Source organism: Pinus tabuliformis, chromosome 9, assembly GCF_031772625.1.
Source record: "Pinus tabuliformis cultivar Carrire ecotype Pingquan chromosome 9, CPIR1, whole genome shotgun sequence".
NCBI classification, from domain to species: Eukaryota; Viridiplantae; Streptophyta; class Pinopsida; order Pinales; family Pinaceae; genus Pinus; species Pinus tabuliformis.
In genome coordinates, this window is record NC_142307.1 from 428,393,030 (window position 1) to 428,465,118 (window position 72,089).

The 72,089-nt window shown below is 37.3% G+C and overlaps 1 protein-coding gene across 1 annotated transcript; it reads right to left on the reverse strand.

The window, feature by feature from the left end:
- Positions 1-11,460: 11,460 nt before the first annotated feature.
- On the reverse strand, positions 11,461-47,416 carry LOC149148981 (protein NRT1/ PTR FAMILY 8.1-like). Its single transcript, XM_089438164.1, has 5 exons — positions 47,256-47,416; positions 15,169-15,310; positions 14,737-14,954; positions 14,036-14,592; positions 11,461-12,562 (listed from the first exon to the last, which is right to left on the reverse strand). Exons 1-5 carry the CDS (start codon positions 47,346-47,348, stop codon positions 11,719-11,721), a joined length of 1,854 nt encoding a protein of 617 aa, XP_089294290.1. The 5' UTR covers positions 47,349-47,416; the 3' UTR covers positions 11,461-11,718.
- Between the last annotated feature and the right edge of the window lie 24,673 nt (positions 47,417-72,089).

The window sequence follows — 72,089 nt, forward strand, 5'->3', positions numbered from 1 at the left end:
ATCAATTTGTGGAAGCTTAAATATTGAGCTAAACAATATAACCAGAAGAAGAAGAATCAATGGCACAATCCACATGAAAATACTCTAGGGAAAGACTCGGCTCAAAACCCCACACTATTATATTATCATACATGGTGGAAATAAATAGGAATTATACAAAGCCTTAGCTCTCACAGCTAGCCAGCTCTCAGTACAATCCTCACAGATGCTCACAAGCAATCTTGGCTTCTCTCCAGCCTTCCTCTCTTCCCTCCAAGCTCCTATTTCCTTGTGTTGTTCCTTGTGGATGATTCTCCTGTTACCAAGTGGAAAGCCAATTTACCAAGTGGATGATCATCCTTCAAAATTGCGCAATCCTCGAGGATAAATCCTTGAATCCATGCATGAGATTTCTCCATGAGAAAACACATGCAACTGATAGTATACTGTCCTTGACTTTAATCTCAACTAGGTCTTTCTCAGAATAGACATGCATGAGTTTCTGATGAGGGAATCTTTAGTTAACTGGAGTGGCACTAGTTGAGTGCATGCATGCATCAACTCACTATTAACTCACTATTAGTTCCTCAAATAGTTTGGAACTAATTTAACTGGACTTAACTCAGTAAACTGAGTTAACTAATTACAACTCAAATATAACTCAATCTTATCTCCTTAATTTAAGGGATAACTCTTGCATGACTTCAGAAAGACTTCTAACTTGAATTTCTCCAACTAATTAATTTAAAATAAATTAATTAATTATTTCCAAGTTGTTGTTAAGGTTAAATTCGAATTTTATTCACAATTTAATTCAAGGACAAATTAAATTGGAATATTCTTGTTGCCATATTTCAACACACCGGATGTCAGTCCATCATTCGACAATAGAGAGGATAAGTTATTCATTGAAAATCCACTTGATCTTTCATCTGAATATTTCGAAAACACAGAGGATGAATTTGCTCGCTTCTCATCTACCTCTCTATTTGATTCATCAAATTGTGAGGATGCCAATGAAATCATTGATTTTTATGATCATGGCTGTCATGATCCATTTACTCCCATATTCGATCATGATCATGTTTCTATCGCAGTTGATTTTTCGAAGCCACCAATTTATGATGATCTATCCGATGATGAAGTTGAAACATCCAAGACTATCGAGGCACTTCAGCTTGAGCTGATGGTTATGTCAAGCCCTCGCTCTCTTCGGGTTATTTCGCTTCTGATCAAGAAACTGTTCAATCACCCGAGACTCCTCATCACTCATCTGTATGCATTGAAGATCAATCTCACACACAGATCATGCTTCCTCCACTCGAACTGCACGATCCTATCGCTCATGCAATGGAGGAATCTTATATTGCAAGCATGCGTGCATGATGCAAGTTGTCTTTGTTTCTTTTTATTTGCTTGCATGTCATAGTCAAGAATGTGCGTATGATTTACAGTTGCACATAGTGTCACACAGTACCATGATAAGTCCACGAACTACTTGTCATGTACTTGCTCTCACTTATGTCCTGTGGGCACTTTTAAAAATTAGCTGTGTTTGTCTTCATTATTATATCTTTCTTGCTTGCTGGTCTGCAAAACTGGGTTTCTCATGGACCAAGCCTTCACCAACATGGGTCAACCTATGTGCCAGTGGCTGCTTTGGAAATATCACTTCACATGATCAGGCCCATGCACCATTAGTTTAGGGGTAGAAGTAGTGTTTTCTTTCAGTTGGTTTGCTTGCATGCTTGTTTGCTTACTTATTTTGTTTGTTTGTTTGTCTGCTTGCTTGCTTGCTTACTCACTTTGCTTTTGCATTTACTTCTACTTTTGCTTTGCTTTGTTGTTTGTTTGCTTGTTTTGTTCGTAGGTTAGTTTCGCATGAAACCATGTATGACTCTTGAAACAAGCTGGGTAAATTGTAAGAGGCCTTGTACTGCTATCACTACTTCGTTATCTATCATCCTTCCTCTATATGATGAACTTGTTACCTTTAGTCCATGATACGTTGAATGAAAATACATATTTTTCAAAGTGAACCTTGGTGAAAACACAAGGCTTGTGCGCGAACTAGTGTCACCTACTCTAGTCGATTGTTTTTGGGTTAACCCTTGTCAGCTCAGTCAAGTAGAGTAAGGTGAGGGGAGAACCTTCAAAAGCACGTCAGAGGGATATAATAAACTACTTCTTTGAAGGAACAACCTCTTCTGCTCTCAATAAGTCGGGATCCTTCTTCCGCCTTTGAAATGAATAAGTGCTATGCACAGTTACAAAAAAAAAAATGAAAAGTGAAAAATGAATAAGACAAAAGAAGAGAAAGGCTTCCTGTGCAGAGAGGTGATGCAAGTAACTCCGCCAGGGTACTGACTAGGCTCGTTGGCAGTGGAGCGATGCTTGTGTTCTTGCATGACTCCGCCAGGGTACTGTCCAGGCCTACTAGTGGCAGAGCAACACCAGAGATAAAACTAAGACTTTGACGACTATACTGCTTGTGCACCAATATACCCTTTAACCCAAATCGAAACAACTGTGTTTCCTTGGCTTGGAATGTGTGTCAATCAAACAAGAGTTTGGTAGATGCTACATCTTACAATTAGGCTAGCGTGAAACCAAGATGAACTAAGAACTGAACAATACTTCCGAAGGTGTTAGACTTTTTTTTCACGAACAAGGTCCATTCAGAGAGCTAGAGTTCTACCAATGTGTCACCAAGTGTTGTAGCGGCTACAACCACCCTCCAAAATTTTTCCTTAGCTTCATTTTGAAGCCTCCCTACCAACCTTTCATAGCAGCAGGTCTTTCTTCATCAAGTATACAGGCTTCAGTGATGTTCTTGCAGAAAGGAAACCTATATATCAGAGCTTGGTGCATTCCCCTCACAGGTTGTTTCTCTGGACTTGGTCCAATTGCATGCTGAGTAGCTCCTTCAAGAAATTGTGCAATTCTGGAGGGCAACCAACCTTCCCACCAGAAATTGCGCAATTCAGTCTGGCAACCTGTTGGGCTCTAGAATTGCACAATTCTGCCAGTCAGACTTCATCCATAAAATTGCGCAATTCTTCCCAACAGGGCTGCTCAGCCCAGGAATTGCGCAATCCTAGGTAGCAGTCAACTGCTCTGCCCAGAAATTGCATAAATCTCCTGGGCAGCCAACCCATCTCCCTTCCAGAAATGCACATTTTCTCCCAACAGTTGAGCAGCCTCTTGCATGTGCAGTTGAGTTGACCAATTCCCTCTGGGACCGAGCAAAACCGATTTGCATGCATGGGCTACTTCTCCCAAGGCAACATGCAAAGGAATCCCTTGATTCAGGGATCTACTTTTAGCAGCTAGAGGTTGCATGCAAGGATCATTTCGAAAACCTCCCACCAAGTGTCGCTCTTCCTAGATTTGTGGCATGCACATCACATCTTTGATTTTATCAAAACTCATGAACTGGACACTGCAAAGCTCATTCCTCACATCGACCTTGCAGCTTTGGCATCCCACATTGCATCTAGGAGTCGTCGGCACATTCAACGAAGTTGTCTTGGGGTAAGCCCGCCTTCCATGTCTTGTGTTGTATTTTTGGCGCTTTTTGTGTTTTGCTTCATATGAATGTTGTCTACTTGATTTCAGTGAGCGCTTGTTGTCGTTTTAATACATACTAGCTTGTACCAGCACCGTTTCAGTTTTCATTAACATCTCATTGTTGTCACATGCATGAAACTGTTTTTCACGAATGGTCGGTGATTCAGCTACTTGCCTCACCCACATGCATGTTGTTCCATTTTATGAATCTGTCATTCACCATTTGCATGCACGACTATTCACTTATGCTTACACTCAGTATCACCATGCATTCACATTCACATTCGCTTTTAGTTGCCCGTCGACTGGTCTGGGTAGCCTTGGCCCAAACTCTGCCTCACTAAGACAACATTGTGCAATCCTGAAATGGAAAGCTCTGCGTTCCTCTCAGGAAATGCGCATTTATGCCCAGTGACTATCCTCTAGTCTTACATTGCTTAATTCTGAAGGATAGTGATTGCTAGCCCAGAAAATTGCGCAATGCAATCACTGAGCCTGCAACCATTGCTAGCTGAGATTGCGCATTGCACAATTCCAGTAGTCAGCAACCCGACTGGACTATGCATTGTGCAGCTCCAGCAATCAGTCAGCCTCCTAATAGCTCGGACTGTGCCTTGTGCAGTCTTGGCAGTCAGTCTCCCGACCTCCCGACAGAAATTGCGCAACCTTCATGATCAGTCACACAGGTATGTTGCAAGTTAGTTCTCAAGTTCATTTTGGTTTTCGACTGACAGATTGCTTGCCATGAGTGTTGCCATGTCTCCAGGTATCACAGGTGTTCATCTGCCTCTCAACAACACAGGTACAATGGTTTCCAAGAGAGCAAAATAGAAGACACTGTTGAGAGCACACTTGGGGATGTAGTCGATCAAGTGTCTATGAACTTTCCTACCACGAACACATCAAGTTGTTTATAGACAAGGACACCAAAATATGACGGCAACAACATCAAAGCAAACAACACCATGAACAACAGTTGAAGGCAACATACCAGAGGCAACGAATGCAAGAGCAAGGTTGTTGACAACACAAAGGCGGAACAAAGTTGCAAGCTTAAGCAAATCCATTTGTGATGAAAGCAACTTTGGAGACTCGAGCTATGAGGTGATGGCGTGACATGAAGATCACGCGAAGGCAGAGAACGGAACAAAGAAGGAGTTGCATGTGCTCAAGAAAATACTCAAGGAAGAACATGAGCTACATAGATGAGAAAATGAGTTGTAGTAGGAACAAGTACAGCAGGGGGCGTAGCATGCATTCACAAATGAAACTGTGCCAATACAAGTTATAGTTCCATCCCAACAGCTGGCACAAAAAAGACAACATGAGCAGTGTTGTTGATCGCATGCAAGGGAATTCAACAACATGCATGTCATTGTACGCACGCATACGATCCCACCTGTTTGGCACACTAACCGAGGCGAAGACAAGAAGTAAGTCTGACTAGAGATGAACATGTATTTCGACAAGTTGATGCGCACGACCACCAACACATGTTTTGAGATTAGCACATACACTATGCATGAACATGTTGCTGGTTCGGTCGCACCCAGGATGACCATGCACATGCTATCAGATGAGTTGGAGGGAGGAGCCATACCAATGCAACCGGATGCAATGGAGGCAAGATTTCGCCTCAGCAAGATGTCACTATGGAGTGCATGCACACCATCATAGACGACCAAGCTTGGCATCAACTCACCACCTTCACCATCACAAGCATGTCAAAGAGTTGCTCTTAGCACAATGGACTGAGTATCAGTGATGTCTTACATGGCTTACTCAAGCCATTTTGTCTCACATGGGCACATGTGCATTGTAATGTAACGTCTTATCAAGTGGAAGTTCAAGTTTCGATAGTTGGATGTAATAGTCATAGAGTAGATGAAGAGTCATGAGGGTAGATGAACTGTCTCAAAGGGGAATGTCAAGGTTCATCCCACCTTTTTCTATAAATAGTACCTCATAACTCATTGTATAGGCTTTTGCTAAGCCAAGCTTCCGATAAGACTATTTTAGAAAGAGCTTGGATAGTATTGTAACGAGCCTTGGCTTCTCCACTGCGCAGAGCTAGTACATCTCTTTGGAGGAGCAGACGGTTGTGAATGTAACGTTCCACTATTGGAACTAGTGGTTGGAAATGGATCTATTGTATGACTGGAACTTACACTTCTTAATACAATAGAGCCAGCACGTTTCATGCATATGTTTTATTGTATTCTATGTTATCTGGTTTACTCTAAATGATATATGTATTTGTTTGCTTACGTATGCATGTATGGACTATTCTGTATAAGTATGTATGAATCTTTCTGAAATGTGTTGTTGGTTTAACCATCACTTTGGATTGCTCACTAACTTGCTTTCTAGCTTGTGATGCATCTTCGCTCGTGTGTTCCCTTCCAAGCCGAGTACTATTACAGGTTTCCAAGGGGCACACTCATCTCACCCTCAGTGTGTTAGAACCTCTCATGCACCTTCCTTGTCTTACTGCAGCTATCACACCCTTGCTACCAACAGAGTTATCTTACTTGCCTCTGTGCGAAATCGTGGTCAAGGCATTACCGTACGACCCACTACTGGGACTCCTTGATTTGGATTTAAACAGGAATGCAACAAATTACAGAAATAACCATAAATACAGAGATGCAGCAGAAATAATACTTCATTTCATTAATGTAAAATACTGAAATATGCTTACAAACATAAATGGAAATAAGCCAACTAGGATAATGGTAGCTTATCTCTGAGAAGAGATGTAGCAGCTACATGCCTCTGAACTGTGTTACATTGAGGCTCGAAGGCATATTTATTTTTGAGAAATAATGGAAAATGATAAACATCCAAAAACCTAACCTTAGGAGATGAAGTGCCACACTATGGGCCCCGTTTTGGGTAAATTGGTACATCAACTTCCCGGGGTCGTAACTTTGGCATACGATCTTCATTTGACGCGCACCGTAGCTCGCTAGAAAGATCTATCCGAGGAATACAACTTTGGGAAGAGAAACATCGATTCACAGCCCCCTGTTGCTTTCAGTTTTCCCAAAAAACATTGTTTAGGGCCTCAAAATGGCTCCGGAAGTTCAGGACCCGAAAAATTGCTAAAAATAGTAAATTGTGCTACAATTAAGGAAACTGAAAAACTGAAAGAGACAGTTGTGGGGGTTCAAGTGGGATAGGCGGGTGGCCACCAACATCCACTTGGATCATTCCTCCCCCCTTAGGAAGCAATGGTCCCCATTGCGTTGAGCTCCTCCATGAGATGAGGAAACTTCTGCTGAACTTGGTCCTTGGAGAGCTGTTCTGCAACCTCTGCTGTGTCCAGTAATGGTGGGAAGCATGGTCGAGGGCGGTCCACATTGAACACTCGGTGAAAGTGAAGGAATGGGGGATTGTTGTGCTCCAAAGCATTGTTTCCCACAACCTTGGTAATGGTGTAAGGACCATATCGGAGGGGCCTGAGCTTCTGATGGGCTCTTGTAAGGCATTCTTTCTATAGATGCAACCAAACTTTGTCACCCACTTGAAACTTGTGTGGTACCCGATGTTGATCATCTCGCTGAATGTACTTGTCATTTTTCAGAATGGAGCGGTGATATATTTGCCCGTTGGGTAGAGGTGCTCTGGAAGTCAGATCAGATGAATGCTTGTCCTGACAGTGCAACAATACCCCTGTGGGTGAGGAGAAGATGTCCCTGTCTTCTTTCATGACCGTATCCACTTGCTTATGCTGTGTGGAGGAACCCTTCCTGTGGGCCTTGGATGTGGCTATGATCATCCCCTTACTTTGAGGGCGAACCAGACAAAAAATGAATTTCCTAGTCTGGGAGATGATCTTACTGCCTTTCTTATCAGAGATCAAAGAAGTGGCGGTAGGTGGGGCTACCTCCGATATCCTGTATAATGTATTACACAAAGAAATAATAGCAGCGCGAGGCCTTGACTCATACACAACATGTCGCCTCCACAAGTATGGTTGGCCTAATAATACATCACAAACATCAAGCGGTGCAACATGACACAATTCCTCATCTGTGAAGGGCTTGATGCTGTAGTGAAGGCGACACTGCTGGCGAACTCGGAGATCTCGTCCTTGGTGAAGCCACCCGATACTGTACGATTGCGGGTGTGGTGTAGTCGGTAGGCCCAACCGCTTCACTATCTCTGCTGAAATGAGGTTCTTTTGGCTCCCACTGTCAACAATGAATTGCAGCGGCGAACCCTTCACCCAAATTTGTGAGTGGAAAAGACGCTCCCCCTCCTCTGGATCTTCGGGCTCATTCTTCTGGATCTTGGCAGTGGCAACAGTGGTGCTGGGCTCCGCGTCAATGATCTGCTTCCCTTTGCCATTCCCCTTATCGGGTTCTGACTCAGGGTCGGAACATGCATATGATTCTGAAGCCTTTAACTCGGCCACCAACGACTGTTTGGTCCGACACTCACTTGTGTTGTGAGTGGGGCTCTTATGGAACTCACACCACTTCCCTGTGTCCTTCTTCGACTTCATGGTGTTGTTCTTTTCTTGTGGATTTGATGGGTTGTCTTGGGTTGCCTCGTTTTGGCTTTTTCCTTGGTTCTGTGATTTGGGGAAGCCTTTCCCTTGCTTCGGATTCGCAGATCCAAAGTCTCGCTTCTTCTATTTAAACTTTTGCTCGATCTTAACAGCGTACTGGTACACCGTGCCGAGCAAGGAGATGTTCAGGAACTCCATCTCATCCTGGATGTACCTGTGTAGGCAGCCGTGGTATTTGAGTACCAAATGTAGCTCATAATCCTTGATACCCAACTTTGTGCGAAGGGTATGAAAAATATTTGTGAACTCTGGTACATATTGGTCCCTTCCCTACCACAGCGTGGTCCACTTTACGTATTTGTCCTCATAGCTTTTGACAGGATAATACTGCTCCTTGATGACATTCCGAAATGAATTCCAAGTGGGTGTGGCTGAAAATAGTGAGTTCATACTTTCATCCTTCTGCTCGCGGTAGGTTTCCTGCCAGTCCTTGACGTGGGGGGCGACTTTGAGAAGAGCGAAAGTGATCTTTTGCGGGCTGGAAAAATCATGAACAAAAAAATACCCTTCTAACAGATTTAACCATTTATCTACAACATCTGTGTCTCTCTGACCCTCGAATATGGGGATTTCAAAATTAACTTGTACCTTAAAGGGTGTGGCGTTTCCAGAGTAGCTATTAGAAGTTGATGCGTCGGCCCTCAGTGGTCGCTAAAGGATCTGGGCAAAGTTTTCCATCATCGCGTTCCTTTGTCACTCAAGGGCTTCTTCGAGCAAAATTTTGGTAGGATCTCCTACCCCCTCGTTTTTCTTTTCATCTGCCATGGGAGGTCATCGGGGTTTGCGAGGCTGGTCTTGCAAGGGTTCGACCAGTTCAAGCCCTAACTCCTTATATCCCGACCTCGTTGGGGACATGCAAAGAAAACAAAGAAAGAGCAGAACCCTCTGATACTACTGATCCAGATTTAAACAGGAAAACACAACAAATTACAGAATTAACCATAAATACAAAGATGTAGCAGAAATAATACTTCATTTCATTAATGTAAAATACTGAAATATGCTTACAAACAGAAATGGAAATAAGCCAACTAGGGCGATGGTAGCTTATCTCTGAGAAGAGATGTGGTGGCTACATGCCTTTGAACTATGTTACAATGAGGCTCGAAGGCCTATTTATTGTTGATAAATAATGGAAAACCTTAAACATCCAAAAACCTAACCCTAGGAGATGAAGCGCCACACTATGGGCCCCGTTTTGGGTAAATTGGTACATCAACTTCCCGGGGTCGTAACTTTGGCATACGATCTCCATTTGACGCGCACCATAGCTCGTTAGAAAGATCTATCTGAGGACTACAACTTTGGGGCCTTAAAACGGCTCTATAAGTTTAGGACCTGAAAAACTACTAAAAATAGTAAATTGTGCTACAATTAAGGAAACTGAAAAATTGAAAGAGACAGTTGTGGGGGTCCAAGTGGGATAGGTAGGTGGCCACCAACATCCACCTGGATCACTCCTACACCCAACAGTCTGAGGTCTAATTGGGACTTCTTACCGAGGAGATCCCTTGACATGTTGGTGGGTCCAACACCGTCAATAGGTAGTGAGATAGATTGTACTAGTGTAGAGGTTGCTCACACTTGAGTAAGCATTGTAAATATTCTCTATTTTTATGATCTAATGCAATATATAGATAGGAAGGGGTTTTTAGCATCAAGATTTCCCTTTAGATAAATCTTTGAGCATATGTAATTAAATCTTGTCTAGTGGTTTGCGATTTCTCAATCGATTAATTGTTTAAGCTGATGAGTAGAGTAGATTCAAGTCTTTTGTTTTAGCATATTACATAAGTAGTTTGAATCTACAAGGAATTTCTACATATTTTTGCATCTTCTTCAACAACTAATTGAGTGCATTGATGAAGCTCGGACCATCTTATTTGTTGTATTATATCTATTGCATGAACACTATCATAGGTTACCAAATGAATTGTGGATCTTGGAAAAATGTATTGCCTACATGAACCTTGCTATGTTTTTGTTATGTCCAATGGTTTTTTAATAAGAGCAAAAGCAATGGTCAAGATGATACAAAAGAACATCCTTCTCCTCACATGGGGTGTTAATAATTAAACACAGCTCGTTGGACTTGCAAGGAGGATAAGACCATCATAGTCAAAGAATTCAATTGGTTATTTAGGTCTGGCAAGTGAAAGGCCATTAAAGACTAAGAGGAAGACTTTTATCTTCTCATATTATTTCATTATCATTTCATTCACTTCTGTTTCAAAAGTGTGCCATATTCTCGGGCATATGTTATCTCAGGTCATAGTGACCAAACGATAGATAGTCACAAGCTGTAAGAGGCAATTTTCAAAAGAGATTAAAGAGGGTGAATATTAAGAAGTTAGGCCGGAGAAGAATATAAGACTTATATGAAGGTGCATGTAAAAGCACTGATATACTGTGTAATCCAGACATATCAACCATAAGGTGGTCTCATATAGTTCTTCGTTACATCCAATATGTACATTAACCATCCCAATCTTATCGTGCCTATCATATAAATGAACAACAAAAAGAAATGTGTATTCCAAAAGATCACGTTTATTTATTATAAAAGGCTTAAGCGTTGTCATAATTTCATTGCAAAGGTTTCTTTCACACTGATGAAGTTTAAACAGAAACAAGGAAACTCCCTTCCTGGTGAAAACCCATAGTTTTTAGAGGGCTCACTCTGACAAAATCCTGTCACTACCTTAGGTTGATAGTTGATAGGAAAAATATCATGTGAGTTCAGAAGATAATAACAGTAATTTAGGAAATGTAGTTTTCTAGTCTATAAACTAAAACTTTCAAGAATTCAGGTCTTTTCAGGCTTTTGGCTTGTAGTGGAGATAGGGTGCCACCATGCAAATAACCCAGATTGAAAACCTGGCAGGTGTATAGCCTGGGACATGCATGTGTTGAACGAGCGTGAGGGCTCAAAATACAAATAAGGGCTTCATATCTCAAATGAACAGGAACAGGTAGAACAGTAGTTGACATTGGTACCAAGGTGATCACAGAAGTAAATAGTTCTCTGTAAGCTATTGAAGCACTGGATATAGATGAGCCGTTTGTTCACATGGAAGTTGACTTAACAATATTATCAGTTAAAGTTTAAGTTTGGAAAACACGTTTGCTTTTTATAGAATTCCTGCCGTGAACACTGGTACTTAACATGGATTCTTGATTTGTAATGACTGCACAACATGATGAGAATTTCCAAGAAAACAATTATTTCTACATTAAAGTGTGTACACTAAACTAAAAGAAGACAATCATCATATATTAATAAAGATGATTGTGGCAATCAATCATATTTATATACAAAAATCAAAGTTGGCAGCTCGTCATTCAAATAGAAATATGTCTCAGTTTTGTTGAGAAGCTAGTCAACAAGTCTCTCCTCAAGAAACAGTCAAACAAAAGATCTTTTGCACATCTTATACAGTATGTTGCCATTGCAGACCACTACAATGGCTGCATTTGCTTAGTTATAATAGGAAACAAAAGTCCCAATTTCCTTCTTTCAGCAGCATCACATCTGCAGAATATATTTGTACGACACTAGAGGGGCTGCTAGTGCACCTTCCGTATGAGTAGGCTTACTTGCTTACGTGGAACACTCCTGTGGGTCTCTTGTATGTGTACCAACGTGCAATTAAAAGATAGACCAGAAAATTCAGACCGCTCAGGATGGCCAGAAGCCAAAAGAAGTAATCAATATGTCCATAGTTCAAGTTATTGGGAATCCATCCTGCTTTTCCATTCCTTGTTGTAATGTCAGTTACAATGGTAACCAGCAGAGTACTCAGGTAGTTTCCCAATGCTACTGTAGTAAGTGAAACTGCACTCATTAAGCTTCGCATAGCATCAGGTGCTTGATCATAAAAGAACTCTAGTTGCCCTATGTAGGTGAAAATTTCAGCAGCACCTATTAAGAAATACTGGGGAACCTGCCAAAAAATGCTCATGGGTATGGTTGTTCTTTCATAGTAGTTATTCTCCTTGACCATGTCGAGTCTCTTGATCTCAACAATGGCTGCAATCACCATGGAAAAAATAGAAATGACCAAGCCAATCCCCATACGCTGTAGTTGGGTAAAGCCCCTTTGATGACCAGTATATTTGCGTACAAGTGGAACAATTAGACGGTCATAAACTGGAACCCAGAATATGACACTGAGAGTATCAAATATAGATAATGATGCTGCTGGAATATTAAAATGGGGACCAATACTGGCATCCATAGTGTCTCCTTGTTCCACAAACAATGTACTCATTTGACCATAGACAGTAGCAAAAATAATCCCAGTGCCCCAAATTGGAAGAATACGGATAACTGCTTTTAACTCCTCCACTTGAGTCACAGTGCAGAGTCTCCATGGGTTATTGGAGCCAACTGTACTTTTATCATTTACTGTTTCTACTGCAGCTTTGTCTAGAAAGCTGCATGAAGACAGGCTCTGTTAGTTGACATCATCTTTGAAATAAAAAATTTACACTCATGGAAAATTTACTCTGCAAATGCATTAAGCATAAACTACTCAGAATTGTAAGATATGAAGCAGATGAGTTACAAACTTACAAACATTCAGAGGAGAAATTTTCAAATAGGACGAGCAGAATTTCAGAGCCTTCGGGAAATTAATTTGATTAAAGCTAAGATTGATTTTGTATATGAGAGGAGAACAGAAGCATCAGAATTCTACTAAAATCTAAATATGGAAGCTCATTTGCCTATATTAAGTGTAAATACTAAACATCATAATCAATTTTACTTGATATAGTAAACAATTGGAAAACTAATGAAAAGGTCAATAGAATATGATTACTCCATCATGGTTCTGTGACTTCCTCTGCACTAGTTCCTTTGGTTCTTGCAGGTTCTCAAAACAAATGCACAGGGGCTGCTCTGACGGTTTTTACCTTTTTAGTGTTTGGTTGAGTCAACAAAGTTCGCATACATTGAATTTTACAGGAATCAAATATTTCATATAATAGTTTTCAATCCTTCGCCATGCTGAAACAGTTTGTTTTTTTCTTAATTGGTATAAACTTATTTTTATACAGTTTGAATGGCTTAATGGTTAATAGTATGTGTTTCTTTTTAAAAAGTCACATGTATGTCTTGGTAGATTTAACAGTTAAATTGATCTGTAGAGATAGGTCCCTTACACAAACAGGGGCCTCTAATACAGTAGACTTAGCAATCAAATTTCTCTACAGAGATAAATTAATAGACTTAGCAATTGCTTAATGCCTTGATTTGTAGAGATAGGTCCCTTACACAAACAGGGGCCTCTAATACAGTAGACTTAGCAATCAAATTTCTCTACAGAGATAAATTAATAGACTTAGCAATTGCTTAATGCCTTGATTTGGTGTCTGATTTAACTGTGACCTTGAATTTAAATTATTATTATTATTATATATATTTTCTCATCTAAACAGTTTTCCATTTTCGATCATAAGCGGACAACAATGAAGAGTAGTTTCTCTCAAGTGGTTTCAATGTCGAAGCTGTGAAATCCTTTTAAGATCGTGCTGCATTGAATACAAGAGCCGTCATCAACAGAAGGCAACCTATCAGCTTTCCATGGAAAAATCTTTAGCTTTCCATGGAAAAATCTTTTGATTAATCTGCGAGGTTTCTTTAATGGTGATTTATTCAATGCTGACATAGAGAATTATCAAATTATTTCTTACGACGGAAGTTGGAAATCACAAAGGTTTCTTTGTAGGACTAGTCAGTTGAAATTGCAGGTAAATTAGTATTAAAAGACACTAAAGGCGCTTAAGTTGGTTCACCATTTTTAAGCAGATGCTTGAAGTCAAATCATTCTCAATGATTCTAAAAATAGGAAAATTCAGAAAAAATGTATGAAAAAAGAAAATCAGGAAGCTTGGTAGTAATCTTACAGGAATTTATCTGTGTGCTCAAGCTTTCGATTTCCTTCAATGACAGACTCCTTATCTTGAACTTCATAAAGACCAGACTTATCACGTGGAACAGGGATGTTCCATTTTCGAAATGATGCAACTAACACCTGGGCTATCCGGGTCAAGGGACTGCCCCCTGGCTTTTGATGTCGGTATAAACGGGTACCTGAAAAGAAGCTGCACACCGCTATTCCCATGGCGACAGTAGGAATTCCAAAACCCCACCCCCAACCAACATTCTCTTGGACCCAAACAAGAACACTGCTAGCAACAAGAGCACCAATGTTAATTGAAAAATAAAACCAGTTGAAAAAAGAACTTTTCTTTTTCTTTTCGACATCATCTGTCTCATCAAACTGGTCTGCTCCAAACGATGATACGCATGGCTTGATACCACCAGTCCCTAGCGCAATAATGTAAATTGCCAAAAAGAAAACACCAGTTTGAGTCGTTGTAGCATGGCAATTAAGGTCTGAACCGTTGCAGGGAGGCTTAAGTTTAGGCACAGATGCAGATATAGTCAACAAGGCCATTCCCTGAAAATGGGCAAAAATATTCTTCAACCAAAATGTGTTGCAAACAATGTCAAAACATGATAAATGAACAGAAATTGCTTCTATATAGGTTACTATTCACTTCTCAATTAACAGAAAAACTTGATGGAACAGCAATGAACTTACAAAAAAATACACAATAGAAAATACAGCAATTGTTTTATAACGTCCCCAGTATGCATCAGCTATAAAAGCTCCAATCAAAGGAGTTAGGTAACAAGTTCCAGACCAATTTGTGACATTATTGGCTGCAGTTGAATTGCCTTGCTTGAACTTATCTGTCAAATAGTTCACCAGATTTGAACTGAATCCATAGTATGCCAATCTTTCGCAGCACTCATTCCCTGTAAAAGAAATCCGTTATGGAGACCATAATCCAATTGTAGGTATATAAATATAAAACAACAATGTTACCTTACCCAAATTTCAAAACCAGCTCTGCAATTACTAGTTATTTTCTGGTTAGTTTGTCAATAAATATGTGTGCTAACTACTTGTTGAGAAAGATACTAGTATGCTGAAAATAACATTTTGATGTTTAAGGGTCATCACATATACCCAAAATAAATGGACAAGCCTTCCAGTTCCCCGATTTCTTCTTGACCGAAGGTTTTCCATGAATATCTACAGACCCGTCATGAGTAAATTCATCATCAAGATTCACTGAAAAGTTCATACTTCTTATTGGTCGAGTGTCGAGCTATAACATAAAAACCAACAATTTGTTACCGAAGAATGAAAGAAAATGAATTATATTTACTTATAATTACTGGATAAACAGTTCCATAAAAAACCATGACAACTCTTAATTATACATTTCACGTAGTTACACCAGGCATACAGATTTGGTAAGCACACACAATAGTTCAGCAAAACGTTTCACTAAAAGGGGCTCAGCATTATGCTTCAGCTCAAGATGTGTTTACTTAAGACATCCCCAATTTGTAATTTAATTATTTTGAAGAGATTACATTGAATTAAAGAGCGAACTAAATGGGGTGATGATTCCAATAAGCGAGGAACTAAAAGTGTTTATTTGAATAAAAGGAGATATCAAAAAATCTATTCATTCGAAGGATCAGTATAGGGTGAGATTCTCAAATGATTTTGATGGCTTAGATACTTACTAATTTAGAAAACTAAACACACTAACAAATATTATATAATAATAAAATGATGTTGCACTAAAAGATTAGATGGACAAAGTGTCAATTCTCAACATATGGAGCTTATTGATACCATAATATGATGATAAAATTTGTTGTCAATGTTTATATTTAATATGTATCGAATACATTGTAAATAAAGAAATTATATGAATGTCATTAATAATCATATTCAATATATCAGATAAATAAGATCATATTCATTGTATTTAATGTATATGTCAATCTTAATATTGGATTGAATACTCACCTATGAGATGTTGTCACAAAAATGAAGTGTTCATTTCATTTTAATGTATCAAACATATATACATCAATTAGAAAGAGAGAATTTTAAGATTACTTCTTGAAAACCATATTCAATCTCATTAAGCTAACCTTGTACCATATAGAAAATTTCAATTTATATTGTAAATGCACTGTGATATTGAGAAAGAAAATTACATTAAGGATAAGTGGGGTCAAGTGCTTATACTTTATAGAAATATATTCTACGCTATATTGAATTTCTTTAATTCAGTATAGAATATATGTCATTGATGAGAAATGGATAGAACACAAAGTAGTGGATGTAAGACTCATTATCTAAGGTAATTTGATAGTTAAGGAAGGTTAATAATTAAAAAAAAATGAAGGTTAGTAATTATGCAAAAACACAAAGTAGTGGTTGTAAGACTCATTATATGAGGTAATTTGGCAGTTAAGGAAGGCTAATAATCATATAAAAAATGAAGGTTAGTAATTATGCTAGTTTTCCAATACCTAGCAGCTAAATTGAACAATATCCTGATATGCAAGAGCTAGAAACTGAATTGTGAAATTCACTAATCAAATATAATGAGTATTCTAATGAATTTGCAATGGAAAATAAATTCATAAAGACACAAGCATATAATTAACAAAACACTCGAAATACCCAAGAAACCAACTGGAGAAAACTTGCTAATTTGTGTTTTTATTGATCTGCTCAGAAAAATCTCAATAATGAATTACAAATCACTTAGGAAAAAATTCCCTTCCAACTCTATATTCCTTAGCACAATATCCAACACACCCTAGATTAATTCAACCTCTCTCTTTCATAGTTGTACCAATTGTACAGGTTGAACTACCTCCTTATGCAAGTTATCTCAACCTCCTTATGTGATGCGCTCTCCCTGACCTCACACGCTAATTGGGAACTATTTTCCCAAGCTCAACTTTTTTTTTCTCACTAGTGCATAATCATGTGATTCACCAAGTCTATGCTCTTCTCTTTATAGGATCAAATTATGCTTCAACTCAAGCGAACTGGCTCCTAGAACCCAAGTCGAACTGCCTCACTGAAATCAAGTCTAAATGACATCTTGAACTCAAGTGAACTTTCCTTTTGAACTCGAGCCAAACTGCCTCACCGAACTAAAGTCGAACTGAGATAAAATCTCCATCCATGCTTTGTTTGTTTTACCATTTTTGACTATAGGAAAATTAGAGAATTTTCCTAAGTCAACACTAAGATAAAGTAGATTGCACCTTGGTTTCACATGTGTGCTCTTTTGCCAAATATAATGCACTTCTAAATTTAGCAAAACCCTTCCATATCTAACTTCAATTAACGCTCCCTCTTCTAAGAGAGGAAGGTATTTTGTACAACACTCAATTTATCTTTAAAGTAGATGAAATTGCCTCTTGTCAATGCCTTGGTCAAGATATATGTTGTATGCTCCTTTGTAGGTACATGTGGAACTCTGACTTTACCCCTATGAACACAATCTTTGATATGGTGGTACTTGATCTCGATGTGATTGGAGCAGTCATGAAACATTGGATTTTCAGAGTGCTTGATGCAACTTCGATTATCACAGTTTATGGTTGTGGGCTACAACCTCTAACCAAAGAACCCGACAAGTAGCTTCCTCAACCAAATAGCCTTGCAAGCTACCAAGGTGGCAGCCATGTACTCAGCTTCAACTAAGCTCAATGCATGGGGGCTTCACTAGGGGAGAAATACCATACCACGTGGGTTCATATTGGGGGATATATATTGAGGAAAAAATGACATAATATATTGAGCATATAATAAGGGGTAAAGGGTTTTTATATTGACAAGTATGAAAAATGGAGCTCAAAGTTAATGAAAAAATATAAAGCGGTATAAAAAATGTTAATGAAAAATTGGATACCTACAATCTCTAGTGAAACTAGGGGTTTTTTTAAATTGGGAAGGTGTATTGGGTTTGTGTTGGTAGGGGGTTAAATAATGTGATTTTTAGAGGTAATTTCCAATATGTAGTCAAATTAAGGGTATTGTTTAATATGCCACGAACGCATGTGATATGTCAAAGGTTCTTTGAGTGAAAGCCACATGGCTCAGTGTCATTGATCTTTGCTTCTTGCTAAACCAAGAAACAATTGCTGACCCAACACTAAAAGCACAACCTAAAGTGCTCTTCTTGTCTAACCCCCTGCCCAATTTGCATCTGTGAATCCTTGAAGACTCACTCTATAAACCTGCATGTACAACAACCCATAATCTGTCGTGCCACTAAGATACCTCAACACATGCCTAGCAACAATCCAATACACTATGATCAACTCAATCATGAACTTTCTCAACTGGTTAACTACAAATCAATGTCTATTCATGTGTTCACAAGATACATCAATGACCCTATGAGTTGTCTGTATAGAGTGGCATCCACTCACTCACCTATGGTAACATCTACCTTCCTTGAGTTTGTGACTAGAGGCATGGTCATGGGCCTACAATCCTGCATGTGGAACCTCTTGAGAATCTCTTGTGTGTATCTACCCTATCCCAAAAATATTTTTCCATCACCCTACCATACCTCTAGCCCAAGGAAATAGTGCATCAACCATATATCCTTCATCTCAAACACTTCTACAAGATCTTTCTTGCAGTCACAAATGAGCTCTTCATCCCTTGTCAATATCAAATCATCAACATACAACACAAGAATGAGAGGATGCCCCTCAACCATAATATAGTACAGCTGAGGTTCAACTTCACTCTTGGTGAAGCCCAATCTGGTAAGGTAGTTGTCTCTCTAGGCATACCATTCCCTCGATGCCCGCTTGAGCCCATAAAGAGATCTCCCCAGCTTGTAAACATGAGTTCCTTTGTTGAAAGCCTCAAATCCCTCAAGTTTCTTAACATATATCTCTTCCTCAACAACTTCATTAAGGAAGGCGGTCTTCACATCCATTTGGTGGATCCTCCACCCCATCTATGTTCCAATCATTGGAATAGTCCTGAATGATGAATATCAGGCTACTGAAGTGAATGTCTCATTATATCCAATTCGTTTGACTTGGGAGAACCCTTTAGCCACTAATCTAGCCTTACACTTCTTCATACTCCCATCAACTACATGCTTGATCTTGTACACTCAACATGATCCAAAAACTAATTTGTCATCTAGTCTTGGCACTATCTCCCATACATCGTTCTCCATGATGAAAGAGTACTCTTCCACCATAACATCAAGCCAAACTTGTTTAGAATCTACCTACTTATAACAAGAAGGCTCTCGGTCTATTACCTTAGTCATAAGTGCCATGTACCCCGTATATCTCTTTGGATGTCTACCTTGCTTGAACTCTCCTTGTACTATGAGTCAGTGGCTAAGTGGGGTCCACTTGCTCTACTCTATCCTCCTGTACCTGCACTTTCTTTTCATCTTCATGTTGCTCTGCTTATCCAACAACTAGCTATGGTGAAGTCTAAGGATTTGATTGAGCCTCTTGCTTAGGATTCTGTTGCTCCTCCTTCTGTGTTGTACCCTTCTTATGATCCAAGAACTTCCTGAGATCCCTTCCTTCCTCAAACTTCACGTCATGTATGATCACTATCTTCCTGAGTGTTGTAATATACACCCTATATGCCTTAGATATCTTGTTGTAGCTCACAAAAATTCCCTTCTCTCCTATGGGCTCCAGCTCCTTCTGACTATTTGAAGACACATGGCACTAAACAAGATTGCCAAAAATCCAGAAGTAAGACAAGTCAGGCTTCCTGCCTATGAAGCCCTGCTCTAGTGTGACTTTTCCTAGCACCATGTGTGGAATCCTATTATGCAAAAAGATTGTAGTATTGCAAGCCTCTGCCCAAAGAAACATGGTAACCCATGGTCATGCAACATAGCCCTGACCGCTCCAACAATGCTTCGGTTCTTGTGCTCAGTCACCCCATTTTGCTGAGGGTTATGAGGTGTGGTAAGCTCTCTCCTAATGGCCTCCTTGACACACAAGTCTCTGAAAGAATTGGAGATGTACTCCCTGCCATTGTCTAATCTCAGTGCATTGATCCTCCTACTAGTCTAGTTCTCCATCAAGGCTTTGAACTCCATGAACTTCGATAAAACCTGATCTTTCCTCTTCATGAAGAAGATCCATGTCTTCCTCGAGTGGTCATCAATAAAGGTGACAAACCTGATCTTTGTATTTGATCAAGGATGGAGAGGAAAATGGTCCATATACATCCAAATGTACCAGCTCCAAGATACCCTTGGCCCTATTGTCTCTGCTGGAAAAAGATGTATTGGCATACTTGCCAAGTGTGCAACCCTTGCAGACGTCATGTTGATCTACACTGTATTGAGGTAACCCTATGGAAATCTACCTCAAAATATTCAATGCACCATGGTGTAAGTGACCCATATGCCTATGCCAAAGCTCCCTAAGGTCACATCTATGCACATTGATATCTCTACTGCTCAAGGATGCTTCTGTCTCAAATTATAGCCTATAGAGGTTCTTTACCTTATTTCCAATTTTCTTAACTACTTTGGAGTTGAGATGCTTGATGAAGACCTTCCATCTACTGAAGATAACATCAATACCCTTTGCTCTGCAACTTTGATACTAAAACAAGGTTTTCTTTAACCCTGGGACATAGATGACATCTCTAAGGTAGAGAGGTTTTTTGGACTCCCTCTTAAACTTGACTATATCCATGCCCTGTGCTAGGTACTTTCCATCATCTCCCATCTTTATGTGAAACTGAATATCCTTCTCTATTAACTGGATAAAGTAATTCCTGTTCCCGGTCATATGAATGGATGACCCACGATCAATATACCATATGTTATTGGCCACTGAGCTTGCCATACAAGTTGTGAGTGAAAAATCCTCCTCAAACTGAAAAGTGAACTCTTCCACATATGTTGATGCTACAACGTGATCCTCCTTGGACTCCTTCCTATTTGGACACTTGGTGGAGTAGTTCCCAAGCTGATGACAAGAGAATCACTTCACTTTGTTGAGATCTTTCTTCTTCTTTCCTTCTAAATTGGACTCGACCCTCCTGGATTTTTCTTGCTCTTGGCCTTGCCCCCTTTTCTAGTAAAAATTTTTGTTCTTCCTTAGTCTTTGCATGATACCATGATTTAGCTTACTTTTGGATCTCCTCTTGCACGTAATCACTCCATAGTCACTCCCAATCTCACAACTTTTCTTTGCTAGTCATTACATCAATGAAGTTTTCCCATGACTTGGGAAAACCCAATAGTGCAAAACTAACAAGGTATTTGTCTGATACTATCTCTCCAACCCCAAATAACTCATCCTTCACTTAGATGAATCTAGTTAGGTAAGAAATTCATACTCATACTTAGTCATCTTGATATTTTTGAGCTTATCTCGAAGTACCAACTTCCTAGGTTCACTCGTACCCTCGTACAACCCTAAGATAGTTTTCTACATGGTTTGAGATGTCTTTTTTCCAAAAATATGAGGTATGATGTGATCCTTGGTTCCTTAAAGGATTATTCTTCTGCCCTTTGTGTCATGATTATTAATTTATTATTTTGGGCAAGTTGTTGAGGATCTACTGGTGCGGCTGGTAGGCTCTCTAGAAATTGCCAAACTCCCTGCTCCTTCAAAACTATACCAATACTCTCCTTCCATGAATAGAAATTCAAAACCCCATCAAGGCGATCCTTAAATCTTAGACCCAAGTATCCCATGTTCTAACACGAACTACCCAAAAACACCCTTGTGCAAGCCTGCTAGAGAAAACACCCGCACACTTGACTTCACAAGAAAAGATTGTGATCTTGTGGAAACTACACACTCTACACTGTAGCTATCACTTTCTTCTGAGTAAAATATACTACTTTCTAGTCTTCAATCAGTTAGTAGTTCTAATATGATGTTAGTTTTCCAATACCCAACAACTAATTTGAACAGTATTATGAGATGCAAGAACTTGAAAATGAACAGTGAAATTCACTGATCAAATATATTAATTATTCTAACAAATTTGCAGTGGAAAATAAATTCATAAAGATATAAGCATGCAATTAAGAAAACACCAAAAATACCCAGGAAGCCCCAACTGGGAAAAACCTACTAATTCGTGTTTTTATTGATCTACTCATCAAAATTTCAATAATTAATTACAAATCACTCGGGAAAAAATTCCCTTCCAACACTTTGTTCCTCAACACAATATCCAGCACACCCTAGACCAATTCTGCCTCTCTCTTGTGCATTTGTACCAACTGTACAGGATGAGTTGCTTCCTTACACAAACTATCTCGACCTTCTTAAGTGATGCGCTCTCCCTGACCTCACGTGTTGATATGGAACTATTTTCCTGAGCTCAAAACAAAATTTCTCGCTAGTGCATAATCTTGTGATTCACCAAGATTGTGCTCTTCTCTTTACAGGATTGAGTTTCTCTTCAACTCAAGCGAACTAGCTCCTTGAACCCAAGGCAAACTGCTTCACTGAACTCAAGCGAACTGACCTTTTGAACTCGATTCAAACTGCCTCATCGAACTAAAATCAAATTGAGATAAAATCTCCATGCATGCTCAACGATTTACTATTTTTACTATAGGAAAATTCTATAAAATCTCCATGCATGCTCAACGATTTACTATTTTTACTATAGGAAAATTATAGAATTTTCCTAAGTCAACACTGAGAGAATGATCTAAAAGTGGAATAGGTGATTTCTACCTCTCTTTCCAAAATTAAATGAAACAAAAATTATTAGGATCGTGTTGACACTTTACAAGCATGAAAATGGGTCTTCATAAGCAACATCTTTGTTTAGTGTCCCATCAGTCATGAATTAGATCTCATTTGCAAGTTAATCATAATGAACATAACACATATAATTCATGTAAGCATAGAGAAGGGCAACACAAGGTTTGATGACGGAGTTCACCCCTCTGGGGCTACATCTCTGGATCTGTCAACATGACTAGACCACTCATATTTTAGTGTAAAATTGAAGTACATAAAGTATGTTGATGACCATGTGGCTATTTCCCTTTTAAGGAAATGTTCTCCTTCAGAGAACTCTCACATAAAAACAACATGACAACCTGCAATCACCATGTAAACTACAACAATACAAGGAGTCTTATACAAAGACCCTAGACCTCATCTGAAAATGAGCATACATGCAAAAAGAAGGACATAATCCAAGCTTCCCTCATCTTGACATAGAGATAAAAATTTCCAAGAGTTGAACCTTGCAAGTATCAACTACTGCAAATGAATTATGAAGGTGAAGAAACCCCTACAAGGTCTTCTTCATGCTCAACACCCTCAGAAAATGCTACCAATCCTTGTTTGATCCATACACCCCTTAGCCTCCAACCTACAAAAAGGTCATCTAGATGTGCTCAAAACATAAAACAAAGGTCACCAATGGATTCAGAGCATCCAAAAACCCCTAGGTAGCCTCTTTCTAAGCTCAAATTGGTGAAAAAATAAAAAAGTTATGAGCTACAAGCTCATCCATGAACTTGACTGTTAACCATCTTACAATTTCGCCCTTTTGGCTAACAATCCTCCAATACTGCCTTGAAAATTTCTAACTGAGTGAAAAATTTTCCCTTCGCATGTGTAATTTGTTGGACCATTAATTCGCCCTCTAACACCTTAGGTCCGAAAAATGTGGACATGTGGGCCACGCTGCCAAGGGCTAGGCTAACCGCCCGCCCTTCTTGCCGGGTCCCTTTTCCTTTGGCACTGGGTCACATCAGGCACATATGAATTGGCATTGGGCCTTATTCTCCATTCCTTCACTGGTTAACACCCCCACTAAACTTTGTGCACCTGGTTATATGTGGAGGGTCATATGACCCGGGGTTGGCCCCCTAGGGGCTAGCCCCCAACTTTCTGCTTCCAGTCATATGTTGTGGCTTTTGACCTAGGGCCGGGGCTAAGCCCAAGCCCCCAGTCCTCCACCTATGGTCGCATGGATGTGGAGTGACTGGGGAAAACGCAAAACATGTTGCATTTATATATAAATACGCCACCACTGTTTAATAAGAACCATGCTTGGAATGAAAATAAGTAGTTGTGTTGCTAGTTCAGAGGTCACGAGTTTGACTCACCCGGAGGCCCGTTTGGCCAATATACAAAATTTTGACCAATATTGGGATGCCACATGGCAGCCTCCCATTGGGCCATGTGGCACCCATTCAGAGGGCCACTTCAAAAACCACTTCAACCAATAAAAACAAAACAAATTTGAGCCAATCCGAAGAAGACAAGTGGCAACCTGCCATTGGCCCACATTTCATAGCCAGTCTGCCCAGTCACCTTGCCCAGTCAATGTACGGACTGCATAGTCAGTGTACCTATAACCAATCTGCAATTTTTTTACCTATTTGGGAAAATGATTAGAACGCAATATCGTGAGCATATGATGTTGGTTTTGAGCGATTCAAGTTGCATTGGATTCAAATCAGCGAGCTATTCGATTTGGCACTAGTTTCAAGAAGTTATGGGCACTTTACTTTTTGAGCCTAAAATTGATCACCTAATCAGAGAAAGTAGACTGCGCCTTAGCTTCACATGGAGGTTCTTTTGCAAAATATAGTGCACTTTTAAATTTAATATAACCCTTCCATCTCTAAATTCAATTAACAAACTATGAAAGAACACAAAGTAGTGGTTGTAAGACTTGTTTTTAAAGGTAATTTGGCAATTAATGAAGGTTAATACTTGTACAAAAAAAGGAAGGTTAGTAATTATGCATAAGACACTGCAAAGTAAAGTGGCATAACATAAAGGAGAAAAAAAAAGAATTAAAATAAAATAGAAAATGAAAATAGGAGATAAATGACTGAGGAATGAGAAATCAAATATTAAGTTGCTAACCTTCTTATTGACCTTCTATTATTCCAATTCTCTATATTTTTTTATTGTACTTTCATTCTCAAAATCTCTTTTTGGGATCAAAAGGAGAGAATGTAATGGAAAAGGAGTTGTGTGAATTTTGAATGGCCATAGGACCATGAATTGCATTGTACTAAAGTTTCTTAGAATAAAAACATTGAGCAACCATTAACTATTGGGTTTCCATTTTGGGTTTACATGGTATTTGCAATTTTTTCCCCTATGTGTTATTGTTTTATTGTGTCAACTTGTTTCTATGTTGATGATAAAGATTCTCTTTGATATTGATGGTGGCGAGTGAATATTGGGAGTGTAAGTGATAAGTGTATATAATAAAAATTGTGAATTTATTGCAACTATTAGTTTTCCTTGTCTACAAGAGAGTATAATAGTTCTATTACTACCACTGTAGGATGCATTTCTAAGCCAAAAGATCAATATTTGTCACCTTAGAGCCATTGCACATTTGTAGGAGGTTTCTAAATTAATTTATTTGAATTTGTTGGATACTTGGATTTTTTTCTCTTTACCCAAGTTGTAGCCCTCTCATTTGAGCATTGCTCTTACATGTTGGATAGATTTGAGGTCAACATTGGTTGTCCAAGAGGTCATACACATCCTCTAAGCTATTTACAACCCATGCAAACTTCACAAAGACCATAAACTGGCAATATGGGTTGTACATAGTTGAGGGAGGGTCTCTCTTGCCTAGGAGAGATACACATCAATTCATTGTTTGTCCAATCCACATAGTTAGTTGTGGCATTTTCTTCTTCCATTATATGTGTTTTGGCTAATTAGAAATGACCATTGAATGGCTTAATAAATGATTAAACTCATTAATTGATTTCTTTCAATTTGGTTGCCACCTCTTTTCCATATGTGAATTTCATATAGCCATATGCTAGATCAACAAGTTATATCATTTAGCAATATTAGTGCACACCCTTATATTTAATCACCCACAACTCAATTCTCAGCATTGACCATGCTTACATTGGAAACATAATGTGATATCTCTATATTTTAATCATTGGTTTATTTATTTAACTAGCGGCCACAATGATTAAATTATTGAGTTCTTGAGTTGTTGGTGTCAAGCTTAACTATAGCTAAGTAGTTGCTTTTATTTCCATTTTCTTCCATCCCCATGCAATGCTACTAGCAACAAACACACTAAAATCATCATATATTCCTTTACTCACTACAATGCTGGAATCCCTTAATTGAATAATTCATTGGTATTGGGTTTACAACTATGCATTTGATTTTATTGAAGTTATGTACTTGGGTTGGAAGTTATAGTAATATCACAGTCACGTAGAGGGGCTTTCCATATCTATATGTGTGTGTGTGTGTGTGTGTGTGTGTGTGTGTGTGTGAATGGATTATTATGAGGTTATAGTTGATAGGGAAATTATTATTATTCGATGTTATAGTCATTAGGGAAAGACATTATATACAGGAGTATTGTTTGTATTAAAATGAAGTCTCAATATATATGTATAGTAATTGTAATTGAACAATGATTGAGTTGAGTTAGCAAATGCATCCAAATTTGCATAGAAAAACTATGCTAAAATGGGAGACCAAAGACATATAGAAGGATCATACAAGACATGTGGGAGAAAGTTCACAATTGGAGTTATGCATGCAAGTTTAAAAGTATAAGATACTATTGTAGAAAAATCTGTGATAGGTTAGCCCGATAATGCAATATAAATCAAAGAAGAATACTATAACCTACTTCTACTATCAATTTGCAGAAGCTTAAAGATCGAGCTAAACAATATAACTAGAAGAAGAAGAATCAATGGCACAATACACATGAAAATACTTTGGGGAAAGTCTCAGATAAAAACCCCACACTATTGTATTATCATACATGGTGGAAATACATAGGAATTATACAAAGCCTTAGCTCTCACAGCTAGCCAGCTCTTAGTACAATCCTCACAGATGCTCACAGGCAATCTTGGCTTCTCTCTAGCCTTCCTCTCTACCCTCCAAGCTCCTAGTTCCTTGTGGATGATAAGCCTATTACCAAGTGGAAAAATAAGCCTTCAAAACTACACAATCCTCAAGGATGAATCCTTGACTGCATGCATGAGTTTTCTCCATGAGAAAACACATGCAACTGATAGTACATTGTCCTTGAACATTAATCTCAATTGGGTATTTATCATAATAGACATGCATGAGTTTCTGATGAGGGAATCTTCAGTTAACTGGAGTAGCACTAGTTGAGTGCATTAATGCATCAACTGACTGTTAACTCACTATTAGTTCCTCAAATAGTTTGGAACTAATTTAACTGGAATTAACTCAGTAAACTGAGTTAACTAATTACAACTCAAACTTGTGTCCTTAATTTAAGGGATAACTCTTGCATGAATTCAGAAATACTTCTAACTTGAATTTCTCCAACTAATTTTAATTAATTATTTCCAAGTAGCTGTTAAGACTAAATTCGATTTTAATTCACAATTTAATTCAAGGACAAATTAAATTGAAATATTCTTGTTGCCATATTTCAACACTCTCTCTCAACAAGAAAGGGATTATTTGCCACCTTGATCCTGTCTCTATGGAACTCGAATTTACACTTTGACAATGCCTTTGTCAAAATTTCAGCATCTTGCTCCTCTGTCAAAAAATACTGCAGCAACATGATCCTCCTCACTACACAGTCTCTGAGATGATGATATTGGATGTCAATGTGCTTGGACCTATCATGAAATATTGGATTCTCAGATAGTTTGATACAACTCTGATTATCACAATAGATCACAGTTGGATCCATCCTATGATCAAACAAACCAACTAGGATTTTCTGCATCAAGATGACCTCACATGCTACCTGACTTGTAGCCATGTATTCTGCCTCTGCCGAGATGAGTGCAACCGACCTTTATTTCCTGCTGTACCAAGAAACTACCACTGACCCAAGGTTGAAAATCCCTCCTGATGTTCTCTTTCGATCAGATGGACTCCCTGCCCAATCTGCATCAGTGAAGCCCTGTAGCTTCACTCCCTCTGTCTGTCTGTACCATAATCCATACTAAGATGTGCCTATGAGGTACCTCAATACATGCTTTTCCACCTTCCAAAACATCTTGGTAGGCTGAACCATCGCTTGACTCAGCTGGTTCACCGCATAGCACAAATATGGTTGTGTGTTCATTAAGTACATCAGTGAACCCACAAGCTGCCTGTACACAATAGCCTCTACCACTTCTCTTGAAGTAGCAACCTCCTTCCTCTAGTTACCTACTAGAGGAGTCTACATGGGCTTGCACTTCTCCATGTGGAATATCCTGAGTATCTTGTTGGCATACTTGCCTTGAGACATAAACAACTCCCCATCCTTCTGCCACACTTCCATGCCAAGGAAGTAATGCATGAGACCCATGTCTTTCATCTCGAATTCTCTTGAAAGGTCCTCCTTGCAAGACACGATCAACTGATCATCACCAGTCAATATGAGATCATCAACATAAAGTACGATGATCAACAACTTGCCTTTCACCACGATGTGGTACAGGTTCACATCCGCTTCACTCTTTGTGAAGCCCAACCCGATGAAGTAGTTGTATATCCTGGTGTACTAACCACGAGGTGATTGCTTCAGCCTGTACAACGCTCTCTTGATTTGGCACACATGTGACTCACGATCAGAGGTCTCAAAACCTTTCGACTGCTCTATGTACACCTCTTCCTCAATCTGGCCATTGAGGAATGCAGTATTCACATCCATCTGATGGATCTTCCAACCCATCTGTGCTGATAGTGCCAACATAGATATGATAGATGAGTACCTTGCGACAAGAGCAAAAGTCTCATCATAGTCAATCCCCTCGACCTGTAAAAATCCACGGGCAACAAATCTTGCCTTATGATTCTCCACACTACCATCAATGATCTGAAAATGGGGCACTAAAAGCTTCTTGTCAAGCTTACAAGAACCTCTCCCACTTCCAAAGCTTAAATGTTCCTAAGACCTTATGATTAACCAATTGCAGAATTAAAAAGTTCTTGAAAATAGGTGTATGCTTGTGTTTATTTTAAAGTGTTTATGTGCTTTAAGTTTATTTGCTTGAACTGATATAAAACATATAACAACAAATAAAGTAGCAGATACAATGCAACAACAAGTAATCACACAGAACATCAATATAATATGGAGTTCACCCAAAACTATTGGGCTACGTCTCCTTGAGCTCTAGTCAACTCGACTAGGCTCTCTGGGATTATGGTAAAGTCCTTTAACAATCTCCACGCTCAACTCCATTGGTTTACACATAACACAATGGGCTTAGAACAACATCTTATCCCTGGCTCTGAAGCTCTCAGACTTTCTAGCTCTGGCTCTGGCTTTGGCTTTGGCTCTGGCTCTTGGCTCTCGGCTCTTGCTTCTCGGATCTGGCTTTGGCTTCTCTGAGCTCTCTCTTCGCCTCTGCGTGCCTCTGTAATTTGCTTAAGCTCCAAGCGACTCTTCGGCAACCTTCCAGTGACCCTTTTCAACAACTTTCAGCTCTCTGGTTTTTCACTCGACCTCCAAGCGACTCCAAGAGTCCCTCAACTGCTCTGCACGTCAGATTTTCGCTAGCTGCCCCGTTAATTGGGCTCTCTAGCTCTCTTGAGGCATTTTTCTGGCTCTGTGGCTTCCCCAGCCGTTTCTCTACGTGTAATCATCCCTTTGCGGCTCTGCGGCTTCTCTGCTCCTTGTCTGTTCGACTGGCCATCTGGCTTTGTGACTCTGTGGCTCTACGCATTCCCAAACGCATCATTGTCTGCAAAATGCCTACTTGCAGCGTGGCACAAAGATTAGGAGCTGTTACAAAGGGATCGGGGCCTTTTTCCAGGAAAAAACCCGAAAATGGACAAAAATTCCAATACACATAGATTTTTCGAAAATTACACTATCAGGCGTGAATTCCAGACTTCAAATTCCCTGAAATCGCCCCTATAAACCCTATCAGGTTTTCCATTAGTCGCATGTCATATCGCATAGGCGGTTTGGCCAAAACCCCAAATACAAGGGAATACATTGAAAAATTCGAATTCTCGGACTTCAAAAATTATGAAATCGGGTCCGGCCCTTATCGGCATATCGCAATCGCAATTGCATTGGCCTTGACATCGGGGTTCGCCAATCACCAATCGCTGATTAAATCTGGACCGTTGATCTACTCCTAGATCGGACGATCCATATCGCATCGCATATCGCTATCGCATCGACCCTTTATGTCGGGATCACCGATCTCCCGACCGTCGATTAATTCCTAGCCGTTGATCTCCTTTCCCAATCCGACGGCTGAGATCACACGATGCAGATGCTTTATCGCATATCGCATTCGCTACGGCCCAGGTCTTTTCATATGCCATACGTTAACGCCGATAATCGGCAATCACATGTCGCATTGGCTCGGGGATCCTTCCCTTATGGCATACGCTAACGCCGGTCCGCCGATGCCTATATCGAATATTACATATCGCATAGCCCGAGGTCCCGACATCGGGCGAAGGCCTACCTCCGATGCGATAAGTTAGAGGTCGCAATTGGAGGTTGCTTCTGCCCTTGCCTTAAGTCCTCCGCTTGACCCTTCCGATGCGATTTTCCTTTATAAAGCCTTTTATGCCATTTTTAGGAGAAATGCCTTGTTTTTCAAAGGACAAAGGCAATCTTCTTTCTGCGATAACTTTTGCATCCAAAGTCCATTTTAGCCCATTCAAATTGCAGTAGATTCAGAATGAAAAGATTTACACAATGGGACTATTTCCAGGAGCATCTTTGGACTTTCATTTTCCTTTGTGAGGAACACTTAGACTTAGAAGTCTATCCAAAATCAATTTTGGATCACGCCTTCCCACTAAAAGAACTTTTGGTCCCCAAAAGACTGATATATTGATCTGAACAATAAATGAGAGTAGTAGCACCCTCTTCTTTCAGTTTCCATACACTTGCCTTGTATAGTGCCTCTGAACCAAAGCCTTTGGCCACTTTCCTTCCTAGATGTGCTGGTCCTCCTGGGAAGAACTGCCTTCCTCCTTGCCTTCCTGCACAACCTCTACTGAGATGGTCACAGAAGGTAGTTTGAACTTTTCTACCTTCATCATTGATCCAAGGTGGCTCAAACAAATGTGAAGTACATCTGCTTCACAAAGTTTTCATTTGTACCTATTTGAAAAACTGTCAACAACAACTGGATGGAATAAACTCCTGCTTCAATAAAAGAAACAGATTTCACATCTTGTGAATACCTCCATTTCTTACATCTGCATACAAATGATGGAATAGATAACAAGCCCACAAAACATGCCTTTAAAACAAATGACCCTTCAAGTCAAGCATGTATAAAAAAGACCATTAGGACTCTTTTTCAAAATATGAAACACTTCATCATTATCTCCATCTTGGAGACCAAGTTAACTTTTCCCAAGTCAACGTTACATGCATGTTACAACAAAGCAATCAACCCTTCAAGTTAATTACACATACATGTTCAAATACAAGGACAACATCAACATCCCTGTGTTCATGCACATCATTCTCATGCATGCATTTCATCCTTCAACTTTCGCTTAAGTACACTGTACTTTCGAAGCTGAAATGAAATATAATGTTGCAGCAACAAAGTGAGTCTCCTACTCAACTTTTCCATTCACCTTCTTAGTACTGCAACTTGCATTCCATTAACAAAGAAATGCAAATATATGCATCAAATCAAAAGATATGAAATCTTTAATTGGATAAGAACTCTAACCATTTCTTACCAATCCATTTCAAAGGTCTTTCCTTTGTCTGCACATCAGCATCAACATATGAATCATCCTGAAACACATCATCCATGGAAACTTCCTTTCCATTTATGCCATTTTCTCTTTCCACCTTCTTCAAGTTTCATGGAAGCATTGTTGGATTCAAAGTCCAACACCTTTTAGCAAGATTCCCTTGCTTATGGTAGTAAGTGCAACACATGTACATCCTCTTGACATCATGATTTGCCTTGTCCGATGGACCTTTGGCTTCTTGCTTCCTTTCCTTCAAAAGTTTCCTATATGTGGCCATTCTCTTCCAACATCTAGAAACATTGTTGGGTTGTGTTATATTCTTTCCACGACTAGCCCATGTAGTTAATTTGGGGGTTAGAGGGGGGGCGGAGCCCCCCTTCGTTGTGCCGATTGCGTAGTGAGGGGAGTTACAATTAGGTTGGGCGGACCTACCTATGGTTTTGTGCATGTTTTTCACACGTGGTTTTGGATGTGATGGTTTTCAGTCCATGGTTTTGGACGCGATGGTTTTCGGTCCATGGTATTGGATGCTTCGACATGTATAAATATGTAGTGTAACATTGAAAGGAACATAATGAAAAATCAAGCTAGTAGTCCCAGTTTTGGGATCCAGGGGAAAATATCTATGTATATGTGTTTTATGTGTTATGCTCTCGCATTGTTTATTTTCTGTGGTTTAGAATTCGTATGCAGGTAATTTCTGTACGGGGTTAAAACCTACAAACATGATGGTTATCCAAACCACAAAAGGAACATGCAATTCTTTTCCCATGTCTATGTGGTCATTTACCATGCTGAACATAATCAAAAGGAATATGGTTAGAACCAGATTTATACCTTTCTCTTTCACCTTTATTGCCTTCATGAGGAGGTGAAGCAAATGAAGAAGTGGATCCCTTTGGAACACCATCAATCTCTTCAAGGCTTTTAGAGTTTCCACAACTCTCTGGTTCAAGTGTGTGCTTCTGAACACCTGCATCCTACAAATGATGTTTCAAGCTATTGCATTCCTCTTGAATACAATCTTCACACTTCTGAGGTAGAGGACCTGCAATGAAACTCCTTCTTCGAACTGTTTCAATGGCATTCATGGCAGCTTTGGAACTCTTTCCATAAGACTGTTCATAACCAAGACCCAAATACTTAGGCCTTTCCTCACCCATTATTGGCTCAACAATACCTTGTGCATGTTTACCCAAGCCCTTTCCTTCATAGCCCATCTTGGACATTAACTTGGAACCTATGCCTCTGGTGTGTTTTTCAAAAGAACCAATACAAGCATTCTTAGAAGAATTTGAAGACAAACTGGAATGGTTTATCTCTTCTTCAAGCTTATACTTGACTAAGGCTTCTTTGGCAACAAAGAGCTGTGTCTACAACTCATGCATTCTTTTCAGGTTCATATTTGCAATATGAAGTTGCCTCTCCATTTCCTGCAATTTGTCAGAAAGCAACTGCTTCTCTTCCTCCAAGGAATTCAACTGCTCTCTAAGTATGTTTCTCTTCCTTCCATCCTCATACATTTCTCTCACCATATCCATCTTGATGAATAAGTCTTGCTTCATGTCTTCATCAAAGAATCTTGTGATGAAGGAGGAATTTGAGGACTCACTTGTAGAAGTTGTCATTATGCAAATGAACAAAAAAACCTCAAACAAGATTAACAAAGAGCTTATTCAAGCAACCTTTTGCAACAAACCTCTTGTGCTTCAAGGATTGCTTTGAGGTCCTTTGGGATAAGAAGAATGCCTTCAACCCTTCTTCCTTTTTGTCCTTCCTGGACTGAGCTATCAATAGATTTCCCTTCAACTCTGCAAACTCAAACAATAGTCAGTCTGCAACAAGCATACAATCAACCTCTGATTGTTCAAACACTTTTGAGACAAGCAATCTTTGCTCTGTCAATCAAGCATTCTGATATGATACCACTTTCTTTGGTATAACCAGCTTTGATATCACCTTCCTGAAGGTGTGGTTAATCAATCTCAAGCTCTGATACCACTTGATGTGAAAATGGGGCACTAAAAGCTTCTTGTCAAGCTTACAAGAACCTCTCCCACTTCCAAAGCTTAAATGTTCCCAAGACCTTATGATTAACCAATTGTGGAATTAAAATGTGCTTGAAAATAGGTGTATGCTTGTGTTTATTTTTAAACTGTTTATATGCTTTAAGTTTATTTTCTTGAACTGATATAAAACATATAATAGCAAATAAAGCAGCAGATACAATGCAGCAACAAGCAATCACTCAGAACAACAATATAATATGGAGTTCACCCAGAACTCTTGGGCTACGTCTTCTTGAGCTCTAGTCAACTTGACTAGGCTCTGTGGGATTATGGCAAAGTCCTTTTACAAGCTCCACACTCAACTCCACTAGTTTACACAGAACACAATGGGCTTAGAACACCATCTTATCCCTGGATCTGAAGCTCTTCGGCTTTCTGGCTCTAGCTCTGGCTCTGGCTCTTGGCTCTGGCTCTGGCTTTGGCTCTGGCTCTGGCTCTAGCTCTAGCTCTTGGCTCTGGCTCGTGGCTCTGGCTTTGGCACTAGCTCTGGCTCTGGCTTTGGCTCTTGGCTCTTGGCTCTGGCTTCTCGGCTCTGGCTCTGGCTTCTCTGAGCTCTCTCTCGGCCTCTACGTGCCTCTGTAATTCACTTGACCTCCAAGCGACTCCAAGACTCCCTCAACTGCTCTGTGCGTTAGATTTTCGCTAGCCACCCCGTTAATTGGGCTCTCTGGCTCTGTTGAGGCATTTTTCTGGCTCTGCGGCTTCCCCAACCATTTCTCTGCGTGTAATCATCCCTCTACGACTTTGCAGCTTCTTTGCTCCTTGTCTGTTCGACTGGCCATCTGGCTCTATGACTCTGTGGCTCTATGCATTCCCAAACGCATCATTGTTTGCAAAATGCCCGCTTGCAGCATGGCACAACGATCAGGAGCTGTTACAAAGGGATCGGGGCCTTTTTCCAAGCAAAAACCCGAAAATGGACAAAAATTCCAATACACAAAGATTTTCCGAAAATTACACTATCGGGCGTGAATTCCGGACTTCAAATTCCCTGAAATCGCCCCTATAAACCCTATTGGGTCTGCCATTAGTCGCATATCGCATCGCATAGGCGGATTGGCCAAAACCCCAAATACACGGGAATACATTGAAAAATCTGAATTCCTGGACTTCAAAAATTATGAAATCGGGTCTATAAACCCATTGGGTCCGGCCCTTATCAGCGTATCGTTATCGCAATGACATTGGCCCTGACATCGGGGTTCGCCGATCGCCGATCGCCAATTACATCTGGACCGTTGATCTGCTCCTCGATCAGACGATCCATATCGCATCGCATATCACTATCGCATTGGCCCTTTGTGTCAGGGATCACTGATCTCCCGACCGCCGATTAATTTTTGGCCGTTGATCTCCTTTCTTGATCCGACGACTGAGATTGCATGCTGTGGATCGCTTTATATCATATCGCACTCGCTACAGCCCAGGTCTTTTCATATGCCATACGCCGATGCTAATAATCGCCAATCGCATATCGCATTGGCCTGGGGGTCCTTCCCTTATGGCATACGCCGACGCCGATCCGTCAACACCGATATTGGCAATCACATATTGCATAGCCCAGGGCCCTGACATCGGGCGAAGGCCTACCTCTGATGCGATAAGTCAGAGGTCGCAATCAGAGGTTCCTTCCGCCCTTACCTTAAGTCCTTCGCTTGATCCTTCCGATGCGATTTTCCTTTATAAAGCCTTTTATGCCATTATTAGGAGAAATGCCTCCTTTTTAAAAGGACAAAGGAAATCTTCTTTCTGTGATAACTTCTGCATCCAAAGTCCATTTTAGCCCATTCAAATTACAGTAGATTCAGAATGAAAAGATCTACGCAATGGGACTATTTCCAGGAGCATATTTGGACTTTCATTTTCCTCTGTGAGGAACACTTAGACTTAGAAGTCTATCCAAAATCCATTTTGGATCAATCAACATTTTTCTTTACCTTGTAAAGCCAACATGAACTTACAACTGACTTGTTCTCCGGTCTTAGAATCATGTCCCAAACACTGTTACTAACTATGGAGTCATACTCCACCATAACATCAACCCAAATCGACTGCTGCACTACTTCCTCAAAGGAAGATGGCTCGGTCTCAACACATTCCCCAGCAAGGGCCATGTATCCAATGTACCTCTAAGGTGACCTCCTCTATCTACGCTGAGAAGATGGTGCTCCCACATTCTCTCTCGCATCCTCCAACAATCTGTCAGCTTCTCTTGTACGCTTTCGTCCATCTCTGGAAGATTCTACTTGAGTGGATGTATCCACTCCTGGAACCTCTGCATGTGGCTGCTCTGCATCAGTCTGAGGCTCCTCCTCCTTATGAACCAACAGTTCCTCCACAGCCTATAGTGGGAGCTCCCTCTCAAGGGGTGGCCTTCTACTCATCAAGATTGAGATCTCTGCGAACCACTATCCTCCGACTGGTAGGCAAGTACATCCGATAGTTGTGAGGTGTATCAGTGTACCCCAAAAATATTCCCAACTCTGTTGTTGGATCAAGCTTCTTCCGTGCATCCTTTTTCACATGAAATATACCGATGAGCCAAATATCTTGAAGTGACCCACATCTGGTCTCTTACCGAAGAAAGCTTCCTCTGGTGTCTTCATCCCAAGTATGTGATGCGAGCTTCCATTCTGCAAATAGACCGTTGTGTTGCATGCCTCAGCCCACAAGTGAAGTGGTAGGCCTTGGTCATGCAACATTGCCAGTGCTGCCCCTACAATAGTTTTTTTCTTCCTCTCGGCCACCCCATCCTTCTGTGGGTTATGAGGTGCCGTCAACTCTCATTTAATTCCTTCCGCTGCACAGAAGTCCTTAAACTCTTTAGAAAAATATTCTCCACCGTTGTCGCTTCTTAATGCCTTGATCTTCTTCCCTGACTCTTTTTCGACCAAAGCTTTGAAATCACAAAAATTTGTGAAAGTTTGGTCCTTCTTTTGCATGAAATAAATCCAAAATTTATGAGAATAGTCATAAATGAAAATCACATAATATCTTTTCTTCGCTGTGGATGCCGTTGAGAATGGTCCACACAAATCAGTATGAACTCACTCTAAGATAGCCTCTGCTTAACTGTCTCGATCATGAAAGGAAGACTTGGTGTACTTTCCCAAGGTACAACCTTTGCATGTGTCAACTTGCTCAAGTTTACCTTTGGGAAGTCCTGTAGATATCTGATGCATTATCTTCAAAGCCCCATGATGTAAATGGCCCAACCGCCTGTGCCACAACTCACTAATGTCTTGGCTTTGCACCAATTCTGCTTTCGTACTCAATGCTGCACAATAATCTACCTCTAGTTTATAGAGATTCTTCACCCGAATCCCTATCCTCTTGCTCTAAATTGTGGTTATGTGTCTTAGGAACACCTTTCCTTTATTGAAGACAACATCATAGCCTTTGTCCTCCAACATCGCGACTGATACCAAGTTCTTCTTCAGTCTAGGCACATACATCACATCTGTCAAGGTGAGAGGAGCTCCATGCTCCCTCTAAAAAGCAACCATGCCCTAAAACACTATACCTTCTGTCGTCACCCATCTCTATGCGCATCTTGAAGTATTTCTCCTCCAAGGTACTGAATAAATTTTTATCACCGGTCATGTGGAATGAAGCTTCACTATCAAGATACCAGACACAACCCATCATCGATGACACCATGCATGCGATGAGGGTAAAGTCCATTTCGAATTGAGAGGCTAATGCCTCGCTTTCCGATCCTTCCGAGGATCCCTTCTTGGAATTCTTTGATGGGCAATTAGTTGCATAATGTCCCATCTTGTGACAATTAAAGCATCTTACTTTAGACATGTCACCCTTCTTCCCTCCATGAAAATAATTTAATTTGAAATGGGAAGCCTTCCCCTTCCCTTCCTTGCCTTACTTGCTAAGGTCAGATTTTCTTCATCATCATTCTTAGATGAAGAACCATTTTGTGTGCTCCTCTTGGTCTCCTCCTGAATAAGATCTGACTATATTCATTCCTAATCCGGCAATTTCTCCCTTCCATTCACAGAATCCTGGTAGCTATTCCAGCTCTTTGGAAGGCCAAGGAGAGCGAGGTTCACCATATCATCATCGGTAGTAGTTATTCCCACACTGCCAAGCTCATCTCTGCAGGTGGTGAGCTTGTTCAGATATGTGGAAGTAGTATCACCCTTCTCCATCTTGATTCTTCGAAGCTTATCCTTGAGTGCTAATTTCCTCTGGTCACTACTGTTCTGGTAGAGGTCCTTCAATGTCTTCTACATTGAAAATGGAGTATCCTCCCCATGGAAACTCGAGACAATATGGGCTCGAACTCCCTCAGGGATGATCTGTCTCGCCTTCGCCACACACTTCTTCCGCTCAGCCAAATCTTGTACATTAGTTGAAGCTAGCTTTGGGATTTCTTGATCAATGAATTCCTTCAAGCCATTGTCTTCTAATACAACCTCCATTCTATCTTTCCATGCTATGTAATTCGAGCTACCTTCCAAGGCATACTCGAGTCTCAAGCCATAGAACTCCATTGGCCAACTTTGAAGTATGATATGAATTCGATTTGCACCTGCAACCCCGAACTTCAAACTTCAAATTCTCTTTTCAGTATACTGTTCACAGCTCCGACACCATGTAAAAAAATCTGTAATAGGTTAACTCGATGATGAAATATAAATCAAAGAAGAATACTATAACCTACTTCTACTATCAATTTGCAGAAGCTTAAAGATCTAGCTGAACAATATAACCAGAAGAAGAAGAATCAATGGCACAATACACATGAAAATACTTTGGGGAAAGTCTCAAATAAAAACCTCACACTATTGTATTATCATACATGGTGGAAATACATAGGAATTATACAAAGCCTTAGCTCTCACAGCTAGCCAGCTCTCAATACAATCCTCACAGATGCTCAAAGGAAATCTTGGCTTCTCTCTAGCCTTCCTCTCTGCCCTCCAAGCTCCTATTTCCTTGTGTTGTTCCTTGTGGATGATTAGCCTATTACCAAGTGGAAAAACAAGTCTTCAAAACTGCACAATCCTCAAGGATAAATCCTTGACTGCATGCAAGAGTTTTCTCCATGAGAAAACACACGCAACTCATAATACACTATCCTTGAACATTAATCTCAACTGGGTCTTTCTCAGAATAGATATGGATGAGTTTCTGATGAGGGAATCTTCAGATAATTGGAGTAACACTAGTTGAGTGCATTAATGCATCAACTGACTAGTAACTCATTATTAGTTCCTCAAACAGTTTGGAACTAATTTAACTAGACTTAACTCAGTAAACTGAGTTAACTAATTACAACTCAAAGTTATCTCCTTAATTTAAGGGATAACTCTTGCATGACTTAGAAAGACTTCTAACTTGAATTTCCAACTAATTAATTATTTCCAAGTAGCTGTTAAGACTAAATTCGATTTTCACAATTTAATTCAAGGGTAATTAAATTGGAATATTCTTGTTGTCATACTTCAACGACTACTAAGAATTCTGATTGCTAAAAAAAAAGATAAACGAGCAAGCATTATGTTGATATAGTCATTCTTATCTTAATTGAGAATTCAAAGAATATTATAGAATCAGAGGGACAAAAATGAGATCAAACTTTTGAACTCATCATTCACGTATGATTCTAAAATATTCTTAAAACTCTTAATTAGATAACTTCAACATATTGATATCAATAAAAACATATTGAATTCATGGTTTAAATATTTGGAAATGTACTTTCAAATCAATGCATTGTTATATTAAAAACTCTTACTACATATACAATTAGTAATAATTTAAAAATAATTTATATTTTTTTAGAAATGAATCTTTTGCAAGTAATTAAATAGAATTTATTTAGAATTTGTCAATCAGCTTTTCTTAAAACACTTTAGGATTGTTTCATTAATTTAAAAACTTAATTATATTGTTATCGTAATTTATGAGGGAGGAAATCTAATTACATTGATCATCGATTTTCGCAAATCAACTCCTAGGAAAAATATGATGGGGTAAACCAGTGTCTCTACAAAGCTAATTTATAAAAAATATGGACCCGGATGATTTTTTTTTCACATACAATTGCTTCCAAACATTTCATGTCTATATAATAGATTGGTATAATATAACAAACCAGCCTAACATCAAAATCTGATTAGAAAAAGGTAAGAAAAAATAAAAGAATGCAAAATTTATTTATCATTATTTTATATATTATTATAAATGATTTAGATTTATTTTAATTATAAATTTACTAGATTTATTAAGAATTTAGAGAAATTAAACTTTTTTTACTTAAAAATGTTTGTATCTTAAAAGATTTGATCTTTCTTGACTTTTGGATTTAGACTAATTTAGTTATTAATTGTAAATTTAATAATTAATTTTATTTTTTAATTTTAATTAATTTTTATTTTTATGTAATTTGACTAAGTCAAAATATTTTATTAATAAGTTTATTTATTATTATTACTTTTTAAATTTAATTTAATTTTTATGTAATTTGACCAAATCAAAATGTTAACATATAATCATTTTAATTATAATAATATTTTATATATAAATAATTATTTAAAATTTATTTGTCTTTGATTTCATTTTCCCAATTTAAATTAATTAAACTGTACTAATCTTATATGTCTCAATTATTCAATCTTGACTAACTTTATGTGCCACATGTAAAACAATGGGTATACTTGGAAGAGTATAGTGATAAGAGTCATATCACTATAGTATAAGCTTGACATAGTTATCTATCCACTAATGAAGAACAAAAATTATATTATTTAAATATTAATATGATTTGGCCATACAAACATGTAATATAAGTAATTTAAGCCTTAATAATTAATTTTTTTAATAATTATTTATCTAAAATTAAAAATAGGTGTAGTTCAATTTATAAATGAAACAAATTCTAATTTAGCAAAACAATTTCAAGAAAGAATGTGATTTTTTGTTGTTTAAAATGCAATTTTGAATGTATAAATGAATTCAACGGCGTGAAAAAATCCTTGGAGCATTAGAATTCTACAAATTAAACAACTTAAACTCAAATTTATAAAAATTTATGTTATTTTAATTAAAATTAACTAAAAAAATGTTGTAAAAAAAACATTTCATTTATAAATTAGAGTACACCTTAAAATTATATTATAAAAATAAATTTTAAAATAACAATTATTTATTAAATACTGATTATATTAATTAATTAAGTTTAATAAATATTTACTAAATATAAATTATATTAATTAAATTTATTTTTTTAAATATCATAAAATTACTGACATTGAAAAAGATTAAAAATAATTAACGCAAAATTGAAAATGAAAAGTGAAAAGATTAAGTTAGTTTACTCTATATTTATATTTGGAATTTATAAAACTCATAAAAATATCTTTAATTTAAATATAAATTTTATATTTATAATATTATTTATTTTATTAAAGAGTTTAGACTTTTGTGATCCATACTTTAATTGTGAGAGTAATTTCGGCAAAATCACATAGAGAATCATTTGTCGACCCGTTTCGAAATTACTCTCACAATAATTTATTTTAGTCAATGGAAAATATATTATTAAAATGAAGTTAAATTTTAATATTTAATTTGAATATAGATATTATTAGGTTTAGAAGGCGTATTCTACAACCCAATATGACCCTGATGTGTAATGATGTTATGCCCTCAAAAAATAATAAAAATAATTTTGGTTAATGTCGACCAATCTTAAATTATATATAACTTTTTATTTTTATTAATGAACTAAGATTAATTATTAAAATATAACTATGTATTTGAATGGATAGTAAATTATCTCATGCTTTTAATAGTTCCCTTAAGTGAATTTGAATGGATAAAAAATTTACCTTTAACATATTTTTTTACCACATTAAAATTCCAAATAAGTAAAATTTTAAACATTTTTACTCTTTACTAAAGCAATGTCATTTCTTAAATCAAATAAAAAATTATCAATTCAACAAAAAAATCTAAAATCTTGTTCCAAAATCTTCTAATATTTATTTGAACTAAACATTTGTAAAATGAATCTTTAAAAGGAAAAACCATGTTCTAGAAATATATTAAAATCTTTAAAGACAAATATTTCCACATCAAAATTGTAATATTTGAAAATATTAATTTGATGTAGTTTTATTATACATTTGCTATCATATCATGTAAAAAAATCATCAAATCTAATATTGATATTATATTTAATATTAATATTAATATTATTAAATTTAATATCTTTGGATTAATGCAATATTAAATTTAATATAATATTTGATTTGTTATAGTATAATATATCATGATATATTAACTCTAGATATATATGGAGAGAAGAACAAAAACATATAGTGATAGAGATGGAGAGATAGGTGAGTGAGAAGGGAGAGGAGGAGATACAATGAAGGAGAGGGAAGAGGAGGAATGAAGAGAGAGAGAAAGAGAGGAGTGAGAGAAGGGTGAGAGAGAGAAAGAGAGGAGTGAGAGAGGGAGAGAAGGGTGAGAGAGAGAGGGGGGCAGACACAAAGATGGAGGGGGAGAGATAGTTACAAGGTTGGAGGGTAGATAGAGAGAGAAAGAGAGGAGTGAGAGAGGGAGAGAAGGGTGAGAGAGAGAGGGGGGGAAACACAAAGATGGAGGGGGAAGAGATAGTTACAAGGTTGGAGGGTAGATAAAGAGGGAGAGAGAGAGGGCAGAGAGATATAGTGACAAGGTTAGAGGGAAGAGAGAGGGAGGGAGAGAGAGAGAGAGAGGGAGGAAGGACGAGAGAGAGAACTTGAGACAGAGGAGGAGAGAGGGAGGGACATAGAGATGGAGTTGGAGGGGGAGAGAGGAAGTGAAGAAGAAATACATAAGGAGAGAAAAGTGGAGAGAGAGAGAGAGAGAGAGAGGAAGTGACAAGGGAGAGATGGAAAGAGACTATGTGTGTTTTGGGGTGAGATAGAGAGATAAAGAAGTATAGATGGAAGGAAGGGGGGAGAGGAGAGAGGATAGAGATAGTGACAAAGTTGGAGGGTGAAGAGAGAGAGGGTGGAGAGATAGAGTGAGGTGGGAGAGAAAGGGACGAAGAGGAAGGAAGACAAAGAGGACATGACATAGAGGAGAGAGGGAGGGAGATAGAGGGAGTTGGAGGGGGAGAGAGAGAGGTAGGTAAAGACATAAAGAGAGAAAAGTGGGGGGAGAGAGAGGGAGTGATAAGGCAGAAAGAGAGGGAGAGAGGAGAGTAGGAGGGAAGAGAAATAGAAGGGGGAGAGAGGGAGAGGGAGATTAAGAGGGAGGGTGAGATAGATATATATGGAGAAAGAGTGTGTATGCTTTGGGGGTGATATAGAGAGACAAATGATAGGTAGAGGGAGATACAGAGATAAATGGGAGGTGAAGAGAGGGAATAAAAGAGAGATAGAGAGAGGGAGGAAGAGAGTGTGTGTGTTTGTTGGGGGGGGGGAGATAGAGAGACAAAGAAGGAGAGATGAAGGGAGATATAGATGAAGGGGGGAGAGAGGGAAGAATATTTTTTTCACAAGATGCATTGATTTCAATGTAGATGATGATTTATAATCCTATTTGATGTCATGTTCTCTCTCTCTTCCTTCCTCTCTATCCCTTTCTTTCCCACCTCAATCTATCTTCCCCCCTCTCTCTTTTTTCCCTCCAACTTTGTCAATATCTCTCTCCTCTCTCCTCTGCCCCCTTCCTTCCATCTCTCTTTCGTTATCTCTATCTCACCCTAAAACACACATAGTCTCTCTCCATCTCTCCCTTGTCACTCCCTCTCGCTCTCTCTCTCCACTTTTATCTCTCTATGTATTTCTTCTTCACTCTCCCTCTCTCTCTCTCCTTCTCTCTCTCTCTCCACTTTTCTCTCTCTATGTATTTCTTCTTTACTCCCTCTCTCCCCCTCCAATTCCCTCTCTTTATCCCTCCCTCTCTCCTCCTCTCTCTCGTCCTTCCCATCTCTCCCTTTCTCTCCTACCTCCCTCTCTCCCCCCCATCTCTCTCTCTCTCTGTCTCTCTGACCTCCAACCTTGTAACTATCTCTCCCCCCTCCATATTTGTGTCTCCCCTCTCTCTCTCACCCTTCTCTCCCTCTCTCACTCCTCTCTTTCTCTCTCTCTCTACCCTCCAACCTTGTAACTATCTCTCCCCCCTCCATATTTGTGTCTCTCCCCTCTCTCTCTCACCCTTCTCTCTCTCTCTCTCTCTCTCTCTCTCTTCATTCCTCCTCTTCCCTCTCCTTCATTGTATCTCCTCCTTTCCCTTCTCACTCCCCCTATCTCTCCACCTCTATCACTCTATGTTTTTGTTCTTCCCTCCATATATATTTAGAGTTAATATATATCATGATATATTAATATATATTATAATATAACAAATTGAAAATATTATTAAATTTAATATTGCATTAATCTAAAGTTATTAAATTTAATATCAACATTATTTGATTGCTTGCATTAGATGCATTGATTTCAGTGTAGATGGTGATTTCTAGTCCTATTTTATTGCTTGCACTTAATGAATTGATTTCACTATAGATGTTGATTTCTAATCGTATTTGATCGCTTGCAATAGATGCATTAATTTTAGTGTAGATGCCATTTTCTAATCCTATTTGATTGCTCGCATTAGATGGATTGGATGTTGTTAATCTTGAGACTGTAAATTATTAAAAATATTTTTCAAGATTAGATGGGGGAGATAGAGGGAATAATATTTCTTGCACTAGATGCATTGATTTCAATGTAGATGATGTTTTCTGAGAATTCTATTCAATTGTTTGCACTATATGCATTGATTTCAGTGTAGATGATGTTTTCTTAGAATTCTATTCAATTGCTTGCACTGTATCCATTGATTTCAGTGTAGATGTTGATTTCTAATCTTATTTGATTGCTTTCTCTAGATGCATTGATTTCAGTGTAGATGTTGATTTCTAATCCTTTTTTATTGCTTGCACTAGATGCATTTATTTCAGTGTAGATTTGGATTTCTAATCCTATTTGATTGCTTTCACTGGATGCATTGATTTTAGTGTAGATGTTGATTTCTAATCTCATTTGATTGCTTGCATTAGATGCATTGATTTCAGTGTAGATGTTGTTTTCTAATCTTATTTGATTGCTTGCATTAGATGCATTAGATGTTGTTAATATTGATGTTGTAGATTATTAAGAAAAAATATTTTCAAGATATATATATATATATATATATATATATATATATATATATATATATATATATATATATATATATATATAGAGTAATACGTAAATGGACACTATTATGAAATAATTAGTTGTCAAAAGTTGTCATACCTAGAATTAAAATGAAATAGATGTGCAAAATCAATCCTCTTGAAATGTGCAAATTAATCCATGATAAGATCTTCTCCCTTCTAAATCACCAGCTAATTACTAATAGATAATTACATATATTCAAAATTACATACATTCAAAATTACTAATAGATAATTGCGTATAATAATGTATTCATAATATTTATAAGAGGAAAATACATATTTATAAACATTCAAAACAAATCAAAATATTCTAGAAGGAGATGTGATAATTGTTTGGAGAAACAAATAATGTAAAAAATTTATAATTCTAGCCACTAATTAAAAATAAATAAATAAATACATTATTTCTTGACTTTGTTGAATAGACTATAGACAAAAATCATCAAAATATTCTTGAAGGAAACAAATTATTTCAAACTAAAAAAGAAAAAAATTATTTCAAGAGTAATCTTAGACACAATAATTTATTAAAACTACTCTTAGAGATATATTTAGTAATACATAGAGAGACATACAAGTGATAATTAATTAGTTGTCAAAAGTTGTCATACCTAAAATTAAATGAAATAGATGTGCAATATCAATCATCTTGGGAACTATTGACTTGATTGTCTCCCTTTTTCATCACCAACTAATTACTAATAAACAATTACATAGACATAAAAATATAACACAACAATTGCAACATTCAAAAACATTTTCATCCAAATCCAAACACATAAACACACAAACCACTCAAAGCATCCAAACAAAGCTAACAAAGCATTCAAGGCAAGCGACATAGACTAAATTAAAGAAGATAATGATATGACAAACCATTCAAGGCAAGCGACACATACTAAGTTAAATAAGATAATGATATGGTCATGCAAAGCAAAGAAAACATAATGTGAATTTTTAAGTTAATCTCCATCATATATATAATAATGATAATCTAAAAATGTGACATTGTTTCTCTTTCGGCGCATGGTAGATTCAGTGTTAGATGGATCTAAGCTGGTTATTATTATTATTCAATTTTAAGGGCGCATGATAGATCCAGTGTTAGATGGATCTAAGTTGGTTATTATTATTATTCAATTTTAAGGCCATGTCGAAGTCAAACACCAAATTAGTGTATGAGACCCCCTTCTTTGTGGGACAAGGGATCCACCTCTGCACAACAATTTGACTACTAAGTCTACGAAGGCATACATACTCTACCCCTCTCTGGTTTTGAACGTGTGACCTCTTAGGAGGAAACATATGCTCTTAACCAAAATATAATATAAAAATTTTATATTTTATATTTATTTTCTAAAGATGATTTCATCACAAAATTGTTTGTATTATAATTTATTTAATACTATATAAAAGTATGAGATTATGTTGAAACTTGGTAATAGAAGAATGAGGAATATGAAATTGAAACCCACTAAATGTGTGCATTATACACATTTTTGTCCTTCACCTTCATGGGGATGAAGGTTTTCACCCTACTCCACCATCTATATATAAAAATTCATTATTATTTTTCAAATACGAAACTTGAAATATATGTAAAAAAATCATCTTTACAATATAATAATATTTATACACACAAAATTATTATAATAATATTTTTAATCATCTAATATAAAATTGAACTGAACCTGGAAAATAACAACCATAATACTCAACCAACCAAAATAATCCCAATTCTATAAATAGAATTTTACACTTTGTAAAAACATTAAAACTTTATTCTTTAAAACTTTTAAACCTAAAAATCCTAGATTATTAAAAAAAAACATGAAATTCAGATCATTAAAAAAAACATAAAATTCAGATTATTAAAAAAAAACCATAAAATTCAGATTATTAAAAAAAATATCTAAAAATTCAGATTATTAAAAAAAAAGCAGCAAGCCCAGGATGAAATTTTACTCTCACTTTTAGTTTTAATAGGAATTAAAAATTTTGCCATTGAATATGAAAAGTTCAAAGCATATCGATGTGTTCATGAGAACTTATACGCACAACCATTTTCTGAAAAAATATGAACCAGCAGTGTGCTTTGATTTCGACATTCATTCATTCTCATATATAACTAACTGGTATAACAATCAGCATAACATACAACCAGAAAAATACCTATATTCATCAGAATTACAGAGAGTTAATTCCAGGGAATGCAAGCAAATTCATTGAACAGAAACCTACGTGGCCATCAAGCGCTGTATCCTCTTGGATTGGGTTGTGATTCCCTGCATCTTCCCAGACGAGGCCTGGATTTTGAGTTGCAGAGGCAGCCATGGATTCAATTCTGCCCAACTCGCTAAACTGCTCTTTGAATCTCTGAGTCTCAATCTCTGTTTATATATAAAGGTGAACAGATGGCATCGCAGCTGAGCTGTGTGTGAGAGGTGGGCGAATTGAGATTTAGCTCATCATCCTTGGAGAACCCACACTGCACGCCATGAGTTTTGACCCGCCACCCCAATCACTCGTCATGATGGCAATCCCGGGCATACTTAACAGACGTTTAACCTCTCGCCCATGTACGTGGAATTCTAGAATTTTAAAGGAATCTGCAAAGGAATTTTAAAGGATTCATCCTGAAAAACTCTTGGGACGCTTTCATTGTGCAGAAACTAGATATCAAACTTGCGATTCCAATAAATTCTTGCCGGATTTCGACCAGAAAAACTCGCCGGAAAGACTTTCAAAAAGTCGCGTTATAGACAACTGCTTAAATAATTTTTAGACTTTGACATATTATCGGGTTAACCTGAGTGCATATCCTCAGACATTAAATACCCTATATATGACTGGTTAGACGTTGCCCCAATTTTGGGGGCAAATTCTTGAAGGGGGAGCCAGATAGCCAGCTCAACACTCGCGGGGAATCTTTGGGGTTTGACTTCAGTTGTTCCGTTACATTGGTAAAAAGTTGGGCGATGATGTTGACAAATTGGCAGGATCTTTTTGGGAACACATGCCACGTCATTTTCAATGATATTGAACTGAAGTTATTTTATATATTAATAGAAGTTGCAACTGAAGGCCAATTGCGCTGGGAAAATGGCAGCTCAACGCTCGCGGGGAATCTTTGGGGTTTGACTTCAGTTGTTACGTTACATTGGTAAAAAGTTGGGCGATGATATTGACAAATAGGCAGGATCTTTTTGGGAACACATGCCACGTCATTTTCAATGATATTTAACTGAAATTATTTTATATATTAAAAGGCCAATTACGCTGGGAAAATGGTACTATATAGGGATATGTACAGTGACACAATAATATTTTAAATAGTTTAATTAAATAATAATAATAAAGTTAGATACTAAATTTGTAGTGATTTCACTGGTTAGTCTATAAAGGCATACACATTCAAATCTTTTTTGGTTTTGAACCTGCAACTTCTTGGGAAAAAACACATACTCTTAACCATTAGGCCCACTCAAGTTGTAGATATGTAGGTTGAGTTTAGGTTGGAGTTGGTTTCTATATTAGAAATATTGATTAATGCATTACAAGATGTTTATTATTAGAACTGTGTTGAGTTTAGATGTTTTTGGGGAAATTTAATTTCTCCCGCATAACTTTTATCTTCAACCTTTTTAACTCACAACAAATTTACAAATATACATATATTTTTATCTTAAAATATATAAATATGAAATATAAATATAAATTTTTATTATTATGTAAATATTAAATAAATAAAAAAATTAATTAAAAATTATAGTTATTATAATAATTTATTTTTATTAAAGAGAGTTTTGGGGGAAAATCACATCAAAATTTATTTGTCAACTTGTTGATTTGAAACGCAACAACAAATGAATTTCAATGTGATTTTTGCCAAAAACTCTTTTCAATAAACTTGATATTGATACGGACCCTAAATTCATTATTATTTATTTATTTATTTTAAAATTTTAATATATTAATGTTAGAAATTCAAGTCTATTTAGCCATGTAGATTGTAATTTCTCCCAAGTGAGGTGGTCCAATTAAAGGAATAAAAGTCAACAAAATTATATATTTATGTAATAATTTTGTTTATTATATTAAAATAATTTAACTAAAACATGAAAATATAATATATTAATTAATTTTATGTTAAAGAAATTTATGTAAAATATTATTGTATTTTAAAAAATATTTTTTATATGTTAAGGTGTTTAATATGGAATTGATATGTAGTATTTTAAAAATATCGATCATCAAAATTATTTTAATGTGAGTTACAAATAGAATATTTTAATGTCTATTTTACTTAATTATATAGAGAAGCTTAGTATGAGAGAGATGTTGTCACGTAATGTTACATTTAAAAATAACAAAATAATACTTTTGTTAACAAATTTAAAAAAATATAATAATCAAGATAGATATATTAACTCCCGATTTCCCAAACTTCTGGGGGATCAAATGTCTCAAAATGTAAACCTTTTTTGAATTCAAAATTTAAAGAAAATTTTGCAAGTCCAAATGTTTAATTCCTCTTGTCTCTCGGTAGATTTGAAATTAAAATGGATTTATGTTGATTTTGATATATATATATATATATATATATATATGAATGATTCATATTCTACACATTGAAATAATGCATGCCCCAACTATATTTGTAAGTAGAAACCATATATACATAAAACTTTCTCTTTATAATTATTTTTGTTATAAATATATTTTAAAAGGTTATATATATATATATATATTTTTGACATTTTACAAGTTAAATGGTAATGCATATCTTAATTATATTTGGAAGTAGAAAACAAATATCCATAAAACTCTATATAATATTATTTTTGTTATAAATTTTTATAAAATGTTACATATTTACTTAATGTTTATATGTTACATGCTTATTTATTCTTGTTATTAATATTTAAATGTTACATGTCAACTCCATTAAAAGATGAATGAATTATAAATCTCTTAAATAACCTATTAATGGAATAAGAATTCTAAATGTAGGCTCTGTTGTCCTTTGAGATAACCTAAAGTCAATTGACTATGCCAAAGCATCTAAGATATTTTGTTTGATTTTAATGGTTGGATGACCAGTGAACTGCTTTTTAACATGTGCTTTAAACTCATAAAGATCTTTAATAAAACAAAAGGCTATTCTTTAAATACATATGGTTATTTTGATTTTAAATGTGATAGATAAGAAGAATATAAAGAAATATAAATGATTTAATATTCAGATGGAGTATTTCACCATTTATAAGCGGAAATTAAGGAAATTGTGTTTTCTTAATTAACAAAATATAATCATGTCATTTCATAAATCTTGTGCAACTTAAATTCAAAGAGGAATTTACAAGAATAGACAATCTTGTAAATTAATCTCTTAATTAAACTACATCTTCATAGTGGATTCAAAATGAAACTAAAATTCAGTTAAATTTTCAATCGAATGACTATAATTGAAATAAATTATATGAGGAATACATAATGAAAAACATAAGAAAATAACTCACAGAGAGACAAGCCATATGAAGTAAATCCAGAATCTTTTATTCAATAAAAAATGCTCCAGCTTAGTACAAATTTGTCTGGTAACTAGCTCAAGGGTGCAACCCTAAATACTTCGACAGAATGAAGTATTTAAACAAAAATAAAAAATATTACAATCAATGCCTGAGTGACAAGGCATGTTATTATTACTTAAAATTTAACATAAAGAGAAGCAATTTGGTCCAAACGAATGAATCTGAACATCTGGCCCTGTTTTGATGGAAAATTGTTGTTGAGTGGCCATTATTCTGGTGTTGCGCTCACCAAGTTGATCTGTCCTCTAATCCTGGTATTCGCACAACTTATCTTGTCGTTCTTCATTTGGAATTGATATTTTAGTTACTCTACAATAGATCTCATCTACCTCAGTATACTTGGCAAAAGTTTGTTTTACAGTAAAAATATGTTTTATCTCATTCTGAATAAAACATATGTTACTGATGGCCTCATAGAATGCCCTGCCTGTGATGGAACCTTTGATGTTGGAGGACTTGGTTGTGTCCTTGGCAATGTCCTGTAGCTTCTTGAAGTAATCCTCCCTGGTCATTAGCTTATCAGTGATGACAAACAATGAAGGCATACCCTTCTTGTTTAAGGCATCGATTCTTGTGAAAAAATTGTTGACTGCAATTTCCAAAGTGACACTTCTCAGTTAACTCTACTACCAAATTATTTTTAGTCAAGACTTTCTTTACCTCCATAATGGTTTCAGTCTTGTCATCCACTCCTAGTTCATCTAGTTCATACATGTTCTTAGAATTGAGAAACCTTATTATGTTGTTGGTCATAGAAGGCATCTCTCCCAGTCGAGCATTTACATTGGAAATTGTCTGGTTTTCCTTTTCCATCAAATCCTTTTGCTAAAATATGATCTGGATACATGGCCATATTTCATCAATTTCCTCTATGATGTTGTTCTAGATAATTTCTTTGACACTACCAAGAGTATAGCCAATGGAAGACTCAGTGGCTGACTTCTTCCATGCTTAAACTTGATTCTGAGCTCTCTGAAGCTCTGCTACATGAAAAATGTCACACTTCTTTTGATGATCCTCTAGTAGTTTTACTTGATCTTGCAGTTTCTTAATCTCTTCAGTTTGTAGGGACATATTTTGAACTGCACTAGCCAACTGGTCTGCAGCCTCTCATGTAATGGTGGTAGCTAATATGGCAGTTAGAATGACTATGATAGGAAGTGCTTCTAAAGGAGCAGTATGTTTAGCAGCCTTCTCCTTTTCTTTGATTAATTTCTTCATCTCTGTCTCCATCTGTTTCAGTTGAGCAGTCTGTTCTATGATGAGTTTCATCATGTCTACCTTTTCAGTCTCTATTTCTACAATATCCTTGGCTAGAGGATCTTCAGTAACTAGGAGTTTAACTGTTTCCTTAGTCCTGCTATATCCAAATTCTTCTTTTTTGATCAGCTCCTCTACAACATTAATGTTTGCAGGATCATAACCAAGTTTAATTACCAAATCTTCCAAGGTTTTAATCTTGGTATCTTTGGCAAGAGCTGAAACTTTCTCCATCTTTAGTTGTGACTGGACATTTTCTAGTGTGACCTGCAGCTTGGACAAGGTCATAGTTGTGCTAGTTACAGTAGAGAAGATCATTTCTCTAGTTTGTTTATGCATCTCCATTTGGTCAATGGGATGTATGTCCTTGACATCAAATCAAAAGATGTATTCTTATAATCTGATGCTCCTTTGGGTTGAGGAAATTGTGCCTAAAGGAATGCCAACTGCATTTTCCCCTTCTTTGAGTCAAAGGCTGAGAGTAGCCTGCTTTGGACACCAGAGGTTTGTTTCCAAAATTGGTTGTATTTGTTTATCTTCAAGGCTTCATTTCTTACCTTTATTTCCTTGAAGATATCCATGATGCTTTTTTCTGGCTCGCTTGAAGTAGATGTACCGGTGTGCATAATTTGTTGCTGCTCTTGTGAGGTTGTGGAGGTGGTAGGAGACTATGTAGACTGATCACCTACTAATGAAGATACAAGAGGCTCATCAATGGTGATGAGAGTTTGTTGCTCTGACTCTTTGCTAAGACTTATTCTGGAGCTAAGCTTAGCCTTCTCTCAGCACATGATTTTATATCCCTCACTAAAGATATCAGTCACTAAAGGGGACTCTTCTTCTCTACTTCTCTTGGCTATCTTTTCTTGCATTGTAGGAGTGTGTACTGTTGATGAAGAGACCTGCTGTTCTTCTGCCTCCTGTAATGTGTTTTCAACCCACTCTGGCTGATTCTTATATTTTTTTATCTCTGGCGTAGGTGTGTGAAAATAAGGAGTAGACTTGGTTTCTACCCTTAATCTAGAAATTATCCCTAATGGATCATATGACCAGGTAAAACTAAGATTAAACTGCATTTCCTTGAGTATTTTGTTAGCCTCTTGATTTGCTGCCCTGTTGTTGCAAATGAATGGACCAACCCGCATTTTTATCTTGAACTGAGACTTTTTCTTGGCAGCAACAAAATGGATTTCATCCATGTTGATCATCTGCCTGCAAAAATCCTCATTGGGAGGAATTTTGGCAACTTATATGGTGGTAGCTCACATCCAAAAATCCTTATCTTTGTGTAATTCTCATAAAAGTACTAGTCTCATGTTTGTACCTGTTCTGACAGCTGCAAGACCTTTTCGATTTCTTCACTAATCCTTGGTCCAGTGTTGCTGCTTAAGTGGCTTATGGCTGGATGGACAAACATTTTAGTAAATTGTTTGTAAGTATATTCTTTTTGCTCTTTCATAACCATAGTGGTCCAGAAAATGATCAACTGCTGGTTTCCTTTCTCATCCAGCGTTTGCAATGACAAGTTCATGTTGTCCAACTGAAAGTATAGGAACATGTAGATTAAGACGGAGGCATATTTGAATACCTCCTCTGTAGGAAACTTGACCATCTGCTAATGGATAGACTTTGTAAGGAAATGGCTAAAATTGAACACAATTAAGGGCTTAGCATGATTAGAAAAGATGGATAAAAATCCTATAATGGCCTCATATACCATTTGGTTAGAATAGTAGCCAAGGAGGTAGGAAATGATAATGATTATCTGTTGAAAATGGAAACAAGAAATGCTAAAAATAGAAATGCTAAAAATAGCATTGCTATAAATAGCAATTCGGGTACCAGTGTTGGACATAGCAACAAGGAATGAAAAATGGAAGTGCTAAAAATAGAATTGCTATAAATAGAATTTCGGGATAGATTCCTATTTTAGTTAGTTCCTGAACTAAAATTGACAAGAAAAATTCGAATTTGATCCTAGAAACTGTTTGTAAAATAATTAATTAATTTATATTGAGTTAATTAGTTGGAGAAAATCAAACATGAATTCTATGTGACGACATGCAACAATTATCCCATTAATTGAGGAATTTATCCCTTAGTTAAAGAGATAAGGATGAGTTGTAATTTGAGTTGTAATTAGTTGGCTCAGTTAACTGAGTCAAGTCTATTTAGATTAATTCAAACAGTTTGTTGAATTAATGTAAGTTCAATTAGTTAATGCTTACCTGCATTTAACTGCTACACTTCAGATAACTGAATATTCTCTCATAAATAACTCATGCATGTCAGTTCAGACAGAGACCCAGTTGAGATCAGATGGAGGGGCAGTGTACTATCAGTTGCTAGAATATTCCATTGTGAATATTCCTTGCATGCAAAAGGAATTCTTTCCTTGAGGATTTCGCAGTTACTTCTTCAGGTTTTTTGAGTGTGATGAGGCCAATTCACACATGTGGCTTCACTGGACCCCAAGAAAAATTGCGCAAGGAAATAGGAGGCTTGGAGGGCTTGAGGAGGACATATACTATGTCTATTCAGTCTGTGAGCTGTATTGTTTGATTGCAAAGAGAGCAGGATAGCTTGAGAGATGATTCTTTTTGTAACTTGAGCAAGATTTCCACTTGTATGATAGTACAGAGATTGGGGTTTTAGGCTGAGGCTTTCGCCGAGTTATTCTTCTGTGTTCATGTGTGATTGATTTCTCATTCTCAGTTATATGTGTTCTCATTGATCTTGCTCAATTCGATTAAGCTTCCGCAAAGTTTGTTGTAGAAGTAGATCTTGTATTTTGCTTTAGTATATTGCATAATCTGTTGATCTACAGTGGAATTTTCTACATGGTATCAGAGCAAAGGTGATCAAGGCGAAGAACATTATATAAGAAGGAGGAGTTCAAAGTTTGTGGTTCCTGAATATAGAAATCGAGTTCTTATCACATCTCAATTTCACCAATGGCATTCAGTGGTTTAAGACTCGAGTATGCCCTTGATGGCAGCTCGAATTATATCGCCTGGAAGGATTGCATGGAGGCAGTATTAGAGGATAATAGTCTAAAGGACTTCATTGATCAAGAAGTCCCCAAGCTGGCAGTGGCTAATGCTACAGAATTGGCGGAATGGAAGAAATGTGTGGCTAGAGCGAGGAGAATCCTTCTGGAGGGAGTTTGAGACCACATAGTCTCGAGTCTCCATGGGAAGGAGACACTGTTTTCAATGTGGAAAACATTGAAATATCTATATCAGAACAACAACGATTAGAGGAAGATGGCACTGAAAGACGAGCTTTGGAAGATCAAGTGTGAAAAGGGCGACACTGTCTCTACATATCTGAACAAGCTCACCACCTGCACGGATGAGCTTGGAAGTGTAGGGATCACGGCAACCAATGATGGCATGGTGAGTCTTTCTCTCCTCGATCTTCCTAAGAACTGGCATAGCTACCAAGATTTGGTAAATGGAAGAGAGAAAATGCAAGATTGAGAATGACTTTGGTCGGATCTGATGCAGGAGTAGATAAGGAGAAGCACCAGAGATGGTTCTTCATCCAAGGAGGATGAAGAAAATTGCACCATAGGGAGTAAGGAAAAGAAAGGGAAGGTGAAGGATTCTCATCCCAAATCGAGTTTTTCCTATGGTGGGAAGAAGTTTGACAAATCAAAAGTGCGATGCTTTCATTGTCATGAGGTGGGCCATTTTGCTACAAATTGTCCACTAAAGAAATCCAAGATGGGATCCAAGGAAGGATCAGAGGGTGAGGCACTGGCCTCACAGTTCGAGTTGGATTTCACACTCTTCGTATGCATGGTTTCATCCACGGTGGGATGTGGTTGGTTTCTTGATAGTGGAGCTTCTTTCCACATGACCAGCGACAAGAGTTTGTTCAGTACCTTGGAGGAGAAAGATCTCCAGATACTCATAGCGATGGGTAATGATGAAAAGTATAGTGTCTCAGGTGTAGGCACGGTTGTTTTTTAGAGGGAGCATGGAGCTCGTATTACCTTAACTAATGTCAAGTATGTACCAGGACTAAAGAAAAATTTGGTGTCGATCACAATGCTAGAAGACAAAGGCTATGATGTAGTCTTCAGTAAGGGAAAGGTTTCCCTTCGACACATCACCACGAGGCAGGTGAAGCAGATCGGTTCACGAGTCAAGAACATGTATGCTCTTGAGGTTCAAAATGCATGCAAAACCTTGAGGAGAAAGGCAACTGAGGGAGACTTGGTGGTTGAGAGGGAGAGTACATTACCTCTCAACATGCAGCGCTAGAAGAAGTCTCAGACAATTGTGGAGGAGCCACAATTGGTGAAGTATCTTCAAGAGGTTGTGGAGCAACCAAAACTAGAGAAGCCGAGAGAAGATTGAGTAGAGGCATCTACTCATATAGAGACCTCCAGTAGGGGGAAATTTCGAGCCAAGTGGGCAGAGGGATCACATGCATCCATACCTCCAGGCAGGAGGTGGGGCGATGTGAAGTGACAGTCCCAAGAAGGCTGAAATAGGGGCAGGATCATTGAGGTACCCAACCTCTTTGATTAGACCTTGCTACTGGAGCCCCGACGAGGAGTAGAAGGACTGGCTGAGTGGGTAGAAACAGATGTGGATGGAGCGATAGAGAAAGATACAGTGCAGGAGTCCCAAGACTGTGCAGAGCTAGCAAGCTGCAACAATGCGAGAGGCACAGGAGTGTTGCACTAGTGCAGGATGGCACAGAGAGGTGTGCAATGGTGTGAGATGCATGGAGTGTTGCAGCAGTTCAGAGTTCACATAGGGAGCACTTGTCAGCGGTAGGGGAAGCTTCAGCATCAGAGGATGTTTCTAGCCCAACAGGGAGGTCAGTTGGGAGTTTTTTTGTTTCTAGAGTTGCTGGAGCAATAACACTTGGGAGAAGTGTTGCATGCAGAACATTCCAAAGGTTCAGGATTAGGTTCAAGTTGAATGACTTTCTTGTTGAGAGGGAGTGTTGAAAATGGCAACTAGAAATGCTAAAAATAGCATTGTTATAAATAACAGTTCGGGTACCAGTGTTGGACATAGCAACAAGGAATGAAAATGGAAGTGCTAAAATTAGCATTGCTATAAATAGCATTTCGAGATGGATTCCTATTTTAGTTAGTCTCTGAACTAAAATTGAGAAGTAAAATTCGAATTTGATCTTAGCGGCTATTTTTAAAATAATTGATTAATTCATCTTGAGTTAATTAGTTGGACAAAATCAAACATGAAGTCTATGTGAGGACATGCAAAAGTTATCCCATTAATTGAAGAATTTATCCCTTAGTTAAAGATATAAGGATGAGTTGTAATTAGTTGGCTCAGTTAACTGAGTCAAGTCTAGTTAGATTAATTCAAACATTTTGTTGAATTAATGTAAGTTCAGTTAGTTAATGCTTGCATGCATGTAACTGTTGCACTTCAGATAACTGAATATTCTCTCATAAATAACTCATGCATGTCAGTTCAGACAAAGACCCAGTTGAGATCAGATGGAGGGTCAGTGTACTATTAGTTGCTAGAATATTCCATTGTGAATATTCCTTGCATGCAGAAGGAATTATTTCCTTGAGGATTGCGCAGTTACTTCTTCAGGTTTTGTGAGTGTGATGAGGCCAATTCACACATGTGGCTTCACTGGACCCCAAGAAAAACTACGCAAGGAAATAGGAGGCTTGGAGGGCTTGAGGAGGACATATACTATGTCTATTCAGTCTGTGAGCTGTATTGTTTGATTGCAGAGAGAGCAGGATAGCTTGAGAGTTGATTCTTTTTGTAACTTGAACAAGATTTCCACTTGTATGATAATACAGAGATTGGGGTTTTAGGCTAAGTTTTTCCCTGGGTTATTCTTCTGTGTTCATGTGTGATTGATATCTCATTCTTAGTTATATGTGTTCTCATTGATCTTGCTCAATTCGATTAAGCTTCCACAAAGTTTGTTGTAGAAGTAGATCTTGTATTTTGCTTTAGTATATTGCATAATCTGTTGATCTACAATGGGGATTTCTACATTATCTGCTTGGCTCTCTGAAGGAATATGGATGAGGGACAAGGAGGTTTTTTCTTTGGTATTGCAACATCTTGTGTTAAGAATAATTCAAGAGTTTGGGCTCTCTTAGCAAAGTCTAATTTTTGGTATATTTCAACTAGAGCTTCATAGGAAAATGGGGTAGCATTATTGGCTGTGAGGGCTTGCATCACTTGATCAATAGCCTGAGGGGTTATGGTGAATAGAATTTGTCCATTGGGATTGACTATGGCCCTTTGGCTTGGCAGATATGAGACATGGCATTTTCTAATGAAATCATGAGTGCTATGGGTACGAGGAAATATGTAATGAGGTAGGTTTGACTCCCACAACTAGATATCATTTGATTTATCAATGTATTTATCTTTGAGCCAACAATACATCTCTAAGAGGTTGAGATCATAGAGTGTTTCGTGGATCTTGTAGTCTCTATTGGTCATATGGACATGATGAAGACCTACAGGATGATAGATTAGAGGATTAACAATTTCCTTTGGTCCTTTGTCCTTGGGAGGCATGATGGCTAAAGATGATAGTGAAAAATTGATTGGGAAAGGAGACAATTCATGAACAGATAGAAAGTTCTGGGGCTAGGAACAGAAGGAATAATTTGACAATGATCGGGTAGGCAGTGTCGCTGGCAGTTGACAGTGTTGGGATCTGGTGAGCAACCTGTAATCAAAGCAATGGCAATGATAAAACAAGAATTCTGTAACCTGTAAACAGACAAGAAGAAGGTTTATATAGGAGTTATGGTTTTCCATTGGTGGCGTGGGTCCATTGAGTTAACGGCTAAGAAAATTAAATTCTTAACAGATTGATTATGGAGGGAATGGATATGATTTGATGGGGTTAACAGACAAATGAGGTGGCAGCAGAGGAATGGCAGATGCACAACGGTCAGGTAAGTGGTATCAGGAATAAGGAATTCAACTTTCCGGAGGGGGGGTGAGCGGTTTGTGGTTTTGCTCATGGGGGGTCCGAAATAGTGTGGAGCTGCCACGAAGGGTCGGGCGCGGTTTGTTATACCGCCCATTTCAAACCCCCGGGTGGTAAAGCTCGGATGGTGAAGGGGGGACGAAATGGCATGAGGGCCGTCAGATAAGAGGTGATAGGTGGAGATGAAGAGTGATATGGCGGAGAATTAACATTATGTGATGGGATGGATTGGTGGGGTCAGGAATTGACATTTAATGTGATGTCGGTAAATATGAAATATAAGGGGGGGTATGAACTTAGGGAAATTATATGAAGGGAATGAATTGGCGGAGGAACTATACGGGATTAATACTTAGGATATGGGTTTTTCAAAACTTAGGATAGTGTTAATATCCAAAGTAAGCATATAAACCTTAGACTAACCTTCACTCTTCCTTCAATTTCTTCTACACATGAAAACACAATGGATGTTTGATTATGGAACATTTAGACTAGCAGCTTGTGCATTTTCAAAAACATAAAATGAAGCTTTCCTTTTATTTTACGTCCCTAACATTTTATTTCCTTTGCCTTCTTTATTTAGGGCAACTAAATCCTAACATTTTATTGATATGGATGCCTATAAAACATCAAATTTTCCTAACATTTTAACTTTTCATTCTTTTTCATGCATATCCTATCTTAACATTTTTTTCAAAATTATTGACTAATATGCTAACTTATCAAAACTAGATAATGTTACAACATCAGCTCTAGTTGGGGACTGCTTCCCCCTGTGGGATGCAGAGAACAAGCAGATCCATGTGCCTTCTCCTTGGGCTATGGAGTCTTTGCTGAAACAGATACTCACTTGCAATTTTCAAAAATAAATAAACTCTCTGAATATTTACAGATGATGAATGGAATGAATGAAGAATCAATATTGAATGTAGTGTTTTAGGTATCTCCCATTGATTGGCAATGAGGAATACTCTCCTTCCAGATTCTGTAGAATAAATGTATTGTTCCCTTTGACTTCTGCAATGCTGAATGGACCAAACCATAGGTTGTCAAATTTTGCATGCTTGCCTTTGTATTCTCTCCTTTTATCCCACCTGAGCACTAAGTCACCTTTCTTGAAATTTCTCTCTCTAGCCTTTCTGTCAAAAAGCTCTTTCATCTTGTTCTGGTATTTCCTTAGCTTGTACTGAATTTCATCCCTGTCTTCATTCAACTCAATTATTTGATTAATCCTTCTTGAGAAATCATCTTTTTCTTCATAAGATTCTTGGAGGAACCTCATAACAGGCAAAGCTAAATGAGTAGGAAAAATTGCTTCCTTTCCATAAACTAATTGGAAAGGAGACTTGCCTATTGATCTTTTAGGAGAAACCTTGTTTGCCCAAATGGCATGAATAAGATGGTTGTCCCAACTCTTTTTATGGTCTTCAAGAGTCTTCTTAATGACCTTAACTAATGTCTTGTTGGAAGACTCTGCTAGCCCATTACCTTGTGGATAGTATGGTGCAGAATTATGTAAAAGGATTGAATACTTTTGACAAAATTCAATCATCTTGACAATGCTGAAATTTGTTGCATTATTTGTAACAATCTGTTGAGGACATCCAAATCTTGACAGGATGTTTTCTTCAGGAAATTTAATTACAACAGTATCAATGGCATTCTTTACCAGTATGGATTCTACCCACTTGGTAAAATAGTATGTGGCAGTTAAAATCCATCTACGTTGAATGCTTGACTGTGGATGAATTTCCCCTATAAAGTCTAATCCCCATTGAAGAAAAGGAGCATCAATTGATACTGGAACCAAGGGACGTGATGACAATTTTTGTTTTCCTACAAACAATTGGCATTCGTTGCAGCTTTTTACTCTTGCCCCAACTTATTTGAAAAGTTTCGGCTAATAGAAACCTGCTTTTAGAATTTTGTAGGCTATTGCTCTCTAGGCATAGTGTCCACCGCAAAAACCTGCATGGAATTGGTCTATAATACCTTTTGTTTCATTTTCAGTTAAGAATAGAAGAAGGATATTAAGAGGGTCTTTCCAGTTCATATTAGCATTAATGATGCAGTATTTCACTGCTTTAAGCTTGAGGGCTTTGCAGTGTGCAAAATTTAGCTTAGCTGGACATTGAAAATTTCTAAGAAACTACACAATATCAGAATACCAATCAGAAAGTAGATATTTGTGATCTATATGAACAAGAATGGCTTGATTTGAAGGAAGAGGTTCTTGTGGATTCTCCCCTTCTCTAAGAGGAGGAGGTTCTTGTGGATTCTCCTCTGTTGTTAAGGAAGGTTCTTGTGGATTCTCCCCTGATGATATTGAGGAAGGTTCTTGTGGATTCTCCCCTGATGATATTGAGGAAGGTTCTTGTGGATTCTCCCCTGATGACATTTCAGAAACCAGATTTATCCCCAATACTTTGCAGTTGGATTCAACTAACAATTTGGCCAGGCCTTGGCCTTTTACTAGCTTTGTGGTTTTTATTTCAAGGTCAAATTCAAGGATTTTAGCAATCCATCTCCCTCTTCTCCCATCAGTATCAGGTTGAGTCAAGACAGTTTTAACAACATGATTAGGGACATAAGTTGTGATGTGTGAATGCAGGACATAGGTTCTAAAGGCTTTGAGGGCTTGAATTAAGGCATAAACTTGTTTTTCAATAATATAATACCTGAATTCAACATCTCTCATTACTTTTGAAAAGAAGGCTATGGGTTGGTCATTACCATTTGTGTTCTTTTGTAAAAGTACAACATCTAAGGTTGTTTTGGATGCAAAAGAAAATATGTTGAAGGGTGAAGAATAGTCAGGGCTAGCTAATGTAGGGGCTTCAGATATAGCCTTTTTGATCTAGTCAAAAGCATACCTAGCAGGGACTGTCCATTTCACTTCGTTATTTTTCTTTAGCATATTTGTTATATATTTAACTATCTCACCATAATTTGGCATAAACCTTCTATGAAAATTGATCTTTCCAAGGAAGGTTTGAATCTCTTTTTTATTCCTTGGCAGAGATAGGGTCTGAATAGCTGAAACTCTCTTTGGGTCAATTATAACTCCCTCCTTGGAGATAATATGCCCTAGTAATTTCCCTTCCTTCACAACAAACAAAGATTTCTTCATATTGATTGATATGCCAAATTTCCTGCACCTGTCAAAAACCTTGATCAAGTGTTTTAAACGAATTTCATCAGAATTAGAGAAAACAGTTAAATCGTCTAAATAAATGACAGTAAATTCAGATTTTTTACCTACAAATGCAAGGTCCATGGCTCTTTGGAAAGTGGCTCCAACATTAGTTAACCCGAATGGAATTCTGGCATACATAAATGTACCCCATGGTGTGGTGAAAGCAGTTTTGTCTTGATCAGCTTCACTTACCATGATCTGATTATAACCAAAAAATCCATCTAACATAGAGATCCTATTGGCACCTGAAACTTTTTGAAGTAGATGGTCCATTTTAGGCAATGGATAGTTATCTTTTAAGGACGATTTGTTCAGGTTTCAAAAATCTACACATAGCCTAATTTCACCATTCTTCTTCCTAACAGGAACTAGGTTGGCTACCCAATTAGAATACCTTAAAGGCACTATGATATGAGCATCAAGCAACTTTTTAAGTTCCTTTTCAATGGTTGGCAATAGTATGGGATTAATTCTTCTTAACTTTTGCTGAAAGGGTTTTGCTTTTGGTTTCAAAGGAATCTTATGCTCAATCAAAGATGTGTCAGACGTTTTCAATTCATTATAAGACCAGGCAAAAACATATTTATAGTTCTTAAGAAGATTCGGGTATTTGACTTTAACATCCGAAGGTAAATTTGAAGACAGTTTAACATTTCTCACGTCATCCAAAGTCCCAATATTACATTCTTCGATTTCCTCTTCTGGTGAGTGAAACAAAGGATTTTTAGAAACATCATTATTATCAAATAGTTTTTGCAATAGGATTAATCCTTTAGGGATAAAATTATTAGATAATTGTATGATATCATGATCAAGAATTTTAGGACTGAATGATGTTTCTAGACTCCGTTGATCTAATTCTTGGATAACTTGTTGATCTTCTTCAATTTGCATATTTGAAAATTCATCAATGACTTGAAGAAAAGATTTTAATTGTTCATCATCTTCAAAAATCTTCCAATGTTTAAGGTTATCAGGAATTGATGGCCGATACTTAACTTGGATTTGATATTCTAACAATATTGGCTCAGGGATTTTGAAGGAGCTTGCTGAGACAACTAGTGAATCAACATGCATGTTTTCATCTCTAGGAATAGCAGTTATGTTAAAACCTTGGAAGAAATTCTCAATTGTGTCCCAAGCTTCATTTTTGTAGGACCTAAGCCTTGGGTGTTTAGTTTGACATAAATTTCTAACTTGGTTTACTATAAGCTCAGAGTTAGAAAAGACACTCAAGTTTTGGACTTTTAGACTCCTAGCTAACTCAAGACCAAGAAGAAAAGCCTCATACTCAGCCACATTATTAGTGACTTCAAATTCAAGTTTACATGACTGAGTTATGTTTTCTTTATTTGGTGATATAAGAACAATTCTTGCTCCTGCTCCTTCCTTTGAGCAAGAGCCATCAAAATAAAGTTTCCAGATATCTGATTCTACAATTTTAGGCTGGGAAATGATATTTTCAATGGCAAGTTGAGTGTTTGATGCATTTTGTGAAGACAAGTGAAAACAACCAAAATCTTGATCTACTGCATAGATAGGGTGGTTCTTTGTTTGATCAAACCTATAAACAGTATGAAGGAAATAGAATTCCCTATATAACCTTAAGTGCTCACCTCCATAGACTGGGATAGTAGCAAAAGACATGTCCATCTGAAGTGACCCTCCAAGTTTAGCACAACATGATCTAGATAGAAGCATGCCAAACTTGGCAGGAATATTAGTGACAACTATGTCTAGAACTATACTTTTGACAGGTATTTGAGCTAAGGTCACAACTAGGTCTTTGATCAATCCTAGGCATGGTACTTTCTTTGAGTCAAAGGTGTAAAGTTCATGATAGTTATGGGTGACTTGTAACTGAAGTTGGTTCATTATTACCTTTGGCATAAGATTATGAGAGGCTCCAGAATCCAACATACAGTTATACAAAAGAAAATCATGAGCTTTTAATGTTACATAAAATGGTGGAACAATTTCATCGATCATATCCGAATTATGGCCAAATACAACAGAGGGTTTTTCATCCTATAGACTAATAACATCTCCCTCAGCATCTACACTAGAAGAATGTATCCATTTAGACACTTGATTTTTGTAACCAGGATTTTTTGAAAGTTCAGCTAAAGATATAGGAATCTTGACCCTTTCCAATTCCTTTTCAATATTAACAGTAGTCAATACAGTCTTATCAAATGGAAGGGTTTGAGTGGAAGACTTTGTAGTCTGAGAGGTTGAAGTTTGTGTTTGAATGGTTTTCACTGCAGGTTTGATTATGGTGGTGGATTTTGGAGGTCTACCAGGACGTAATCTAGGTCTTAAATCATACCTCTTATTCAATTCTGCAATTAAAAATTCAGAGAATGCTTGGTATCTGGAAATTTGAATATCTCCTACTTCTAGTTCGAAAGACTGAGATGAAGATGAAGGAACTATGGCCATTTGTATTGCTGAAGAATCAATATTATTGATATCTTCAGTAATTAAAGGTCCTGTATTTTGTGACTGTTGATCATCAATAAGAAAGGGTGGCTAAATGTTTTGGTTAGAACCCGCTCTCTGAAGAATTTGCATTTGAGGAGCTCTTCTTAATTGAGTTTGAGCTTGAGGTCTAACAACGGTTTGTTGAGGAGATCTAAGCTGGGTTTCAATTTTTGAAATTCTGTTAGAAAGGTTCCTAAGAAAAGATGTAATTTCATCAATTTTCTGATCTTCTAGTTTAGATTTGGAGGAGGATGAATCATCTATCTTAGCTTTCAGTTTTCTTTCTTCTGATTCTTCTTTAGCCTTAACTTTACCAGAAGCTGACCTATTGGCTTCTACCTATATAGAATTTGTCTTCATGTCTTCTAAGGTATTAGAGACTCTTTCTCTTAGCATGACTACAATGTCATCATCAAATGCTTTAGAGAATCTGACATTTGTAGCTGCTACTAGTGGTTTACCATCAATAGGCATTTTATGATAGAGCTTGTTGAATCTTTTAATGAATTCAACAACTGGTTCTCCTGGGTTTCTCTTTAATTCCTCAAATTCAGTAAGGAAGTAAACATGATCTTTCTTTACCCCCCATTGATTTTTGAAGATGGTTATGAGTTCATTCCAAGTTCTGATAGAGTCAGCTCTGAGCTGCCTAAACTAGATCCTAACATTTCCTTCTAGGAACTGTACAAATAATCTCATACAAACATTTTCCTCTTCAATGTTCATATTTCCAGCAAAATCTAGGAAGGCTGACACATGATCTTCTACTGAGGGTCTTGTTTCTCCATTAAATATTGGCGAATGCTTTAAGTATCCATCAGGAAAATTTCCCAAGTTTGTGCGGAGAACTAGGGCAGCATACCTAGCTTGAACAATGAGTCGAAAAGCCACGACAACAGGAAGAGTATGGGGTGTATGAGTGGATGTTAATGAGGAAGAGGAAGATGATGAAGATGAAGGAGGTGAAGATGAGTCAGTAGGTGTATTAATGTCTGGAGGAGAGGGAGGAGACCTCTTTAAGGGTTTAAAAGGGAATTTAATAACCAATTTCTGAACTCCTGGTGGGAAGTCTCCCTTATTTTCAAATAAAGGATTCAAGTAGATAGAAAATGTCTCTTCAAAATTAGTTGAGGATGATGGAAAATAATAAGGAGTTGGATTAATGAAATATTGAGGTTTGAATTCAGGTAAATGTAAATCCAATTCTTCCTCAGATGAAGGTGATTTGATAAGAATGGATGGAACTTGATATGTTTCAAGTGACTGTATCAAAAATGCTGATGGAAGGTATACTCTTGTAGAAATAAGATTAGAGACCCTAGGAGGTAGTTTAATCCAATCAAGGTGAGTTGGTATAGATGAGAATGGATCTACAAATATAATGTCTTCAGGGTGTAAAACTGAAGAAGAAGAAGGTGTTCTATGTCTTCCCCTTGAAGAGGCTCCCCTAACGAGTGTTTCTTGGTCTAGTAGAGGGTTAAAAATCTCAGAATCAGAACGTGATCTTGTATGCATATAGGGAGCTAGCTTGGACCAGTGGAATTTCCAGGTGAAAGATTTTGACCTATGGCCTTATTTCACCTTAAAGGAAAGGGAAAATCATTGCCCCAGGGAAAATTTAACTTTCAGTACTTCGCTCCTCGGCAACAACACCAATCTGATGTTGTCCTTTGAGATAACCTAAGGTCAATTGGCTATGCCAAAGCATCTAAAATATTTTGTTTGATTTTAATGGTTGGATGACCAATGAACTGCTTTTTAACGGGTGCTTTAAACTTAGAAAGATATTTAATAAAACAAAAGGTTGTTCTTTAAACACATATGGTTATTTTGATTTTAAATGTGATGGATAAGAAGATATAAAGAAATATAAATGATTTAATATTCAGATAGAGTATTTTCAACATTTATAAGCAGAAATTAAGGAAACTGTGTTTTCTTAATTAACAAAATATAATCAAGTCATTTCAGAAATCTTGTGCAATTTAAATTCAAAGAGGAATTTACAAGAACATAGAGTCCTATAAATTAACCTCTTAATTAAACTACAACTTCACAGTGGGTTCAAAATGAAACTAAAATTCAGTTAAATTTTTAATCGGATGACTGTAAATGAAATAAATTATATGAGGAATACATAATGAAAAACATAAGAAAATAACTCATAGGGAGACAAGCCATATGAAGTAAATCCTGAATATTTTATTCAATAAAAAATGCTCCAGCTTAGTACAAATCTGCATGGTAACTAGCTCAAGGGTGCAACCCTAAATACTTCGACAGAATGAAGTATTTAAACAAAATACAAAATATTACAATCAATTCTTGAGTGAAAAGGCAGGCTATTATTACTTAAAATTTAACAGAAAGAGAAGCAATTCGGTCCAAAAGAATGAATATGAACATCTAGCCCTATTTTGATGGAAAACTATTGCTAAGTGGCCACTATTTTCGTGCTTCGTTGGCCAAGATGATTTTTCCTCTAATCCTGATATTTGCACAGCTTTTCCCACTATTCTTCATTTGGAATTGATATTTTAGTTACTCTACGGTAGATCTCATCTACCTCAATATACTTGGAAAAAGTTGGTTTTACAATAAAAATATGTTTTATCTCATTCTGAATAAAACATATGTTACTAATGGCCTCATAGAATTCCCTGCCTGTCATGGTACCTTTGATGTTGGAGGACTTGGTTGTGTCCTTGGCAATGTCCTGTAGCTTCTTCAGTAATCCTCCCTAGTCATTAGCTTATTGTTGATGACAGAAAGTGAAGGCAGAACCTTCTTGTTTAAGGCATCAATTCTTGCGAAAAATATATTGACTGTAATTTCCAAAGTGTGACACTTCTTAGTTAACTGTACTACCGAATTCTTTTTAGTCAAGAATCTCTTTACCTCCAGAATGGTTTCAGTCCTTTCATCCACTCCTAGATCATCCAGTTCATACCTGTTCTTAGAATTGAGAAACCTTATTATGCTGTTGGTCGTAGAAGGCATCTCTCCCAGTTGAGCATTTATATTGGAAATTTTCTGGTTTGCCTTTTCCATCAAATCCTTTTGCTAAAATGTGATCTGGATACATGGCCATATTTCATTAATTTCATCTGTTGTTCTAGATAATTTCTTTGACACTACCAAGAGTATAGCCAATGGAAGACTCAGTGGCTGACTTCTTCCATGCCTCAACTTGATTCTGAGCTCTTTGAAGCTCTGCTACATGAAAAATGTCACACTTGCTTTGATGATCCTCTAGTAGTTTTACTTGATCTTGCAGTTTCTTAATCTCTTCAGTTTGCAGGGAGATATTTTGAACTGCACTAGCCAACTGGTCTGCAGCCTCTCCTATACTGGTGGTAGTTGATATGGCAGTCGGAATGACTGTGATAGGAAGTTCTTCTAAAGGAGCAGTTTGTTTAACAACCTTCTCCTTTTCTTTTATTAATTTCTCCATCTGTGTCTCCATCTGTTTTGGTTGAGCAGTCTGTTCTATGATGAGTTGCATCATGTCTGCCTTTTCAGTCTCTGTTTCTACAATATCCTTGGCTAGAGGATCTTTAGTAGCTGGGAGTTTCAACTGTTTCCTTAGTCCTTCTATATCCAAATTCTTCTTTTTGATCAGCTCCTCTACAACACTAATGTTTGCAGGACCATAACCAAGTTTAATTACCAAATATTTCAAGGTTTTAATCTTGGTATCTTTGGCAAGAGCTGAAATTTTCTCCATCTTTAGTTATGAGTGGACATTTTCTAGTGTGACCTGTAGCTTGGACAAGGTCATAGTTGTGCTAGTTACAGTAGATAAGATCATTTCTCCAGTATGTTTATGCATCTCCATTTGTTCAATGGGATGTATGTCCTTGACATCAAACTCAAAATATGTATTCTTGTAATCTGATGCTCCTTTGGGCTGAGGAACTTATGCCTGAAGGAATGCCATCTGCATTTTCCCCTTCTCTAAGTCAAAGGCTAAGAGTAGCTTGCTTTGGGCACCAGAGGTTTGTTTCCAAAATTGGTTGTATGTGTTTATCTTCAAGGCTTCATTTCTGACCTTTATTTCCTTGAATATATCCATGATGCTATTTTCTAGCTCGCTTGAAGTAGATGTACCTGTGTGCATAATCTGTTGCTGCTTTTGTGATGTTGTGGAGGTGGTAAGATACTATGTAGACTGATCACCTCCTAATGAAGATACAAGAGATTCATCAGTGGTGATGATAGTTTGCTCTAAATCTTTGCTAAGACTTAGTCTAGAGCTAAGCTTAGCCTTCTTTCTGTACATGATTTTAAATCCCTCACTAAAGATATCAATCCCTAAATGAGACTCTTCCTCTCTGCTTCTCTTGGTTGTCTTTTCTTGCATTGTAGGAGTCTATACTGTTGATGAGGAGACATTTTGCTCTTCTTCCTCTTGTAATGTGTTTTCAACCCACTCTGGTTTATTCTTATATTTTTCTATCTTTGGCCTAGGTGTGTGAAAATAAGGAGTAGACTTGGTTTCTACCCTTAATTTGGAAATTAACTCTAATGGATCATTAGACCAGGTAAAACTAAGATTAAACTGCATTTCCCTAAGTATTTTGTTAGCCTCTTGTCCTGCTGCCTTGCTGATGCAAATGAATGGACCAGCCTGAATTTTTATCTTGAGCTGAGACTTTTTCTTGGAAGCAACAAAATGGACTTCATCCATGTTGATCATCTGCCTCATATATTCTATGACAAAAATCCTCATTGGGAGGAATTTTTGCAGCTTATATGGTGGTAGCTCACATCCAAAAATCCTTATCTCTATGTAATTCTCATATAAGTACCAGTGTCTTGTTTGTAGCTGTTCTGACAACTGCAAGACCTTTTTCATTTCTTCACTAATCCTTGGTTCATTTCTGCTGCTTAAGAGGCTTATGGCTAGATGGACAAACATTTCAGTAAATTGTTTGTAAGTATACTCTTTATGCTCTTTCATAACCAAAGTGGTCCGGAAAATGGCTGACTGCTGGTTTCCTTTCTCATCCAACTTTTGCAATGACAAGTTCATGTTGTCCCCCTGAAAGTATAGGAACATGTAGGCTAAGAAAGAGTCATATTTGAATACCTCCTCTGTAGGAAACTTGACTAACTGTTGATGGATAGACTCTGCAAAGAAATGGCTAAAATTGAACACAATTAAGGGCTTAACATCATTAGAAAAGATGGATAAAAATCCTATAATCGCCTCATCTACCATTTGGTCATAATAGTAGCTAAGGAGGTAGGAAATGACAATGATTATCTGCTTGGCTCTCTCAGGGAATATGGATGAGGGATAAGGAGGATTTTTCTTTGGTAATGCAACATCTTGTGTTAATAATAATTCAAGAGTTTGGGCTCTCTTAGCAAAGTCTAATTTCTGGACCTTTGGCTTGGCAGATATGAGGCATGGCATTTTCTAATGAAATCAGGAGTGTTGTGGGTAAGAGGAAAGATGTAATGAGGTAGGTTTGACTCCCATAGCTGGATATCATCTGATTTTTCAATGTATTTATCTTTGAGCCAATAGTACATCTTGAAGAGGTCGAGCTCACAGAGTGTTTCATGGATCTTGTAGTCTCTATCAGCCATAGGGATATGATGAAGATCTATAGGAGGATAGATTAGAGGATTAACAATTTCCTCTGGTCCTTTGTCCTTGGAAGGCATGATGGCTAAGGCTGATAGTGAAAACTTGATTGGGAAAGGATACAATTCACTAACAGATATAAAGTTCTGGGGCTAGGAATGGAAATAATAATTTGACAATGATCGGTTAGGTAATGTCACTTGCAGTGGACAGTTGTGGGATCTGGCGAGTAAACTGTAATCAAAGAAATGGCAATGATAAAACAAGAATTCTGTAACCTGTAAACAGGAAAGAAGAAGGTTTATATAGGAGTTATGGTTTTCCGTTAGTGGTGTGGGTCCATTGAGTTAACGACTAATAAAATTAAATGTTTGATGGATTGATTATGGAGGGAATGGATATGATTTTATGGAGTTAACAGACAGATGAGGTCACAACAGAGGAATGGTGGATGCGCAACGGTTAGGTAAGTGGTATCGGGAATAAGGAATTCAACATTTCGGAGGGGGGGTGAGCGGTTTGTGGTTTTGCTCATGGGGGGTCTGGGACACAGTGGAGCTGCCACGTAGGGGCGGGAGCAGTTTGGTATACCGCCCATTTCGAACCCCACTCTCCCCCCCCCCCCCATGGCGGTAAAGCTCAGATGGCGAAGGGGGGCTGCAATGGCATGGGGGTCATCGGATGAGAGGTGATAGGCAAAGATGAAGAGTGATATGGCGGAGAATTAACATGATGTGACGAGATGGATTGGTTGGGATGGGAATTGACATTTGATGTGATGTCGGGAAATATGAAATATAAGGGGGGTATGAACTTAGGGAAATGATATGAAGGGAATGAATTGGCGGAGGAACGATACGAGATTAATACTTAGGATATGGGTTTTTTCAAAACTTAGGATAATGTTAATATCCAAAGTAAGCATATAAACCTTTGAGTAACCTTCACTCTTCTTTCAATTTCTTCTGCACATGAAAACACAGTGGATGTTTGATTATGGTGCATTTAGACTAGCAACCTGTGCATTTTCAAAAACATAAAATAAAGCTTTCTTTTTCTTTTGCTTCCCTAGCATTTTATTTTCCTTTGCCTTCTTTATTAGAGCAGCTAAATCCTAACATTTTATTGATATGGATGCCTATAAAACATCAAATTTCCTATTTTCATTCTTTTACATCCATATCATATCTTAACATTTTTTCAAAATTATTTGACTAATATGCTAACCTATCAAAACTAAATAATGTTACAACGGGCTCAATTAAAAAAATAAAAAGTTAAAGGTAGAATGAGTGTAAACATTAAACGTTGGGTCAATCAATAGTTAAAAGTTAAAAGTAATAAACAAAAGTTCAAAATAATAAATAAAAATTTAAAAGTAATACAAACGTGTAAACATTCAAATGTTGACTCAATTAATAATAAAATTTTAAAGTAATAAAAATAATAAAAATCAACTTGTTATATTTTGATTTGTTATTAACTTTTGAATAGACTTTGTTACAATACCATATGCCAATACCATGTCTTATCAATACCACATGCCCAAAAACCATAACTTATTTCACAATCAAAATATTTTATAACAATATGACAAGATTCTTAACCATAGATATTTACCCTCAGTTTACCATTGATATTATTAACTTATAAATAGGGTTTGTTACAATATCATGGACCAATACCATGACTTAACTACATGCCCAAAAAACATAACTTATTTAACAATCAAAATATTTTATAACAATATGACAAGATTATTAACCATGTATATGCACCCCCACTTTGCCATTGATATTATGAACTTGTGAATATTCTTTGTTACATGGGCCAATACCATGACTTTACCACACGCCAAAAAACCATAACTCATTTCACAATCAAAATATTTTATAATTAATTTAATTGTATAACATTTTTTAAAATTAAATCTAAGAGGTAAAAGGCTATAATTACTTTTGAGACATATCTAAACCATC

Bases quoted from the DNA above. Each gene is read 5' to 3' on its own strand.
- LOC149148981 (XM_089438164.1), bottom strand. From the start codon at position 47,348: ATGGCTGCCTCTGCAACTCAAAATCCAGGCCTCGTCTGGGAAGATGCA. The intron at 14,955-15,168 runs GTATATGTGATG...TTTCTTTTACAG, and splicing joins GGCTTGTCCATTTATTTTGG to GGAATGAGTGCTGCGAAAGA. The intron at 14,593-14,736 runs GTAAGTTCATTG...GCCCATTTTCAG, and splicing joins TTTCTATTGTGTATTTTTTT to GGAATGGCCTTGTTGACTAT.